The sequence below is a fragment of the Pimephales promelas genome, chromosome 3 (genome assembly GCF_988280905.1).
Source record: "Pimephales promelas chromosome 3, fPimPro1.hap1.1, whole genome shotgun sequence".
NCBI classification, from domain to species: Eukaryota; Metazoa; Chordata; class Actinopteri; order Cypriniformes; family Leuciscidae; genus Pimephales; species Pimephales promelas.
In genome coordinates this window covers 9907331-9979419 of record NC_142771.1, presented here as the reverse complement: position 1 = coordinate 9979419, position 72089 = coordinate 9907331, and the positions used below count along the sequence as shown (strand labels likewise).

Here is a 72089-nt window from a genome sequence, read left to right as displayed (position 1 = left end):
TCTCATACAGCACCACGTTGAGACGGAGCCGGGCGTGGTGGTTCGCAGCCGGCCGTATAGATTACCCGAACACAAGAAAAAGGTAGTTCAGGATGAATTAGCGGCGATGCTGGATATGGGAGTAATAGAGGAATCCAACAGTGACTGGGCAAGCCCGATAGTTTTGGTGCCCAAAACCGACGGCACGGTCCGGTTCTGTGTGGATTACCACAAGGTGAATGCTGTATCGAAGTTCGATGCATATCCAATGCCAAGGGTTGACGAGTTACTTGATCGGCTAGGCACGGCTCGTTTTTATTCGACACTGGATTTAACGAAGGGATATTGGCAGATCCCCTTATCTCCAATGTCCAAAGAAAAGACTGCTTTCACGACGCCATTCGGATTACACCAATTTGTCACCCTTCCGTTCGGTTTGTTCGGGGCACCTGCCACCTTCCAGTGCTTGATGGACCGGATTCTACGGCCGCATGCGGCATATGCTGCGGCGTACTTGGATGATAATATCATCTATAGTAACGATTGGCCGCGGCATATGCAGCATTTGCGAGCGGTCCTCAAGTCGCTGAGGAGGGCGGGGCTCACGGCCAACCCGAAGAAGTGTGCGATTGGGCGCGTGGAGGTCAGGTATCTGGGCTTCCACTTGGGCCACGGGCAGGTGCGTCCCCAAATTGATAAGACAGCAGCGATTGCGACCTGTCCGAGACCCAAGACCAAAAAGGAGGTTAGACAGTTCCTGGGGCTGGCAGGATATTATAGGAGATTTGTGCCTGATTATTCGGACCTTGCTAGCCCGCTGACTGATCTAACTAAAAAGGGGGCGCCAGATACCGTCCAGTGGACGGAGCAATGTCAGCAGGCTTTTACCCAGATAAAAGCAGCTCTGTGTGGCGGCCCGCTTTTACAGGCTCCTAATTTTTCTCTTCCCTTTTCTCTGCAGACAGAAGCGTCGGACAGAGGACTGGGTGCGGTCCTGACCCAGGAGATAGAGGGCGAGGAGCGGCCGGTGCTGTACATCAGTCGTAAGCTCTCTAAGAGGGAGACGATGTACAGCACCATTGAGAAAGAGGCGTTAGCCATCAAATGGGCCGTCCTCACTCTCCGCTATTATCTCCTGGGTCGGGAGTTCACCCTCTGTACCGACCACGCTCCCCTGCAATGGCTCCACCGTATGAAAGATGCCAACGCGCGGATCACCCTTTGGTATCTGGCATTACAACCTTTCAAATTCAAGGTGATCCACAGGCCGGGTGCACAGATGGCTGTGGCTGACTTTCTCTCCCGGAGGGGGGGGGAGGCTGCAGGCCGGACGGCTCCCCGGCCTGAGTCGGGCGGTGGGGGTATGTGGTATGGGGGGCGTGGGATAGCGCTGTCTGCGGCGGGAGAGCGGGGGAGGAGTCGAACGGGAAGTAAGCGGGTCAAGTTCAAATGAGAAACACCTGTCTGTAATTCCAGTGATTGGCGTTCAATCAATCAATCAACTTTTATTTATAAAGCACAATAAAAACAACAGTAGTTGAACATTGTGCTGTACAGAAGAAATAAAATATCGTAAAAAAAAGCAAGACTGACCGCAAAACTAATGTGAAAAGGAGGGGGGGGGGGTGTTTGGCGTTGGGAGAGTATTTAAGCGGGCCAGTCGGACGCTTCATTGAGAGAGACTGGAGCTTGTGTGCTGAGCTGGAGCTGTCCGTGGATCCTGATCGGAATCTAAAAGAAAGCTGTAAAGAGTGGGAAAAGTGCGACGTCGAAGGAAGCTGTGAATCAGCGGGGAAGAGTTTATTCTGTTGTGACTAAGAACCGTGAAGTGCGCTGAGGCGCCGTGGAACGAGTATTATTTGTGTATTTAATAAAGCACACGAGCTCCAGTATTTGCCGACCCCTTGTCTTCTTCCATCACCCTCCTTGAACCTTATCACAAAGTCGATCAGAGTCTTCCGTACATCTTCTCCTCGTTGCTCCTGAATACCTGACACTCGCAGATTCCACCTCCTTTTATAGGCATCCAGCTCCTCGCATTTATCGCGTAGCACGCAGTTCTCCTTTTCAAGTGATTCCACCCGGTTCTGCAACGAGCACACCTTGTGTGCAAAAGGATCAAGTGATGTGAACTGGACAGAGCAGTACAGCGAGTGATCGATCAGACCACGCCCCTTTTCTGACATGTTGAGACATGCCCTGGTTTGCAGAGAACAGCATTCAGTTTAGTTTCACTTTGCAAGATAAGCTTCAGGTTGTGTTCGTGTGCTTCAGTGACCACAAGTAAGTTGTCATTAGTTATAAAGTATTATAAGTTAATAAGTGACTTTAGCATTTGATGTTAAATGTCAGTAACAGCCTTTTTTCTCTATTATGTGTAGATTGTATGGCATTCTTATTGAAGTTCACATTTCAGAATATGTTTAGCCCTGTTTATTTAAATGACTAGAGAGAGTATTAGCCTCAGTTGTGTTATGTTAGTTGACCATCAATGTTTATTTCCTTTTCTTTAGAACCACACCTACCACACCTACACAGTAAAGTTTATACATAGAAATAGTGCCTGTGCATCTGTATTAGGAAAGTATACATTAAAGCTTTCAACAAGTATTCCTGCCTTCCGTGTCCTGACTAGACAGCCCATATTGGTGACTAATTTTCGCAACCAGTAGAGCCCCATTACAATTTATGGTCCTTCGAGCCGGATCAGAGTCAACGATATGGCAACCAGTAAAGAAGGAATCAGCCTCCCTGTTTCACCTGTGCGCCCCAAACGTGCAGTGCAACGCCCAAGATATCTGGATGATTTCTTAGTCGAATATACAGACCAGCATAGCTTAGCGCAGATGCACAGGCACGAAGAGGAAAGGAATCTACTCAGTCCTGCTAGAAGCATATCCTCAATGACAGCAATGCAGAATGCAAATGACGCCATTGTTCATCAGGCTTTGGAGACAGCGCGGCAACAGAGTGAAACGGCCAAGAAACAAACAGAGCTTTTGGAGTTTTTCCTGCAGCACCATTCCCCTCAGACCTCAGCTCAGTGGTCAAGGAGGTCATCACGGCATCAGACCCCAGTACGAAAACTCTATCCAGACCGAGGAGGTGAACCACAGCCTTCCCCAGCCCTTGCTCCTCACCACCACAGAACTGTGGATCACCCAAGTGAAACTGCATAAATAACCCATCAGCTAGAACAAATGACACTTCCTCCGCCTCTTAGCCGAGTCATTCAACCACCTAAGCACACGCTCGATCCATGCCATGACATTCAGTCTATTAAACAGGATACTGAATACGATCCACCAGCTCACCTTCAGCCCAGCCATCCTAAAGGGTCACCCCAGGGCCTGCAGCATTCAGTAGGCTTTCTAAGAAATGTCTCATCAGATAGCTCACTCTTATCCTATCCCATTTCAAGTAACTGTAAGCTCAACGCAGCTACAACCAGCAGCCAGCACAAGGAAAGTGGAGAGTCTCAGTTAGGAAATCCACATCTGGTGCCACTTGAGCCTCATAACTATCTTCCACATGTGGCTCCTCCCAGATCGCTACATGTAAGTCCAGCTACTGATCAGATGATGCCTCTACCCATGCACCAGTCAACACTCCAGCCTCCTTATGTACCCCAACCATTCTACCAAGGAAATCCAGCCATTTTGGCTCATTATCCCTCCACTGGGTATTAGCATCCACCCCTCAATATAGAAGGCCCAACATTTCCAGACTTCACCCAGGAGGATAGAGCTCAATATGTGGAGCTACGCCTTTCTCTTAGCACCCTTCTTCATCCATCTCAGTCCGAGCATTACAAGTATGCCATCTTGCTGAAGCATGTCAAGGTGCCACAAGCTCATCGCCTCGTGCTAGCCCATGCAGAGTCTAATATGCCCTACTCTGAAGCTCTGAAAGCGCTGGATGAACGCTATGGACGTCCATATCAGTTTGTGCTGAAAGAGATAGAGGACATGGAACGCCTACCCCCGATCCGAAGTGATAGGGCACTTGATTGAGTTCTCCATTAAAGTGCAGTCGCTAGTCGGCATGCTGAAAGCTCTCAGAGGTGAAGGCCATGAGTAACTCCACTGTGGCTCAAATGTGAAGCGCCTTCTAAGCAGGCCCCCCAAGCACCAGCAAGAGCGATTTCGTCGTCAACAGTATAGGAAGGATCCTGATAAGTTGAAGCTAACGCTCACTGACTTTTCAGAATGGCTGAAGGCAGAAGTCAGATGCCTGGACATTAAGCCCTCACTTCAAGCTCACAGTGAGAAAGACAGGAGAGAATACAAGCAGCAGAAGTCCAATGTTAAGATCACTACTGTTATGCATGGGACAGGCAGTTCCAGTAACCATCCATCCAACACGCCCTCCAAGGTAGCTCATTCTATCCGAACCCAAGTGAAGGGTAAGATATACTGCCCTTACTGTGAGGCAGAACACTACCTCAGCCAATGTGAGAGTTTTGCTAAGCTTACCAAAGCAGAGATGGTGGATTGGATTAAAGTCAAGAGAAGGTGCTGGAGATGCGGACGTTCCCATCTAGCCTCCGCCTGTGACCTCAAGAAACTGTGTCGCCTCTGCAAGTCAAAGCACCTTTCTGTTCTACATGAGGTTAACCAGAGGAGTGAGAACGAGCCTACCATCATGTCGACAGCAGAGACTCACTACCTGGATCAGCCAAATAGATATAGCCAGGTGCTTTTGAAGATTGTCAGAGTCAATTTGCAATACCAGGATAAAGTACTCGACACATATGCAGTGCTGGATGATGGCTCTGAGAGAACCATCCTGCTTTCATCTGCAGCACGCCGCTTGGGAGTACAGGGTCAAGCAGAAGACCTCACACTCCGTACTATCCGTCAAGACATCAAGATACTGTCAGGCTCTCGTGTGTCATTTACGATTACTCCTGCTTCCCAACCAACGAAGAGGTTCTCCATTCAAGGCGCATTCACGGGTGAACACTTAGGCCTTTCTCAGTACAGCTACCCAGTTACCCAGCTCCAAAGAAGATATCGACATCTACGAGGTCTGGCAATTCCACTCATCGATGGAGCTCAGCCAACCCTCCTGATTGGATCAGATAATGCTGATCTGATCGTTCCAATTGAGCCAGTGCATTTAGGTCCCCCTGGTGGTCCTGCAGCGGTCAAGACTAAGCTCGGTTGGACACTCCAAGGCCCAGCAAAATACCTGCAGCAACAGCTTCCCACCACACAGTGCTTGTTCACCACAGTTTCCTCCCCATCTGTTGAGCTGTTCAGTCAAGTTGAACGGTTGTGGCAGTTAGATACACTGCCTTTCAAAAGTGAGAGGTTAGTGACCAGATCCAGACAGGACAAGTACTCAGTGGACTTATTAGAGGCCGAGACCATCCGTGTAGAAGTGAACGGAGTGCATCGGTACGCTACACCCCTTCTACGAGTCCCAAACATGCCCAAGCTGAAAGTTTCAAAGGAAGTTGTGATGAAGAACCTGCGAAACACAGAGAAAAGGTTAGTGCAAGACCCACTGCGTGCATCTACCTACCGAGAGGAGATCAAGAAACTGGAGATTGCTGGGTATGTCAACAAGATTGACTCCTGTGAAGCAGACTCATCAGAAGAGTCATGGTTTCTGCCCCACCACATGGTCAGACACAATGGCAAGGAACGGATTGTTTTCAACTGCAGTTTCCAGCTTGGCAGACAAAGTTTGAATAACTACCTCCTTCCTGGCCCAGCCTTAGGACCCTCACTCCTTGGAGTCCTCCTGCGCTTCAGAGAGCATCGAGTCGCAGTAAGTGGTGACATTAAAGGGATGTTTCACCAGATCCGCCTTCTAGACAGAGACAAGCCCTTGTTGAGGTTCCTTTGGAGGGATCTAAAGACAGACGAACAGCCATCAGTGTACCAGTGGGAGGTCCTGCCATTCGGGACAACGTGCAGCCCCTGCTGCGCGATCTTTGCTCTACAGAAACACGTCAATGAGTCAAGTCAACCAGGGGAGAATGTCCGCCACAGTGTCGAACAGTGCTTCTATGTTGATAACTGCCTGCAGAGTTTACCCACTGTAGTAGAAGCAAGTAACCTTGTGACGAGGCTTAGAACCCTTCTAGCTGCAGGTGGCTTCGAAATTCATCAGTGGGCCAGTAATCAGCCAGAGGTGATTTGCAACCTGCCTAAGGAGGCCAAGTCTGATAGCAGCGAAAGATGGGTTTCTGAGATGCATGGTGAAGCTCAAGAGATGACGCTAGGCCTCAGTTGGCACTTTATGGAGGACACACTCCATTACAGGCATCGCCCGGTTGCCCCAAGCCAGACCACCATGCGACATATCTATAAGATATTAACAAGCCAGTATGATCCCCTAGGTCATATCCTGCCGTTCACCACAAGGGCCAAGGTTTTGGTCCAGAGACTGTGGGCCAAAGACCGCGACTGGGACGACCCTAACTTACCGGTCGACCTTCTGCAAGCCTGGACTACATGGGAAGAAGAGCTCCCTCAGCTCCCAAAGATCAGGCTCTCCCGGAGTTATTTCCCACTGGACGAGGATGTAAGTGCCATCACCCTCGAGCTTCACGTCTTTTGTGATGCATCAGAGTCCGCCTATGGGTCGGTTGCATACCTACGTGGTGAGGATCCTCAAGGCCAAGTCCATGTAGCCTTTGTGCTGGCACGCTCAAGAGTGGCACAGAAGAAACAACAGTCAATGCCACGCCTTGAGCTCTGTGCGGCCCTTACCGGAGCTCAGCTTGCCCAGATGATCCAGAGGGAGCTCACCTTTCAGTTGAGGGACACAGTGCTGTGGTCTGACTCCACCACCGTACTTGCCTGGATACAATCAGAGTCCTGCAGATACAAGGTGTTTGTAGGAACTCGTATATCTGAGATTCAGGAGCTAACAGATCACCGGGCATGGAGGTATGTGGACACTCAGAATAACCCTGCAGATCCTATCACAAGAGGGATGACATTATCCAACTTAGCCAAACCAAACCAGTTCAGCCAAGGTCCAGCCTTCCTCCGGTTACCACGTGAGAGTTGGCAAGCTACAAATTCTTTCGTGGAGGTCCCAGATGAAACAGAGATGAAGAGGTCTGCTTTCTGTGGGTTCATGTCAGCCATTACTGCTCCAGAGATTCCAGCCCCTGAAGACCACTCTACCTTTGAAGATCTCCTTGAGGCAACAAGTAAGTCCCTTCACGGGGCGGCCTTCCAGACGAGCGCCCTCCCAGACGAGCGCCCTCAGTGTGGATGACTACGGAGAGGCTGAACTCCGAATCCTTCAGAGAGCACAATATGATAGCTTTCCGGATGAAGTTAAGTGCCTAAAAGCAGGGAAAGCACTTCCATCTAGCAGTCGGCTCTTGTCACTTGCTCCAGAGTACGACGTCTTTATGGGCCTTATCCGAGTAGGTGGTAGACTGCGCCGTTCTACTAGTCTGGAAGAAGATGTCGTACACCCAATTGTGCTAGAACCGAAGCACCATATTACCAAACTTATCATACGACAATATGATAACAAGTTACTCCATCCTGGATCAGAGAGGGTCTTCGCAGAGCTCCGACGCAAGTTTTGGATCCTCCAAGGCCGCGAAGCTGTGCGTCGTCATCAGAAATCCTTCCCAGAGTGCCATAAATGGAGAGCAAAGCCTGTTATTCCTAAGATGGCGGATCTACCCCCTTGTCATCTCCGCCTCCTGAAGCCTCCATTTTATTCGACAGGAGTAGATTGCTTTGGCCTGTTCCAGGTCAAGCGAGGTCGGAGTACGGAAAAGAGATGGGGAATTGTTTTTAAGTGTATGACGACCAGGTGCGTTCACCTTGATGTGCTGTCTAACATGGATACCGACTCGTTCCTCATGTCACTCAGAAGGTTCGTGGCTAGACGAGGAACTCCCTTTGAGCTTCTCTCTGACTATGGGGCCAACTTCCGCGGAGGGGAGCACGAGCTTAAAGCAAGTTTTGAGGCCATGGGTGAAGAGCTGCAAATCAAGTTGGCTAAGCAACAGATCCGTTTCCAGTTCAATCCACCAAATGCACCTCACTTTGGTGGAGCCTGGGAGCGGGAAGTCAGATCCATTAAGGCTGCACTCTACGTCACTCTGGGAGCACAGACAGTGACCGAAGAAGTTTTGCAGACAGTTCTGATTGAGGTGGAAGGAATCCTCAATTCCAAGCCACTGGGCTACGTGTCAACAGATGTAGCCGATGCGGATCCCGTAACTCCCAACTACCTCCTCATGGGGCGGCCTGACTCTTCGCTTCCTCAGGTGGTGTACCCTGAGTCTGAGATTCTAAGTCGGAGAAGATGGCGGCACAGTCAGGTGTTAGCTGACCAGTTTTGGACCCATTTCATTCGTTACTACTTTCCTTTCTTGCAGTCAAGGCAGAAATGGGTAAAGGACACTGAGAATCTCACTGTTGGTACAGTGGTGATGGTAATTGACCAAAGGTTACCTCGGGCATTGTGGCCAGTGGGACGAGTAACGAAGACCATTAGGAGTGTCGATGGTAATGTGAAGACTGCTGAGGTGCAGGTGGAAGACAGAACCTACACCAGACCGGTGGCCAAGCTTATTGAGCTGCCGGCCATCCCGGATAATGTCTCGACAACAGCTCCGGTGGATAGTTGAACCTTTCTAGAAGATAATTCACATCGTGAATTATGGGGCGGCTGTGCAAAAGGATCAAGTGATGTGAACTGGACAGAGCAGTACAGCGAGTGATCGATCAGACCACGCCCCTTTTCTGACATGTTGAGACATGCCCTGGTTTGCAGAGAACAGCATTCAGTTTAGTTTCACTTTGCAAGATAAGCTTCAGGTTGTGTTTGTGTGCGTCAGTGACCACAAGTAAGTTGTCATTAGTTATAAAGTATTATAAGTTAATAAGTGACTTTAGCATTTGATGTTAAATGTCAGTAACAGCCTTTTTTCTCTATTATGTGTAGATTGTATGGCATTCTTATTGAAGTTCACATTTCAGAATATGTTTAGCCCTGTTTATTTAAATGACTAGAGAGAGTATTAGCTTCAGTTGTGTTATGTTAGTTGACATCAATGTTTATTTCCTTTTCTTTAGAACCACACCTACCACACCTACACAGTAAAGTTTATACATAGAAATAGTGCCTGTGCATCTGTATTAGGAAAGTATACATTAAAGCTTTCAACAAGTATTCCTGCCTTCCGTGTCCTGACTAGACACCCCATATTGGTGACTAATTTTCGCAACCAGTAGAGCCCCATTACACCTTGCTTGATACCTCTTCCATGTGATTGCTCATAAACTCAAGCGCCTCAGTCACACTGTTTAGCGGTGCCGTATTACCTTGCACGGTCTCCTCAAGGGATTGCATTCGATTCATGAATTCCAGTTGCATTTTTTCGACTCTCTCCAAAACTTCCATCAGGTTCAAATTGGACACCATCTGATTGTCCGACGCCACTCTTTCACCCAATTTTGATTTTTTGGCAGGCTGTCGAGGAGTTTCAGGCAGGGGAACTTTAGCTCCTGTTGCATTCTTAGCGTCATTCCCTTTGAACGAGGCATCCAGAGATTTCTTCGCGTACGAATGCAGATGGCACCTCGAGTAGGCTTATCTTCATCCATCGCGCTCGTTGAAACGTTAAAAAAACGTCAGATCGAACAAAGACTTTCTCAGATCAATAAAGAAATTATTACTTTGTGCCCTTTTACATATTAAATCTTTTGTCAACTATATAATGAGTGCAGAGCTTCGGCACAAAGTTACTCAGTCGCCATCTTGGCTCCTCACTCCGGTCTCGGACTCGACCGTCTCTGGTCTCAGACTCGACTCGGACTCGACTCTCTATGGACTCGGACTCGACTCTCTATGGACTCGGTGTCGACTTGGACTCGACTCTCTCTGGTCTCGGTGTCGACTCGGACTCGAGTGAGGTGGTCTCGACTACAACACTGGCTAATGTAATGGAATACGTTACAAATGACATTTTTGGGCATTTATTCTGTAACGAAATTCGTTTTCCCAACACTGCCTACAGCTGAGGAAAATGAGCGGTGAACGGTGTGTTTCTGTCTTACTTTATGTAATTAACCTTATTGAGGTTTTCTTTTGCAAAATGTTAATTATTTCTTGACAAAAATCCATATTACCACTATTAGCACTTCACTCTCTCTAAGATGGGGGAATCTAAGCTGAAATCTATATCATATGTTCCTTTAAAAAAATAATATTAATAATCTACATAAGACGCGTGTGAAATGACTAAAGTAGTGATTATGTTCACGAATCTATTACTTTCGTTCTCCATACATTAATGAGACCATTTAATTTAATTGAAAGGGTTTCATTTGTCTGTCCAAAATAATAATTTGGGCAATACATCACAGGGAAGAAACAACTGTAGCCTATATTGTTTGTTTTGTTCATTCATTATTTTATTACATTAACAGTTATGCTGACTGAATTCCAACTAGATTGATGAATAAGTGGGACCCTTTCAATTAAATGAAATGTTCTCATTAATTTACGGAGAACGAAAGAAATAGAGTCATTCAGTAAATGAAACATTTTTACAAAAATGTAAAAAGCAACATGATGGCAGAGCTTTCAGCTTAGATTCCCTTATCCTAGACTGGAGTACATTACTACTAAGTGCTAATGTGGATTTCTGTCTATATAATAAACAATTACCAAAACCTCAATAAGGTTAATTATAGATAAAGTTAGACAGAAACACACCTGTTCGCCGCTCATTTTCCCATGGGATAAGGCGAGCAAATTGATCCCTTATCTTAGCGCCATCTACTGTTCTAGAAGAGGAAAGTTGCTCAACTGTATTTGTGAGAAAATCTGATTCTGCCTGGACGCGGAAAAATAGTGTCAAAAGTCACGTGACAGTTTTTCGTACTTGTAGAATTCTGTTTTGTACTTGTAGAATTTTGTTTTGTACTTGTAGAATTTTGCTTTTGTAGAATTTTGCTTTGTAGGCTACTTGTAGAATTTTGTTTTGTACTTTTAAAGATTTTAGTTTGTACTTGCAGGATATTTTGGTCATTGAAGAAATACGTTTCTATGTAGGCTATATGTAAAACATACTGTATTTGTTTGATAGGTACGTTTTTTATTTGCAGAACAATATGCATTAGTTTGTGAGTGATGCTTTGCATTTACAAACCACACTGAGTTTGTTTGTGAATCAATTGGGTGTGCGTAAAACACGTTTTGTTTGTGTGTGACATTTAGGCACATAATAAATCAGTCTCGTGAGGACAGGGGCTCGCCCTCGCGGCGCTGCGGGGCAGTAGAAGCCAAATCAGTCATGACTTGTGAGAGCAGGGGCTCGTCCTCGCGGCGCTGCGGGGTTGCAGAAGCTACATCAGTCATGAGTCAGACTCGTGAGAGCAGGGCACGCCGACGTTGCGGGGCGGCCGCAACTCAGTAATTCATATAACCTAGTTTGTGAATTGTTCATTCCCGGTTGGCACACATTTTGCAGCCCTTACAAAAGAGCCGCTCCCTGTTTACAGTGGAAGTTCGATCATAGATTTGAGTTCGATGCATAATAGGCTTGTTTGAGATGCGCCTCGCCTCGCCTCGCCTGCAATGTAGTCGAGAGTAAGCGGCTGCAGTGAGGGGAGGAGTGAAAAAAGCGCAATCAAGCCGGACAGATAGGTTCTCGCAGTGAATCAGACACCTGTGAGATCAAAGGCGGATATCGCGGGATTAACGGGATTCACGCTCGTGCACGTGTTGCTAATAAACTGGATGTGATTTAAGTTCTTAAAGTAAAGTATTTAAGCCTATAGGCTTGTTTGAGATGAGCAAAATCTGCGCAGAACCGATCACCGGTGATCAGCGCGAGATGCATGCCGGTTAGAAATGTGTCCGAGAACGGTCCGCCTGGCTCTGATGTCATGTCGACGTATGTCAAAAAACTCTCGCGAGCGCAAGGCGCACCTTTCGGATTCTGCAGTCGCGCGCTCTCCCCCAACTGCGCTGATCAAAAGCATGATGGGAAACGACTTGCTGACGACACAGCTTAATGCTCATTGGTTTAAACAACCGTGATGTATTTTTCTCTTTTAACATGTTTGATTTTAAAACTCTGATATCATGTTTTATGTGTATACATATTTGTTATGGGTGAATAAACTCTCAGACAGTGCCATATGGGTTATTATGTGATGTCACATATGATATTTTTATGCACATGATATTTTTATTAAAACAATATATAAAAACACATGTCTGTATTAAAGATAAATGTAATTAATGTAATTAATTAAATGTAATTAAATAACAAGTATTTTTGGTGTCTTGTTCGTTATATTTATTTTCATATAAAAGCAACAGAACTTAAAATTACATCCAGTTTATTAGCAACACGTGCACGAGCGTGAATCCCTTGAATCCCGCGATATCAGTCTTTGATCTCACAGGTGTCAGACCCACTGCGAGAACCGAGATTTGTCCGGCTTGATTGCGCTTTTTTCACTCCTCCTCTAACTGCAGCCGCCTACTCTCGACTACATTGCAGGCGAGGCGAGGCGAGGCGCATCTCAAACAAGCTTGTTTGAGATGCGCCTCGCCTCGCCTGCAATGTAGTCGAGAGTAGGCGGCTGCTGTGAGGGGAGGAGTGAAAAAAGCGCAATAAAGCCGGACAGATCTAGGTTCTCGCAGTGAATCAGACACCTGTGAGATCAAAGGCAGATATCGCGGGATTAACGGGATTCACGCTCGTGCACGTGTTGCTAATAAACTGGATGTGATTTAAGTTCTGTTGCTTTTATATAAAAATAAATATAATGAACAAGACACCCAAAGTACTTGTTATTTAATTACATTCCAAATATGTGTTTATCAATCTTTTTTTTTTTCTTTAAGACGTGTTTTTATATAGCCTATTGTTTTAACAAAAATGAAATATAACCCATATGGCACTGTCAGAGAGTTTATTCACCCATATGTATACACATAAAACATGATATCAGTTTTAAAATCAAACATTTTAAAAGAGAACAATTCATCTGTTGTTCTTTTATTTTTATTTATTTTACTTTTTTATTAGAATGCAAGTTACAAACATAGCCTACCTACAAGCACCACAATTCGTGAAACAAATAGGCCTATTACACAGCGACAAATAAATAAACATCAGAATAAAATTAATAATAAAATAAATCAAAATAAGCTTAGCTTAAATAGACAGACTTACAAACTTCATCATCTATAAAATGAGAGCTATTTTTCACTTGAACATTTTAGAGTAGGCCTAGGCCTAGTATATTTGAGTTACTGACTATAGCTTTCTTATTTTTAACCCGTTTAAGAGATTCACAATATATAGCCTATCAGTTTCAGTTTGAAAAAATAAATAAATAAATAAATAAAACATGGCCTTGATTTGGAGAATTTAGCTTAATGAATATGGAATTTACCTTCATCATGTTGTTTAAACCAATGAGCATTAAGCTGTGTCGTCAGCAAGTCGTTTCCCATCATGCTTTTGATCAGCGCAGTCGGTGGAGAGCAACTGCGCGCGACTGCAGAATCCGACCCTTCCGCCTTGCGCTCGCGAGAGTTTTTTGACATACGTCGGCATGACATCAGAGCCAGGCGGACCGTTCTCGGACACATTTCTAACCGGCATGCATCTCGCGCTAATCACCGGTGATCGATTCTGCGCAGAATTTGCTCATCTCAAACAAGCCTTATGTCTCGATGCGGCCGTGTCGGCGCATAACATACGTCATAAATAAACTTATCTGATTGGCTTATGGGTAACCAATGATTTTAAACTTCAGAGAAGCGCGCCCTTGCGAGAGAGAAAACACTTCTCTGTCTGTTATGCCATTCTCTAGACCAGTGTTCCCAACCCTGTTCCTGGCGGCTTTCTCCCTTATCAAACACACCTGACTCAACCCATCAGCTCATAACCTCATAACCAGTCCTGCTCTGTAATTGAATCTATAAATTTGCGAGTGCATCAGTTCAGAAGCTTCAGAAGAGAAAATGGCTGTAATCGAGTCACTTCTGCAGTTTCTCAGCACAGGAACATTACTGGGCGCTTTGCTGTTGCTTCTGGTTCTGTATTTGCTTTCCTCTGGATCCAGATCTCAGAAAGAGGGGAAAGAGCCTCCGGGACCCAAACCTCTGCCGCTGCTGGGGAACCTGCTGACCCTTGACCTCGAGAGACCATTTGACACCTTTTTTGAGGTGGGAACTTGATATGTTTAAAATGAATAATGGTCTAACATTTTAAAGGAACACTCCAACTTGTTGGGACTTTAGCCTATTCACCATATCCCCCAGAGTTAGATAAGTCCATACATACCTTTTTTATCTCCGTGCGTGCTATAAGTCTGTTTGATGCACCCACCGCTAGCCTTGCTTAGCACAAAGACTGGATGTGAATGGTTGCAGCTTTCATACTAATCCAAATGAGTGACAAAATAACGCAAACGTTTTCCTATTTACATGTTGTGATTTGTATAGTCACATAATGTACAAATAACAAAGTCAAATGAGACACAGACATCCTTTAACCGTATAAAACCTGGGAACTATTCTGAAGGCGAAGCACTACTTTGGCGGAGTGATAACCGCATCACCGGAGACACGCCGTGGTGGAGCGGAGAGTTCGCTCAGTGTTTGGGTAACAGTCAGCAATTTATTAATAGTAAAAGCGTAGTTTACAGTCATGGGTTTTCGCTCTATTGTAAATAGCTGCGACAGTAAACAGGGGACGTAACCACAGAATTCCAACTAAAAACGCTGACTGGATGAAGAAATGGCTAACTTACTCTGGATATTGATCCAAACACACCTAGATTATCAAGGGACATTATGTTTGCTCGGTACATTTCAATGAGGACGATTATTTTGAAAAAATGGAATTTGCCACACGCATCATAATGTGCTGAAGGATACGGCCATCCCATCTATAGCACAGACAGGACAAGTGGATCACCTGCGGCTGAGGTAAGTGTTCCGTTATGTTTTTAGATGACCTACTGTAACAGTGCCATTAGCCAGATCTAATGTAACGTTAGTGACACTATTATATGATTAGGGTATGAATATGTTTTTATCTTGATGCGGCGCGGGCGCGCTTGGAAAAAAACGAGCGCGTTGAACTTTGCACCCTGCGCGCCTAGCCTAAATTAAAAAAAATAACCATGGAAATAACGAACTTGAACGTGCAAAAGGGTACGATAGGCTGTTGTTCAGGCTGAGTTTATTGTGCAAAAACAATTTGTGCTATTACTTTCCCCTTATTCTATCCTACACAGCAAATTTTGGTTTTTGGAATAAACTCCCTGTTAGTTAAAATCAACTCAATCTGAGTGTACATGTGAGACCATCAATTAGACTCCAGCGCAGAGTTAAAATAACTCTGCTCTTGGAGTTGAATTTTTAACACTTTTTTCAGAGTTAAAATGGAGTTAAAATACTAATCCTACAGAGAGTAAATGTAACTCTAAAATTAATTATATGAACTCATTACCAGTGTTACCAGTTTAGTTTAACACTTCTTAGAGTTAACATTTAACACAATATAATGTTTTGTGTGAAAATTACTACACTGGACACCATACTCTTGATTTACTGCCTTTATTTGAGCAAATCCATTTGGTTCAGACTTGAGGAGGAGTAACCTTCAACCGCTTGTTGCAGGACAGTCGTCTGAAGATCACAAAAACAACAGCATGAGGCATAATATAATCTAGCACCAATTCATTGAGAATGCAAAAATATATAAGCTGAAAATCACGCACTGGGTCACCACTAATATAGCCTAACGTTACATAGCTGTTACAATTCAATTGCCTGTAATGCATTGATGCATGAATTTCACGGCTAAACACTCATTTTCAGAAACACGGTGAATGGAAAGACGGTTAGCTAATGTTAACTCATTTACATTGACAAAAAACCCACGCAAATAGCCATTTCAAAATTTGAAACAAGTAATTTAAACATGCGTTCAACAGCAAGTTTGTCATGGTCGTTGACGTTAATTAGTAAACAAACTAGCCTGTAACGTAACAGCTACGCGATGACCAAACGTGTTTGTCAAAAAATATATTTTTTAAATAGTTTTATATAAGTTACACTTTTACCTCACGACGAAGCGTAAGTCCATTATTCATTTGTGCAGCGGCAGGGTCGTGTCGTGGCGCACTTCTCAAAAATAACTCCAGGTGTAGTGTTAAAACATGCTCCTGAACACCAATGAATGAACTCCACAATACAACACAGCCGGGGAGTATCCAATAACACAAACCGTAGTCAAGAGTTAAAAAAAATAACTCCAAAAAATTAACTCTTTCACACTTTTTTGCCTAACTCCTGAAATTTGCTGTGTATAGTAATGCAATTATAGCTACTGCATATTATATGCTGTTGAATACATTTGGTTCAGCTAATAAATTACATTTAAAATATATTGATTCCTGTAATAATAATTGTTTATTCATGTTCTGTGATATTTATAAATCTGGATGCGTTTTTGGTTGGAATTCAATGAAACATAGTACTATAGGGTTAATTGTGCCGATAGACGATATCGTGTATCGACGATAGTCTGACATATTATTTGACATTTTTTATTAAAGAGGAATAGCCCCTTGAGATGAGCCATCTCGTTTTCGAGGGGGTCCTCGATTCTAGATTCAAATAAAACAAAAAAACTGACCTTACAGCAGCTTGAATTTAACATAACAAATAGCAAAAAGCCAAAAAACAAAAACAAAAAACAAATACACAAGAAAAACAAACAAAAAAACAAAAAAAAAAACAAAAAAAATGCTATGCAGTAGTGCTATACAGCTAAATATATAAACCAAAACAAAACAAGACAGTCATTCATGCAAGACTCCCAAAAGGTGACACACTCCTCCCTAAACAGAGTAAACCATATCATTTCATTTGTACCAAGACAACATCAAAATACAGACAAAAACTATATATGTACCATGCCAAGAGAAAAAAAAAAAAAAATATCGCCGATGGCAGATGCCTTTGACGATATCAATAATGATAATTGGCTCGTTTTACCATAATGTATTAAATTATTATTATTAGGCCTATTATTATTATTATAAAGCTAGTATTGTTATTAAATGAATAACAATTGCAACAACACACGCACTAATGAGGACTCCTCTAAGAGAATGTTTTTAAAACAGACTAAAAAACATCCCACATCAAAATTTAATTGCAAGGTGATCCATTCACAAATTATCAAGTGCTCGTTTTAACAGACGCAAAATTAAATTTCCTACAGATCCAAGATGAAAACGGCATCGTTGTTCGTCAGTATTTGTTTCCGTAACACATTAACAAAACGTTTAATGACACTAACACTAAAAACAATACAATTACTAAATAGTATTAATAATAATATCACTAAAATAGTATTATAGTTACCGTTATCATCGTCGTCTCTGAGGGAACGCGGCGTTAATGCAGATGCCGAAAGCAGTCAGTTTTTACTTTCACTTTCAGAGATTGAGCGCGTTTACATGCGACGACGTTCTTAACCTGATTATGTTGAATAAACTTGACAATGCATGTGGTCATGTAAACGTTTCCTTTATCAGAGTCAAGTCATAACTATAAGTATAAACCGATCGACTCAGCTAGACGTTTGGCCCTTGCTCTTGTTTCTACCGGCATTTAAAACACATTAACCCGCGTACTTCGTGCTTACTGAAGTGCGCATGTGCGCGGAGAGCGCACTGGTAGGGGGGCACATATCGTAAACTCCGACTTTTTCTGACCCAAGAAATTTTTAAAACGTGTTTTCATCTCGTGCAGAAATAGACCCTAGTCAAAATGCTGCATGTACGTTAACGTCATGAGAATAGGCTAATGTGTCCGTAAATTTCCCGTTGACAAACAAAAGGATTAGGATCTCTTTTTTTTACCTCACTATACCAGGAAATAACCTGATCCTATTAATAAACACTCCACCTTTGCTAGCAAAATAGAAAAAAGATTCTCGTATATAAAACGAAGTAGGCTAATAAAACAAGCAAATTAATGAGTTGAGTAGGCTAAATAATCAAGTTAATAATCAAATAAGTTAGCCCCGCCCCCTCACGATAATATCGTGTTTCGCCGATCTCACAGGCTGACGATAGGACGATATGAAAATGGAGCATATCGCCCAACACTACTGTATTACCTGGTCTCCCCTGTTTATTGTCACAGCTCATACAATACAGCAAACACCCATGATAAACTATGCTTTTCTAACGTTAGTAATTGCTGACTCTTTACTCCAACACTGAGCGAACTCTCTGCTCCTCGTCATGGTGCGTCTCAGGTGATGGTTATCACTCTGCCCAAGTAGCAGTGCTTCGCCTTCAGAAAATATAGTATTTATACGGTTAAAAGATGTCTGTGTCTCATATGGCCTTGATATTTGTACAGTCTGTGACTATACAAACCACAACATGTAGAAAAACGTTTGCGTTATTTTGTCACTCATTTGGATTAGTATGAAAGCTGCAACCATTCACATCCAGTCTTTGTGCTAAGCTAGGCTAGCGGTGGGTGCGTCAAACAGACTTATAGCACGCACGAAGATGAAAAAGGTATGGACTTATCTAACTCTGGGGGATATGGTGAATAGGCTAAAGTCCCAAAACGTTGGAGTGTTCCTTTAAGATTTGTCTGTAAATGTATTTCTCTGTGTCCTCCAGCTGTCCAAAACCTACGGAAACATATTCCAAGTGTGTTTGGGTCCCAGAAAATTTGTTGTTTTAGTTGGGTACAAAACTGTCAAAGATGCTCTCGTGAACCATGCAGAAGAGTTCGGCGACAGAAAAACTGAACTTGGTTTCAGGATAATGCATGGCGAACATGGTAGGATTCTTTGTTGTTGGTTTTTTTTTTTCTCAACTCAACAGAAACGTAATGTACAGAACAAACTGTAAATGTTGAAAAACAAACATGTTGCAAATCCTTTCAGTTCCTCGTGGCATCTCAAGACTAATGCAACTATGTCATATATATTTTTAAGAAACATATAGCTGCATTTATCAATATACTGTAAAATCGAATTAGTTAAACTTACTTAAAAAAGCATGCAAACTGATTGCCTTAAAAAAAACTGAAATGGGAATAGAAGTGTGTACTGACAAATTTACATTTGCATTTTGAGTACCCAGAAAATCGCTATATAAATGTAACAAATTATTATACTTTAAAAAAAATCATTATTGTTACAATTAATACAAATAAATAACATTTCATTGTTTCCATTGTTTTGTTATGCATGCGGAATGTTGAAGTCTTTGTGTGACTCAAGAATTGTCAATTGCAAGATATTTTCACAAATATCAACCCAATTAAAAGTTTCACAAGTGTTAGCAATAAAATTGTAAAAGATCATTAATCAACAGGAAAAATAAAGTTAATGATTTATTTAGAAGTTTGGTAACCTTTTAAAGGCAATCAGTAAAATAGCTGAGATTTCTTGTTGCATCAATGGGAAGAGAATCACATTAGCCGCGTTTCCACTGCCGGGCTAGGGCTGGGCCAGAGCTAACAGCGAGCCGGGCCAATAATATCTGTCTGCAGAGCCGCAGAGCCGCAGTTTCACCCCAGCAGTTTTACCCCAGCAGTTTTACCCCGCGCATGCGCAGTTTCACCACAACAGTTTTAAGCAGTTTTATCCGCGCATTCGTAGTTTCAATATAGCAGTTTTACCCGCGCATATTTTTCAGTATTAAAACGATCTAATGGTTATTTTTACCAATTATTTTTGCTTATTAGTCTGCAGAGCCACAGTTTCACCCCGCACATGCGCAGTTTCACCTCAACAGTTTTACCCGTGCAGGTTCCTTTACTGAAATAAAACAGTGCTTGTATCAGGAGCACATTAATCTTTTACGTTTTTCCTCCAAAAAAAGAAATAGCCTGGCCTATATATATTTACACACTTAATTAATACCTGGTATAACACAAACTTCTGATTAGACATTCAAAGGCGAACTATATCCATATATGTCTAATTATTCTTAAATTAATTAAATCTGCCTGATGAAACAAATGACTTGAACACAAATTATTAACAATAATTTCAAATATTTTATTAATTTTGGAGACATTACCAAGAATACAATTATATTTCAATTCAATTACCAGAGAGACATACTGATACAGACAGACAGGCATACGATTCAGACAGACAGGCACACTGATACACATACACAGTGATACAGACATACTGATACACAGCCATACATACTGATACAGACAGACAAACTAATATACATACACAGACATACTGATACAGACAGACAAACTAATATACATACACAGACAAACTAATATACATACACAGACATACTGATACAGACAGACAAACATACTGATACAGACAGACAAATATACTGATATACAGACAGAAAGGCATACTGACATACATACACAGACACACTGATACAGACAGACAGACATATTGATACAGACAGACCATCTAATATACATACACAGACATACTGCTACAGACAGACAGACAGCAAGTCTGTCACCAATTAGAAAATAAATAATAATAATTAAATGTCAGGGTTTTAAAATGATGACACTCTTAACATTTTTCTTTGTCCTGAACCTCAGACATGAAAAAGGGCATGACCTCTCTATTTTTAAATGTAAAATAGAATGGGGCTCTTAATTCATCATCCTCATCCAAAGTTGTGGCACAATGTGAATGTAGTGGAGAAAGGGCTTTCTTCCTCCTCCATGCTGTCAATGCGTGGTGGCAAGTACTTGATCTTCATCAGCGGGTGATTGTCCTTCAACCATTCCACACCTTTCCTGATGCTGCTCATCATATTGGCATTCTTTATAAAAAAAAATTTGAAAATTAACAGCAATCAACAATTTTATAGTATTTTCAGATAAATAAAATGTCTAAATATATTATATACATTGCATAACTCTACAAAATACCTCAAGATTGTGTGGTGTCGTGTCCCCCTCCAGCGCTCCTACTCCATACTCAATTTCTCCTGGTCCATTCATCTGTTGTAGAAGAGCACAGAGTGATGTAATGTATTTCAATTGTCCACTACAAAATGTTTCATTTAATAAAATGTATAATTTCATGCATATGCAATGCAGAACCAAACTAAGATTTGAGTTACTTCGAATTTGCACGAGAGAATTCAGCTATTTGAATCAATCCATTTTACAAAAACAAACAAAAATAACAAAGGTCAATGTCCCTGCCCTAATACAGGATGTCCACCAGTTAAGACTTTTAAGCCCTTTTTAATACCGCATTATAAAACTACAACATTACATTTAGCAAGAACATATATTTAAAGTAGTGCATGCCTGTAATGATCAGACTAGCTCTAGACCATTTGGCTTGGGGCACATGTGTGTTCACAGGGGTCTTTTAGGGTCTTTCAAGGATCAACCCTGCAACAATGGGACTTGGTGTGTTTTAAGAACCCAACTGATATCTGTGTCCCCTGAAAGTCTAAGTATAGAATATTGTCGACTGACAATAGGATAGGTAAATAAATAAACAAAATACTTTGACAACAAAAGCTCACTTCACTGTCAGTGAGGCAAGATCCAACCGCCATGTGCAATCCAACCGCCTCAGCCCAATCTGCAAGCCACCTTCCATGTCTGACAAAATACAAAAAGACAACAATGAGAACAAAGTTGTGCAGAATACTGAGTCCTGAGCAAGGACTGTCCCTAAAGTTAGTTTACTAAAAGTCACTCTGGATAATAGTGTCTGCTAAATGACAAATAATAATAACTAAACCCTAGAAACAAAATTCTCCATTAGGAGAAGGCACCACTTATTGTGTCATGAATGTCATGCTGAGAAAAAAGCAATACTTCCATGAATACTATTAACAACAATAATATTAATATAACGTAGAAATAAGACTTACAGCAGTGAAATCAACGGGTTCATTCAAGATGTGTAGGGCATACTGAAACATTCATTTTACAATATATTTTTGATATAACAGAGTGGAGACAGACTGATAAAAGTCCAATAACTTACCATAATCATGAAGACCCGACAGGATGTCATATCGAGTTGATGGGAGATATGCTGAAATGGCAAATTGCATTTCGAAAAACAAAGAAATCAATCAGGACGTTAAAGTGTTCCGAAAACAAGACAACAAAATACCCTAACTTTTTGTTTTTTTCATTTTGATCCAACGGCCTGGTGCTGCTGTTATAGCAAGTTTCCTGCGACATGAATATATGTTAAATAAAAGAATGATTTGTCCAACAGCACTGCTGAACTGACTGCAGTGAAGACAATTTAATAACTTATTCAAAACGAGCGGATAAAACTGCTATAGTGAAACTGCGCATGCGCGGGGTAAAACTGCTGGGGTGAAACTGCAGGGGTAAAACTGCGGCTCTGCGGCTCTGCAGTCAGACCCTTCTCAGCCGGGCCGAGCTAGTGGCCTCGGGCCTCAAGCACCGGGCTTGCGTTTCCACTGCCGGGCCAGTAGCCCCACAGCGCTGCCCCAGACCCCACCCCTAACACGCCTTTCTGGATCAAACGTCATAAAACCCAACCCATTTCAGCGGGTAATGAATTCATTTATTTTTTAAATTAGGAAGATAGCATGTATATTATTAACTCACCTGCCGTAGTGGCTGCAATAGTGTCCCGAGACCAGTACAGGCGATTCTCCATTTCAAGCAGCGATTTTTTGCGCGATATAACAGGCTGCGGAACCGCAGCCTGTTAACAAATAACAAACGCCGCAACCTCGAGATACAGAGTTAAATTTTTTAACACCTTTAATAACTGATTGGACCCCATTTGAAACGAAATTAATTTATAGAAATAAAACGCAGCAAGTACGGAGCAGTTAAAGCCGCATTTCCATCACCCTTCAAACTGAAATTGCCAATTGAAAATAAGCAAAACGTCCATTTCACAAAAACTCCGTGTCTGCAAATAATAATAATAACCATCATCATCATTATTGTAACATTTTATTAGGCTGCATATGTAGAAGACGCCTTTATCCAAAAAAGGAACAGAGCACAAATAAACACAATATTTTTGATGCATATCAGCGCATATCCGTGTGTGGAGCACGCACTGATGGCTGCGAGACGCCCATGTGAACACTTGCAGTTTCATTGCATTTCTTTTAGTGGAAACAACTTAAAATACTCTTTCATTTCTGGTCATACAGAAAATAATAATACATTATTCGCAAATACATTTATTTGCGTAAACTCACAATAACAAGAAAACGTTGTGCTTTAACAATTAATCAAGGCGCGCTTCATGATCTCCGTGAACTGAAGCGCGAGACCTGTAACAGCCACCGCATTCGAATTTGTTCGTTTTAAATTGGACATTTAAAGCTTTAGTCTTGTAGATTAAAGCTTTAAATGTCCAATTTAAAACGAACAAATTCGAATCGAAAGCCAATATCTTTCTGACTATGTAATTATGTAGCTAATTAATTTCTCTCTAAATGTGCATCCGGAGATGGAGATATGTTTTTAGACGAAAATCATTTAGAGAACAATAGTTTATTAATAAACAATTAATGCCTCGTTATTTTATATTATTTTATTATCAGACACATTTATTATAGCCTATAAATCACCTATAATCCCCTTTCTGTATAGGCTGTGGTTACTGCTCTTCTCATTCAGCACTGCAGGGAAAATATCATTTCCAGGTTCTAATTTGGCCTCAGAAAACCAGTAAACTATATATATTTTTTCATATTAATTTGTCAAATATTTTAAATGTTTAAGGGGCAAAAAATCAAACAAATATCTGAAAATTCGTCGATATGTAGGCTAGCCTATAGGCTATATAGCCTATATATGTTTGCGCAGCATTTGGCATAGGCCTACAGTTCAAATTAAAATGTTATGCAATTTTAAACGGTTAATCGGTTAAACATGGACACCCCTATGTGCATCTTGCTTCAGATCATAACGTTCCATAACACCGATAAACTCCGCCTTTTATCTTGAGCACGCCTCTAGCCCGAGCTGGCCCCCTCTGGCCCAAGGTATTCGACGGGCCAGAAATCCTGGCCGTTGGCCCTGAGGAAGCCCCGATCAAGCCCCGGAAGTGACAGTGGAAACGCGACTGGCCTTGGCACGCACTAGCACGGCCCGGCCCTGGCCCGGTAGTGGAAACGCGGCTAATAATATAAATGAAGTTGCAGGGAATTAATAACAACAATGTTCTCTCAAATTTCTCACTTGTATTTACAATTCAATATTCAAGATGACTTTGGTAAATTATTGAGATAACTGCAGAAGTGAGATAATAAGTGAAAAAGCTATTAAGAATTGCCCGCCTCAAAACCATTGTTGCTTGACAAAATGCCACTCAAAGCAATCAATTAATCTTAACATGGGAGTTAAAAAGTCAGTATGTGAATAGTACAGTTTACTAGATTTTTACAATTAAGGTAAGACATTAAGTAAAGTTAACTAAAAAGGGTTGGTTAGAACACCTGTTGAATTTTGCAGTGTAGTCAGTGGTGAAATGACTTATTAACTTATTAACTTGGCATACAGTGAAAGCTAGCTTATTATATGCATTATATAAGTCCCAACGATCTAACGTTAATGTAATCCTTATCTGCTTGTGTTGTTGCTGAGACTGTTTTTGTTTGTGTTGATCAGGAATCATTTTTTCCAATGGAGAGAACTGGAGAGAGATGCGACGCTTCGCTCTCAGCAACCTGCGGGACTTCGGGATGGGCAAGAGAGGAAGTGAAGAGAAAATCATAGAGGAAATTCACTATCTGAAAGAAGAGTTTGATAAGTTTGAAGGTACAAGCTGAAACACATTTATAGACATCTGCAATCGTGCTCTTAGTTTAAAGGGATACTTCACCTCTGGGAAGATGAATGTGTATTTAATATTGGTCATTTATCCACAAGTTTCCTACACCCCATGAGGCCTTGCGTCAAAAGTGGGCGCGACTTCCGGTTCGAAGTAAACAAAGCGCGACTTGACATGCTTGACACTCGTTCATTCAACAGTTGACAGTCATTCAAGTTATAGCGATCCAAACTAGCTAACGATGTGGGAACACAACCTCAACGAAATTCAAAAGGGTGAAATAACAGTACCTTTACCCTCTGCAGTAGTTGATTGGGAGTATTATAACATTATTAATAATCAATACTCACATGGCATGGTGAATTGAAATAAAAAATACACACTTTGTGCTTTGGAGTTTTTTCAAAATTATAAATGAGTGTGCTACTTGAATACATTAACTGGCACATTTGGTATTCTGTCAACACAGGCTTTGATCCTGAGTTTAGGTGTAACGTTAACATCAGTAACGAACAGCCAATCACATGCTGATAGAGTTTATAGAATATTAAGAATTTAAACAAATGTACACAGGAAGATTCGTCATCTTTTGGGAGGTGATGGAAACTACAGTCGTTGGCAGGATCACTCTGATTTCGTTTTCGGCTTATGTTCAAAACAATCACGTTTAAGCCACTGAATTAGTTTAGTCTGGTTCTACATACAACCGCGAACAGCACATGTTGTCCCTGAGCTCCGTAACGACATCTCTCATAAAGATTTGCGTCTTTAAATAGTAAAATAATTCTCAGAAAAACAGCTAGCCTCTTCGCTAACTAACACACAAAAAAACATTGGAATGCTACTTCCTCACCGGAAGTTTTACCCACTTTATTTTTTACAGGAGCGCCCCTCGGAAACTTGTGGATATAGTAGAAATGTGAAATTATTTTTGAAATTGAAGCATTGTAGACTGAGAAAAGGCAGAAAATGTATTTTTTATTCATGTGGCTGAAAGACGACAACTCCTAGAATGTACTTTCTTTGCTGCCCTTACGAGGCCATCCCAAACCACGCCTACTGGCTACAGGCGTCAGAATCCAAAAAATGGATACAACTAGGCTTGCTTTGATACATCGTGAGTTACTTGATAAATTTCCATCGAAATGGTGCTAAATTGCATTGTACTGGGATGTACTAGCCTAATGTATATAACACAACTTAGACTTTCACATTAAAAATATGATGCAGGGCAGGACCATGTCAACAGAGTAGCTTAGTAGCTCTGCTTATGAACTGTTTTCCTCCAATTGAAATCACTATTTCTCTAAGCTAATACATTATCTAGGCTAATCCATACTCTACTAACACTAAATGTTTATAAAAAGAACCACAACCTATGTGAGTTATAACTTTTAATTAAAAAATAATTAATATCAACACTTTTACACTCAAAGCTCTGCGGATTCAGCATTCTCACCAGAAGAAAATGGCATCGCTGTGATTCAAGACAGCAATAGGACTATCTGTTTCCATAGGCGCACAGCGAAAGCACTCACACCGCCAGTCCGCCCCTGCTCAAGTCTGGCTGGGCTCAGGTCTTGCTCCAGCCGCCTCTTGTTCCTCCATCTCCCGCATCTGTTTATCGCTGTATTGCGGCTCGTATATGTAGCCGGGAGATTCTTGCCCGCCCCTGCTCGAGTCTATCTCGCTCCAGCCGCCTCTTGTTCCTCCATCTCCCGCATCTGTTTATCGCTGTATTGCGGCTCGTAGAGGTAGCTGGGAGCATCGATTCTCGCCCGCCCCTGCTCGAGTCTATCTCGCTCCAGCCACCTCTTGTTCCTCTGTCTCCCGCATCTGTTTATCGCTGTATTACGGCTCGTAGAGGTAGCCGGGAGCATCGATTCTCGCCCACCCCTGCTCGAGTCTATCTCGCTCCGGCCGCCTCTTGTTCCTCTGTCTCCCGCATCTGTTTATCGCTGTATTGCGGCTCGTACAGATAGCCGGGAGCATCGATTCTCGCCCACCCCTGCTCGAGTCTATCTCGCTCCGGCCGCCTCTTGTTCCTCTGTCTCCCGCATCTGTTTATCTCTGTATTGTGGCTCGTAGAGGTAGCCGGGAGCATCAGATTCTCGCCCGCCCCAGCTCGAGTCTGGCCTGGTTCAGGTCTCACACCGGCCGCCTCTTGTTCCTCCATCTCCCGCAACTGTTTATCGCTGTATTGCGTATCGCACAGGTAGCCGCGAGCATCAGATTCTCGCAACAGATCTTCGAAATCCCCTTCTGCCATTTCAACTTAAAAACTACTTCCCACCATCGTGATTAGCCTACTATACAAACTTTCTAAACAGACCAAGAGGAGGAAGCCCGTTAGCTTAGCTTCTACAGAAAGATGGCTGACACGATCTTTACAATCTGTGAGTGAGATCCCGCCCCATATGGGCGTGTTGAAAACATGCGGAACGCTGGCTGTAGTCTTTAGCCTCTGGCCCAAATATCCTCCGATGACGCAAAATGACGATTTTTGTGTCATCGGAGGATTTTTTTCCAGACAAAAAATTATTTTTCTTTCATATCAGGGGGATAATTTGAAAATACTACTGGTTTTCTACTGATACTAAGCTTAATGCTAAATCCTGAGGTATCCCTTTAAAAAATCCGTTGAGAGACATTTGTTTTCTCTTCACAGGGAAACCCTTCGACACAACACAGCCTGTGAACTACGCTGTGTCAAACATCATCTCATCTATTGTGTATGGCAGCAGATTTGAATACACAGACCCTCAATTCACAGAAATGGTCAACAGGGCAAATGAAAATGTTCGGGTTTTGGGATCGGCTTCTATGATGGTATGGAAATATGTTTTACTGTATTTTTGGTAACTTATTTTTAATCAGAAAGAAAAAAAAAAAGAAAATTCTATCAGTAATTACTCACCCTCATGTTGTTTCAAACCCGGGGAGGGGGGGGGGGTCAATGTAGCAATTGACAGCAATTTAATCAACACTTTAACAGTCCAGAAAGGTAGGAAAGACATCAATAAAATAGTCCATTTGGCTACAGTGGTTCAATGTTATGAAGCGATGAGAATACATTTTGGCGCCAAAATAAAGACTTTATTCAACAATTTCTTGTCTTTCTTATCAGTCTCCAACACGCGTTCATGAGGGCACCACGACGTATGTGTGACCTTTGCTTGTAAACACAGCCCTGTGTTTCCTGGTCACATGTCAGAACGCTAGCTCCTGCATCATAACTAAACGCATGCACCCCCCGATAGGCATCAGAATTCATCAAAACTATTTGTGTTACGAAGATGAACGAAGATCTTACAGGTTTGGAACGACATGAGTGTGAGTAATTACCGACAGAATTTTCATTTTGGTGGAACTACTAACCCTTTAATATTTTTTTTTTTCTCTGTGTGTACTTGCAGCTTTATAATACATTTCCGTGGTTGGGTCCGTTCATCAACAACAAAAGGATTATTGTAAGAAATGTGTTGAAACAAAGAGCAGAAATGACGAGGTTGTTCACTGAACTGCTGGAGACTCTGAATCCACACGAGCGCAGAGGGTTTGTCGACTCCTTTCTCATCCGCAAACAGAGCGACGAGGTACTGAAATCACCTTGTTCCATAGATATACAGGAGAAAATAAAAAGTAATCATCAGCTTTGACTAATGGCGCTTTTCCACTGCTGGTACGACTCGGTACAACTTAGTATGGTTCGGCGCGGCATGGTTCGGCTCGCTTCACTTTTCCACTGTGCTTTACTACTCGACACGGCTCGGTTCGCTTTAGCTTGATTTGATTTTCAACTGCAGTTAGTACCGCTTCAAAGTGGGTGAGATAATAGTCTGACTGTTATAGTTTATCCGCTCCTCGGCAACCAACGAGAGGAACGTCTGCACTTCGTCCACTGACCACGATTCAGCCATTCATTTTTTGGAAGTTTTCTTTCTTTCTTTTTTCTTCAAGCAAGTCAAACAAGTAGTTTTAAAACAGGTGCTACAGCGGTGGCTGCTACTGGCTATTTAAATCTAGGTTAGCAGGTTAACAGGTTAACATAGACTAAACATGAAAAAAAAACATGACAGAAAAACACCCATAAAGCATGATGCTACCACCCCCATGCTTCACAGTTGGGATGGTGTTCTTGGGATGGTACTCATCATTCTTCCTCCAAACACGGTTAGTGGAATTATGACCAAAAAGTTTTATTTTGGTCTCATCTTACTACAGGACTTTCTCCCATGACTCCTCTGGATCATCCAAATGGTCACTGGCAAACTTAAGACGGGCCTTGACATTTCATTGAGACCCCACATGGTGAAATCTTGCATGGAGCCCCAGTTCGGGGAGATTGACAGTCAAGTTTAGCTTCTTCCATTTTCTAATGATTGCTCCAACAGTGGACCTTTTTTCACCAAGCTGCTTGGCAATTCCCCCATAGCCCTTTCCAGCCTTGTGGAGGTGTACAATTTTGTCTCTAGTGTCTTTGGACAGCTCTTTGGTCTAGGCTATGTTAGTAGTTGGATTCTTACTAATTGTATGGGGTGGACAGGTGTCTTTATGCAGCTTACAACCTCAAACAGGTACATCTAATTTTTGATAATAAATGGAGTGGAGGTGGACATTTTAAAGGCAGACTAACAGGTCTTTGAGGGTCAGAATTATAGCTGATAGACAGGTGTTCAAATACTTATTTGCAGCTAGGGCTGGGCGATATGGCCAAAAAATCATATCTCGATATTTTTTGGTCAAATGGCGATATACGATATACATCTCGGTACTTTCTACGTTTTCTATTTAGATAAAGAAAATCTTTATATTAAAAAAAATATATACATATATATATATATATATATATATATATATATATATATATATATATATATATATACACAGTATATTCACATTCGGCCCAATGATATCCTACAAACAATGTTGATATTGAAGGATATGGAAACAAATATAATATAGGCTATGCAATATATTATGTGCAAAAAGCTTTTGTTTTTATATTGACTAAAAGCTAATCTAAAAATGAAAATAAAAACAAAAACAAAAGCACAAACTAATTATATTAGCCTGCATTTGATTACCCCATTATAATCACTTTCACTTTCATTAAAAATATATACTTGTAGGTTTAAAATTCCACATATGGCACATTTATTTTCTCCAACAACAAATATTTTAGCAATATGTTTATTTTAGTCAGAATTATTGCGTACTACGTAGTACTATTCACGCGCATGCGCGCGCCGGCGCTCGTTCAAGGAAGCATGAATTTTAGCGGAGATTCACTTGCAGAAGCTCGTCCTCTTCTGACATGGACATATTTGTTGTGAAATGGACATATTTGCTTTACTTTCTAACATTTACAGATGGAGAATATGTGAAATGTAAGTTGAGCACTGAGGAAAGCACCACATCTCAAACGCATTAAACAGCGCAAGTATATCTGTCAGTCAGCAACAGTGTCTGTCAGAGCATTTGACAGGGCGGCAAGCTGCCTTAAACTTGTTAACTATATCAAAGTGATTTTGACGCAATTAATATAAGCTTGTGTCATGTTTAGGACAAATTGTACTACGTAGCCTATAGCTACTTTCACTGCAGCAGCTCACACTGCAACCTCCGCTATTTTTCAGATGTGCTCATATCAAACTACTGTATCGATATAAACGGTATTGCCTCATTCCATATCGTTTCAAAAAATATAACGATACATCGTACATATTCGATATATCGCCCAGCCCTATTTGCAGCTGAATCATACAAATAAATAGTTAGAAAAAATCATATATTGTGATTTCTGGATTTTTTATTTTTTTTAGATTATGTCTCACAGTGGACATGCACCTACGTTGACAATTTCAGACCCCTCCATGATTTCTAAGTTGGAGAACTTGCAAAATAGCAGGGTCCTGGTTTCAATCCTTGTTGCATCATACGCCAAAAGTAACAGTTCAGAAAAAAAAAAAACACTTTTCTGTTTGTTTCCTCCAAAGTTTGCATGTCCTATTGGATTTTGGCTCTTAAAGGTTTTTTTTTGATGTTTCAGTTTTCTGATTATTACAAGTTTAATTGAGCATTTTGAATGTATTTTTGCTCGTCAGCAATCCTGTAAGAAGAACTCATACTTTCACGATGAGAATCTAATGGGGACTGTGACAGATCTGTTTATCGCTGGTACTGACACGTCAGCAACGACTCTGCGCTGGGGTTTGATGCTCATGGCCAAATACCCTCATATACAGGGTAAATGACACAGTAATGCCAAGAGTTTTTTTCTTAATGCTGAGTTTAATGGTGTCCATTGGAAAAAACATACATTGCTTTTGTGTGCAGATCGAGTTCATGAGGAGATTGACCGAGTAATCGGTGGACGTCAGCCAGCGGTGGAAGATAGAAAGAAATTATCGTATACAGACGCTGTGATTCATGAAACCCAGAGACTGGCTAATATTATTCCCTTGAGTCTGCATAAAACCAGCTGTGATGTTCACTTCAATGGATACTTCATCAAGAAGGTGTTATAGAAAATATATTTTCTTTGTATATCTTGAAACATATATCTGCTTGAGTGGTTTGTGAAGTTGCAAGATGCATCATCATCTCCTTTGTAAATAGTTCAATAGTGTCCGCTTTGCAAAGAGGTCAATAGGACAGTGCATCAAGAGCAAGACATGTTTGGTTAGGTGTTGTTTCTTAAGTGACATATGTGCTGACTGTGGAGATGCATAGAACTCACGGTACATCTAGGAGGTTGATCTTTTGGGTATATAAACTTTGTAAAAAGGACCAAACCCAAACTTACCCCTTACCCCTTCCCTTCCCCTCTGTTTTGCGTGTGCACGTGAAGGGGTAGGGCTTCTCTTTTGGTTGGTAGAGGAGGGCTAGGGGGAAGGGCCAGATAGCCATTCAAACGAAGGGGTATGTGAAGTGTCACTGCATAGATCAGAAAAAATCTTCTTGTACTTCTTTTGTTGAATTGAATGGAGTTTATTTGACTAAGCCAATACAGATTGCAAATTATTTTAATGATTATTTTGTTAATAAGGTTTCAAATTTTAAAGAGACAGTGAAATACACTGTTGTTTACAACCCAGTTGAGCTAATTGAAAGGTGTATTATGAAAGATAAACTGTGTAGTTTTGAATTTCATCAGGTTAATGTTGTGCAGGTGGAAATGTTGTTGAGATCTTTGACTGTTGGTGGGTCTGCTGGCACGGACAACTTGGATAGTCGGCTGTTGAAGTTATCAGCTGGACATATTTCTAAACCAATCTGTCACATTTTCAACAGATGTTTGATTAGTGGTGTGTGTCCAAATCTTTGGAAGGAGGGTAAGATAATTCCTTTACCCAAAGACACGAAATCAACTTTCTGTGGTCCAAATAGTAGGCCTATCAGCATCTTGCCTATTCTAAGTAAATTATTGGAAAAGATTGTATTCGAGCAAGTGCAAGATTACTTTTCTAACAATAAATTGACTACGATGTTTCAGCATGCTTATAGGTATGGTCATTCCACCTGCACTGCAATGACACAAATGTCGGATAGCTGGCTTACTTCAATTGATAACTCAATGTTCGTGGGTACAGTACTACTAGACTTCAGTGCTGCCTTTGATGTGATTGACCATGAAATTTTGATTTCTAAACTTATTAGTTATGGTTTTAGTTTCTCAGCAATCAAGTGGTTTAAGAGCTATTTGTCGGATTTGTCCCAAAGAGTTTATTTTAATGGTGCATTATCTACAAACCCAATTCCATAAAAGTTGGGACACTGTACAAATTGTGAATAAAAACAGAATGCAATGATGTGGAAGTTTCAAATTTCAATATTATATTTAGAATACAACATAGATGACATATCAAATGTTGAAAGTGAGACATTTTGAATTGCCATGCCAAATATTGACTCCTTTTGGATTTCATGAGAGCTACAAATTCCAAAAAAGTTGGGACAGGTAGCAATAAGAGGCCAGAAAAGTTAAATGTACATATAAGGAACAGCTGGAGGACCAATTTGCAACTTATTAGGTCAATTGGCAACATGATAGGGTATAAAAAGAGCCTCTCAGAGTGGCAGTGTCTCTCAGAAGTCAAGATGGGCAGAGGATCACCAATTCCCCCAATGCTGAGGCAAAAAATAGTGGAGCAATATCAGAAAGGAGTTTCTCAGAGAAAAATTGCAAAGAGTTTGAAGTTATCATCATCAACAGTGCATAATATCATCCAAAGATTCAGAGAATCTGGAACAATCTCTGTGCATAAGGGTCAAGGCCGGAAAACCCATACTGAATGCCCGTGATCTTCGGGCCCTTAGACGGCACTGCATCACACACAGGAATGCTACTGTAATGGAAATCACAACATGGGCTCAAGAATACTTCCAGAAAACATTGTCAGTGAACACAATCCACCGTGCCATTCACCATTGCCGGCTAAAGCTCTATAGGTCAAAAAAGAAGCCATATCTAAACGGGAACCAGAAGCGCAGGCGTTTTCTCTGGCAGGCTCATTTAAAGTGGACTCTAGCAAAGTGGAAAACTGTTCTGTGGTCAGACGAATCAAATTTTGAAGTTCTTTTTGGAAAACTGGGACGCCATGTCCTCTGGACTAAAGAGGACAAGGACAACCCAAGTTGTTATCAGCGCTCAGTTCAGAAGCCTGCATCTCTGATGGTATGGGGTTACATGAGTGCGTGTGGCATGGGCAGCTTACACATCTGGAAAGGCACCATCAATGCTGAAAGGTATATCCAAGTTCTAGAACAACATATGCTCCCATCCAGACATCGTCTCTTTCAGGGAAGACCTTGTATTTTCCAACAAGACAATGCCAAACCACATACTGCATCAATTACAACATCATGGCTGCGTAGAAGAAGGATCCGGGTACTGAAATGGTCAGCCTGCAGTCCAGATCTTTCACCCATAGAAAACATTTGGCGCATCATAAAGAGGAAGATGCAACAAAGAAGACCTAAGACAGTTGAGCAGCTAGAAGCCTTTATTAGACAAGAATGGGACAACATTCCTATTCCTAAACTTGAGCAACTTGTCTCCTCAGTCCCCAGACGTTTGCAGACTGTTATTAAAAGAAGAGGGGATGCCACACAGTGGTAAAAATGGCCTTGTCCCAACTTTTTTGAAATGTGTTGATGCCATGAAATTTAAAATCAACTTATTTTTCCCTTAAAATTATGCATTTTCTCACTTTCAACATTTGATATGTCATCTATGTTGTATTCTAAATATAATATTGAAATTTGAACTCTCAACTTCATTGCATTCTGTTTTTATTCACAATTTGTACAGTGTCCCAACTTTTATGGAATTGGGTTTGTAGTAGCAAGTCCCTGGATTGTGGTGTTCCTCAAGGAAGTTGTCTCGGACCTTTGTTATTTTCAATTTTTACAAATGATATGCCGTATATACTCAATAAGGCTACATTGACTATGTTTGCTGATGATTCTACTCTTTATTATGCTGCCCCTACATGTTCTGAGCTTAATCAGGTTCTGTCTAGCGAGATTAGCAAATTGTATAATTGGATCAAAACAAATAAACTTGTTCTAAATATTTCAAAAACTGCGAGTATAATATTCGGTTCTAAGCATAGATTAGCTGATAATCCTAAAATTGAAATACAAGTAAATGGTCAAAATGTACAGCAAGTAAAAAAGGTGAAGCTTTTGGGACTTTGGCTCGATTCCACATTGTCATGGTCGGATCACATCAACAAAGTTGTTGTTAAAATGGGTAGAGCTGTTGCAGTAATGCGTAAATGTGCACAGTTTTTAAACTTACAGTTGCTTAGTCGTGTTGCTTGTACATTGGTTTTGTGTCATTTGGATTACTGTTCTGCTGTATGGTCGGCAGCTTCAAGCAGTCATATAAAAAAATTACAAGTGGCGCAAAATAAGGCTGCAAGACTGGTTCTTGGGTTGTTCTTCGAGAACTATAGTGTGGCAGAGATGCATGAACGTCTTGCTTGGCTGGTGGTGAAGGATAGACTATCTGTTAATATGTTAGTATATTTTCACAGAATTATTAACACTCGGATTCCTTCATTTCTTTATGATAAAATAATGTATTGTTCTGATATACATTCACATTACACAAGAGGGGTAAATAGCCGACAGATTTCTTTACCCCTACCTAAATCTGACCATATGAAGAGGACTGTGTTTTATAGGTCAATTGTATTTTGGATCTTCCAGTTGGGGTTCGTGAAATCAAGGGAAAGACTGGCTTTAAAAAAAAGACTTAGACTGCATTTGTTTTCACTATTATAATATTGTTTGGATTGGTTGAGTGAGTTGTATTATGTGTTATGTTGTTATCTTGTTATTTTTTACCTTAATTAGTACTTTTTGTATTGTTACTTTTGCTTGTGTTTTTTTATTATTCAAATCTGTACGTTTATTTTATTTGTGAGTAATTGAGATTGTAATTATTGCCTTTTGATATATTGTTTGGACCCCAGAAAGCGTCAGCTAATGGGGATCCTTTTAAATAAACAAATAAATATTTACGGTCAGTTTCTTCAAAGAAACGTTTGTAAAAAACCCCCGCTAAAATCACTATAGTTTGCTAACGTAAATCCCACAACATATTTCCATGTCTAATGACTGGTGAATATAATTGCGGAAGGGAATTGGCTTATATTTTACCGTACATCTGCTATGAACGCATTGTTTTCTTGTGGTTATATGTGAACTCGATATAAACGAACAGTGCTTAGTTTTGTAACATGATCAGATCAACCAGTCTTGTATGGTCTTTATCAAACAGGGACACCTGAGGAAACCCAACGTTTCCTTGACCTCATCCTCCAGCAAACTTAGGCGTAGTTTTCTGCAAACTCCGTTGGTTTCCGCAAACTTTACAAGACAAATTTAAAAACATAGCTGTAGCCCAAGCAACTGAGATGACTGAAGCTGTCGACGGCAACTTGGAAGTTTGTGATAAACATCGGCGCATCTCCTGTGACGTAGGCACTAGCTAGTGGTGTCCCATTTCTCAGGGGAATATTTTTACCCCTACGCCTTGCCACTCTGTTACAAGGGGAAGGCGAAGTGTTGGGGGTAGATGATGGGGTAAGGGGTAGAATTGGGATTGGGCCTAAATATGTAGGCCTAGTAACGAGAACATGTGCATCTTGAACATTTTCTTTTCTCCATTTTCTAGGGTACCACTGTAGTTCCTCTGCTGACGTCTGTTTTGAAGGATCCAAGCGAATGGGAGAAACCGAACAGCTTTTACCCAGAACACTTCCTAGATGAGAAGGGCCAGTTTGTCAAGAGAGATGCTTTCATGCCCTTTTCTGCAGGTATATGATCAACTCTAAACACCCAGAGTTTTGAAGAAAAAAAGTCTTTTACTTTCTTTCTTACTTTCTTTCTTACTCTCTCTCTCTCTCTCTCTCTCTCTCATTCTATCTCTCTCTCCCCCCCTCCCTCTCTTTCTCTCTTTGTGGGTTTGTGTCTTCAAGGATCAGAGCAGATTTTGTTTATTTTAAATTGACAAAAAATCTGGTCAGTTTTTGGGAATCATGGGGGTTAAGAGTATTGTGCACTGTGGATCATGAGGAAAACCTAATTCTAAATTTTTAAAAACAGATGGGTTTTTGATGGGTCTCTCTCTCTCTCTCTCTCTCTCACTCTCACTCTCTCACTCAGGCCCAAGGGTTTGTTTGGGAGAGAGTTTAGCCAGGATGGAGCTCTTCCTGTTCTTCACTTCTCTCCTTCAGAGCTACCGCTTCACAACTCCACCTGGAGTGTCTGGAGATGATCTGGATCTCAAAGGAATAGTCGGAATCACATTGAATCCGTCCCCACACAAGCTGTGTGCGATCAGACACTCCTGATACTGGAACAGAAACATCACATCTGACCTCAGTTTAATTAAGACCTGACATGAGTTAACTTGTTCTGTAAATGTAAATGTATGTAAAAGCTCTGCCATCATGTTGCTTTTTACATTTTTCTAAAAATGTTTCATTTACTGAATGAATCTATTTCTTTCGTTCTCCATAAATTAATGAGAACATTTCATGTAATTGAAAGGGTCCCACTTATTCATCAATCTAGTTGGAATTCAGTCAACAACTGGCAATGTAATAAAATAATGAATGAACAAATCAAACAATATACAGTTGTTTCTTCCCTGTGATGTATTGTCCAAATTATTATTTTGGACAGACAAATGAAACCCTCCTTTCAATTAAATTAAATGTTTTCATTAATGTATTGAGAACGAAACGAAAGTAATAGATTCGTTCAGTGTATACATAATCACTACTTTAGTCATTTCACACGCGTTTTATAGGCTAGATTATTAATCCTGGCGCGTTCAAGATCGCGAGTCAGCATTGTCAACTTCATGTTTTCAGCCGACACATTGACACACTTGATACACTTGTTTATTAATAAACAATTAAAACATCTTCTTGCTATATTTTACATAGCCTATTCATAATCTTTTGCCGGTTCTTTGTGACAGCTTTAAGGTGCTTTATTGGCAGTGATTACACGCGTCACCACCGCATCACCGCAATAGGCCAGTTTAGTAAACAGAATTAGATGGCTAATTCTTACACTTATAAAAGGCAATTCAATGCGGACGTAATCCCTCAGATTGAGTAGCTATAAACACCAACCTTCGTGCGCAGTGGCTGCACAAAATAGTGTTGTGGAAATGATTCTCTGTTATTCGAAAAGATAGGAGGAAGAAGACAAGTGGAAACCTTTTCAAAAGTCAAAGTATCAAAAGTTTATTTTCTTGCAAGAAAACAAGTCCAATCGTTGCCGTTCAACATACAGAACAGTGTCTACATGTGAAGGCGAAGGCTAGTCCTTCTCATCATCCTTATATACCTGAAAACCCAGGAAACCATGCAGGCTATGTCTGGTTTTGCTACCGATTGTCTCTTACACCCTCTAGCAAGGAAACATGTTTGCGCTGCTCTTGACTATTCTTGTAGACCGTATTTTTAATTTGGACAGCACAATGACGTTTGTGTTAAGTTTCCTATGTTCAAATACAGCTTCACACCTCAATTTATCTCTTGGTTACAAGTTATGTTCGACCTCACACCTTTCTGCTCAATTTACCTCTTGGGTGCAAGTTCTGGTTTATCTCACCCCTTTGCTCAATCTTTTGTTTGATCAAAACCCTGCACAAATATAACTCACACTTGAGATACAATGAGCTATTAAAATGTTTCCATGCTGCTTGCTTCTTTGTTAAACACAGAACATTATGTCCTCACACTAAGCTTACATTACTTATGCATTTCTAACAGTTTAGTCATACCTTAACCTTACTCTAACTTATGCATTTCTAACAGCTTGTTATATCTTTAACAATGTCCTTTGGATTACATGAACATCTTCCTTTAAATGCTTATGAGTATATGTTAGATGATATGAATATTTTCCTTTAAATGCTCATGAGCATATGTTCTCCAACGTTAGTAAAAGTTACACACACATCTATCACATCTTAATGAAATAAAAGAAAACATATAAAAGAAAATAAAGATCATATATGAAAGAAAAGAAACTTGTATAAATGTAAATGCAAAATTAGCCATTACAATAGACATTTTGATCGACGCGCAAAAAATAATAAAAATATTAAGTATGTGTTTGTTTCAAGTTTCAAGTTTGTGTTTATTTATATAGCACATTTAAAAACAGCAAACAAGGCTGACCAAAGTGCTGAACAATACACTTGATGAAGAGAAAAAAGAAAAGACAGAAAATACAAGGACAAACCACACATTCATAACAAAAACTCACAATGAGCTAAAAGCTAAAGAAAAAAAATATGTTTTAAGAGAGGATTTAAAAACAGTTAAAGATTGAGAAGCTCTGATATAAACTGGAAGGCTGTTCCAGAGCCTAGGGCCAGCAACAGCGAAGGCTCTGTCCCCTCTGTTCTTTAGCCGTGATCGGGGGACAGACGGTAGACTCAGATCACCAGACCTCAGGGATCGTGTGGGGTTGTGTGGGCAGAGTAGCTCAGACAGATAGCTTGGTGCAAAGTTATTTACAGATTTAAAAACAAACAAAAGAATTTTATACTCGATTCTAAAATGCACAGGTAGCCAGTGTAGAGATTTTAGGATAGGTGAAACATGATCAAATTTGCGTTTTCTTTTGAGGAATTTTGCAGCAGCATTCTGAGCTAGTTGGAGACGAGCAATAAAGTGTTTGGGTATGCCAAAGTAGAGAGAATTGCAATAATCCAACCGTGATGTAATGAGCGCATGAATGGCAATCTCTAGTGTTTTCTCAGAAAGGGAACGGTTTGTTGTACAGCCGCGGATCAATTCACTGTGCAGACGCATCATGTATGTGAACGCACTAACAGCACGCTCCTGCACCGCAACACACACTGCAAACGGGTGTGAAACGAAGGTTAGATCCACTACAGTTCTAAGAAACTTAGATGTGTTTAAGAACTCTTTTTTTTTTTTCGTACAACAGCAGCACTCATCTTCTTTGTTTATTAGTGGATGCGGATGACCAGTCGTAGACCGGAAACTGATACTCCAACTTCTGACAAAAGCGAAGTTCGAAACTACGGTTGTGCACATAGCCCATTGGGTTAATGAGCTGATGGGTTGAATCGGGTGTGTTTAATTAGGGAGACAAAGAAAACACGCAGTGTTGGTGTGCCGCCAGGAACAGGGTTGGGAAACACTGCTCTAGACTGTCAACTACCAACAGCTTGTGTTCTCATTAAAGAGTCCTGCTCTGTAATTGCATCTATAAATCTGCGAGTGCATCAGTTCAGAAGCTTCAGAAGAGAAAATGGCTGTAATCGAGTCACTTCTGCAGTTTCTCAGCACAGGAACATTACTGGGCGCTTCGCTGTTGCTTCTGGTTCTGTATTTGCTTTCCTCTGGATCCAGATCTCAGAAAGAGGGCAAAGAGCCACCGGGACCCAAACCTCTGCCGCTGCTGGGGAACCTGCTGACCCTTGACCTCAAGAGACCCTTTGACACCTTTTTTGAGGTGGGAACTTGATACCTTTAAAATTAATAGTGGCCTAATATTTTAAGATTTGTCTGTAAATGTCTTTCTCTGTGTCCTCCAGCTGTCCAAAACCTACGGAAACATATTCCAAGTGTTTTTGGGTCCCAAAAAAATTGTTGTTTTAGTTGGGTACAAAACTGTCAAAGATGCTCTCGTGAACCATGGAGAGGAGTTCGGCGACCGATATATCGACCCTGGTTACTGGATAACGCACAGCGGACATGGTAGGATTTATTTATTATTATTGGGCGATATATAGCACGATATTGTTATGCGCATCTAATCAGTAAAGCCGGTTCCTTGATTAGTAGTAAATCTCCTTCACGGCTTCACCTGTTTTCAAATGGACGATATGAGTGTTAAATTAACACTCAAGAGTGTTAAAGTTAATGGGATAATTATGTGATTAATTTAGTGATGATTGGGCATTATTGAAGACACCTGATCACAAGAATCACTGAAGGACTAAATCCCAAATTGTAAGTCACCGTTATGGAGATGCTTTAGTTGGGCTCTTGACACTTATACTTTCACTTTAAATTTTGTTTGTCTGCTGTTATTGATTTAGCAGTCAAATAAGACATCTTTGATCCTATAGTGTTGGTTATGTTTTGACAATCATGCTGTGATCTGTAAAATGAAACTTAGATGAATTGGCTTAACTTCTTAGCAACATTTTGGTGATCGTACTGCATATCTGTATTTTTCTTTTAACCTAAAATAATTTAATAAATATTATTCTGATCAAATCACTTTCATGCTTATTTAGAAACACAGATATCAATTATCAGCCTGTCTATCTCAACTGTGGTGGCGATATTAATCATTGTTGCCACCAATCACAACTCATTAATGGCTCCAATCATGCATTGTGGTTTGAATAAATTATGATCTGAATTGTCTATGTAATTAACTTTTCCTACTTGAATATTCTACTCGTCACCGTTGTTGAGAAGCATTGACTGAATCTTGAGGTCTGTGTGTGCCTAAAGGAACGTTTTTTTTTCTTTCTTTTAAACAACTTTTGAGAAACCTGTCTATTATACTTAACATTCTGGACATGTATACAGAATCTAAGTCATACATTAAGCAACAGAATAAATTATAGACATAATTTTCAAATGATAAATGTCATTATATGACCATGACCAACATCATGTTATTATTGTTTATTTTTGTTAATCTGATAGATATAACTCAGATGCAACAGCAAATTAAAATATTAAGTTAATAATATAAGGGTGAAGAGCCCAACTAAAGCAAACACTCATCTCCATAACGGTGGCTTAAAATTTTAGATTTTTTTCCTTGTGATTCTGCTTTAGGTGTCTTCAATAACGCTCAATCATCACTCAATTAATCACTTAATTCTCTCATTAACTTAAAAACACTGACCCTGCATCCCAATTCGCATACTATCCGTCCTAAATAGTATTCGAAAATAGAATTAGTACGTCCCAAATCGTAGTATGTTGAAATGAGTGTTTCAAAGATACCCGGATGGTCTACCTTTTCCGGTCAGAATTCGCTGCACCACAACGGAAATGGAATTTCCGGTTTGTCTGTGGTAGGCTGGAACACTTCCGGTCACTGCTTCCGTCAATGGCACTCGCTACTTAACCGACCGTTCAGCGTAGTGTAAAAGAAAAACACGAGTCTTTTCGGTATTTAAACAGGTGTTGTACCGAATTCCGACTCGCGACAAATCGCACGCCCCTTCGCGTGCGCGCGCCTCTCATTAATACGCGCTGAAGCGAGTTTGAATGCACTTCATTTGCCATATGCGTTTATCGATTGATTTTTTTTTTTCTCACAGCAAGCACCCAGATCCTGCATGAAAGCTTTGTCTACACTTACAAAAATTGACAGACAGTGAACTGTGGATAAAAGATGCAAACAAACAAAAACGCTTGGGAGATCGATTCAGACTATAAACTTCCACGGGTAAAGCTACCATATAAAGCTACCAGCTGTCAAAACATTACTGTTATTTCACATAATTTAATTGAACGTAACTTTTGCGTGTTAAACATGTGGTTCATAGTAAAATATTGTATTACTCTCCCCATTGCACATGAATGTCATTAAAAATAATAACCTTTTTCATGAAGATAGGCTTATAAACAAATTATTATGCATGCATTTTTGTAATATTGCAGCAGGTTTTTTTTTTTCCAAAAAAGTGCACCTGAACGCAAAACAATGTATTTCCATAAGCAATCCCAGCTAGAATTGTTCTTAAAATGTTGTTCTGTTCTAATGTTTTCAGCGGGTAGTTTTTTAAAAAGAACATTGTATAATCTGTTTTCTCAGCAACATTCCCAAAACATCCTCAAAATATTAGTTAAAACATTCTTAAAACATTATTTCAACATTACATTCAAATGTTTTCTTTAAAACAGTACCTTATGGCTTTACAAGTTTAAACCAAACTTGTAGGGAATGTTAGCCAAAGTTCTGAAAACGTTCTCTGCTAGGATGCAAAATGTGAAATTGAAAGAATGAATTAAATAATGTTTTTGTGGTCCTAATGTGCCAGAAAATAACTAGGCTAGGCCTATATTAAAAAAAGTCTAAGGTTTATTTACATCCTTAGCTTATCCTTAGCTTTAGTCAATGATCACATTATTATAATTGTCAATTATAATTTGTTTTATTTCTATTTTTAAGATGCAAATAAGCAAAAACAAAACAAACATAAAAAACTGGTATTTGCCTCATATAGGCTATAGTCTATATTATATACAATATACAGACATGTGTTTTATGAACTAAGCCTATATCTTCATGAAAAAGGTTAAATATTATTTTTAATGACATTCATGCGCAATGGGGAGAGTAATAAACTATTTTCCTATGAACCACATCGTGTTTTACACACAAGTTACGTTCTGTTAAATTATGTTAAATTAACAGTAATGTTTTGTTTTGACAGGTGGTAACGTTAGCTGTATTATGGCTGCTTTATTATGGCTTGGCTTTACCTGTCGAAGTTTATAGTTTGAATCGATCTCCCATGCTTTTTTGTTTGTTTGCATCTTTATATCCACAGTTCACTGTCTGTCAATTTTTGTAAGTGTAGACAAAGCTTAATGCAGGATCTGGGTGCTTGCTGTGAGAAAAAAATCAATCGATAAACGCATATGGCAAATGAAGGGCATTCAAACTCGCTTCAGCGCGTATTAATGAGAGGCGTGCGATTTGCCCGCGAGTCGGAATTCGGTACAACACCTGTTTAAATACCGAAAAGACTCGTGTTTTTCTTTTACACTAAGCTGAACGGTCGGTTAAGTAGCGAGTGCCATTGACGGAAGCAGTGACCGGAAGTGTTCCAGCCTACCACAGACAAACCGGAAATGGGCTCTATGCACGGCGTTATTTCCGGTGAAGCATTAGGGATGCTCGATAACTTCCGCCGATCATAGAGTCCAATGCAATACCGAGAATTTATATTGAATTTTATACTCCATGGTTATACTAATGAAACGTTAGTCACAAAAACAGATAAAACAGACACCCCTCGTTGTGTTTATGCTTCTTTTTAAAATTATATTAAATAAACATAACTATATATAAAATTACATCTAAACGTACGTTTCGTTTCAAAGACGGGAGGACAGTAAATATTGAAGACTCTGCCATAATCCCGTTTTCTCCGGTTTTCCTCCGCTTTAATCTACACAACCGGAAATGGTCGAGCATCCTTGCGTCAAATGCGGAACTTATGCGTGCATATAGCCCATTCCATTTCCGTTGTGGTGCAACTAGTCCATCCGAAGTGTCGATGATGCACAGTCTAACGGCTGATATTGCCCACAAGCCATTGCGCGTTGGACGAGGATTCGGTTAGAACTACAAACACGAGTAAAAAGTGTTAAAAAAAACTACAGACACGTAGTCGATACGGAGGACGCGCGAGTCCCCGCGGTTGTGTTGAGAGGTTTAGATAAAGAGATTTGAGTGATTATCAGTATCTAACCTGACGAAAATAAATTTATTCAATGTTGTCCACATTATATTGCATTTGCAGCAGCATTGTGAACTTTTGTAAAGACACGTTTAGCCATTACGTTTTAAATGCATTATTATTCAAATTGCAAACACACGAGGAGAGCATGAAAGACCCACAACTGGCAGATGGATGTGCTCTCCGAAACGGTAGGAAATAAAATTAGATAGAATGGAGGATTTTAACTGTGACAAGATGATTGACAGGGCAGTTTACGGTGACAGGATGATGCACGCAGCACACGACAGAGCTGTCCGTTAAAGATGACGTGATAGTATGTCCCAAAGCTTGCCTACTCTTTTGCTACACACTCAAAAGTATGTACTTTTTCCTCACAGAAAGAGTACATACTTTTAGGGCGTAGTATAAGTAAGCGAATTGGGACGCAGCTTGAGTGTGGACTCCTATACACTCCCGGGTGTGTTAATTTAACACGGGAGGTTTTGTCGTGATGAAGAGCCGTAGTTAACTGACCAGCTGAGCCATATCGCATTAAATACCGCTATCGATATGTCCTCGATATTAACGCGATTTGGCTCAGCTTGTCGGTGATCTACGGCTCTTTGTAGTAAATGCCGCTCCATTTGAAAGCAGGTGAAGGTGATTAGATGCGCATACAATATTGTGCGATATATCGCCCAGCCCTAATTTTTTAACTCAAATGTACAGAAACGTATGTACAGAACAAAATGTAAATGCTAGATATGTTGAAAAACAAACATGTTGCAGATCCTTTCAGTTCCTCTCTAGGCTAATGGGTAATGATGACTTTGGGTAATGAGTGAGATAACCGCGGAAGTGAGGAAAAAAGTGTATATTTTATAAATAAATTAATAATAAATAAATAGATAATCTATTAAAAACGTGGGTTTTCTGAGTTAAAAAGTCAGTATGTGGATTAGTACAGATTTGTACAATTAAGGTAAGACATTAAAGGTGCCTTCTGGAACTAAAAATCAAAAAATATTCCATATTCCATAACAGATGGGGGCAGTATACCTCCAGAAAATGTGTTGTGCCGCTGCCGCACGCACTCACGTCTTCAAACAACACAAACGAGCGCTGTTTTGCTCTCTTTCTCCGCATATTATTCAAATAATTTGACACGATAGTAAAAGGTCGGAAGACCGCAGTTTCACGTGGAGCATTTGGAGATTTTTAGAGATCAGAGACTAAATGAACAACATCTCAACACTAAATGATGAAGACCGACTCATAGACGCCTGTCTCAAAAACAAGCTGTTGCATTTCGACGGTATGGGAAAATAAAAGCCTGCAGGCTATTATTTAAAGTTTACGGTATTCGTTTTGTTCATTTTACACTTTAATTGTTAGTTTGAATTAATTTGACAGACAGCATTCGCTGATGTTGATCAACCTAGCGAAATTCAGAGCTGCCAGCTCTCACGAATTCACCGTGAGACACATGCAATTAACACTTAGCAAGCAGGTTAGTTAAGCTCTCAGATTCTGTCAATTTTATTATGCAATTCAAACAATAAATACCGTTTTGGCGCTTGTACATGTTACACCACAGATCCCTAGCGCACGTGAACCGATCATCTCTACTAGCTAATGGAAAAAAGAACCCGAACACTGTTGAAAGATACAGTATGCTACAACTTACCAAAATGTATTCCTCATGCATAATGTCGACCAATCATTTTTTGAACTCTTCCCTGAACTGAAATGTAGTAATGGGCTGTATTTCCACACGACTGACATCAGGTTCAAGTACACACACAAGCCGGCGCTAGCGCGACTCACTCGTGTACTGCAGTTTGGCTGGTGGTAATGTTGCCCGGCCGCATACCGCCTCCCATGGCCGGAACTGGTATTACGACACCTACCGGGCCGGGGCTAGTAATTTAGCATGCTAATTTAGGTTTATATCTCGGCAGCACTATAACTTGTCAGTTTTTTAATTACATCATTGCACTTATTTCTTTTCATTCTTTTGATGCGTGTAGCTAATTTTTTGGATATTTTTACCTCAATTATTACATATGCCACCTTTAAGTAAAGTTAACTAAAAAGTGTTTGTTAGAACAACTGTTGGATTTTACAGTGACTTGTCGCTTATTAACCTGACATACAATGAAAGCATACTTATGTGCATTATATCCCAAAGATCTAAGGTTAATGTATGTTTAACTCGCAAAGTAATCCTTTTCTGCTTGTGTTGTTGCTGAGACTCACGGTCGGATGCTTCTGTGTTGATCAGGAATCCTCTTTTCCAATGGAGAGAACTGGAGAGAGATGCGACGCTTCGCTCTCAGCAACCTGCGGGACTTCGGGATGGGCAAGAGAGGAAGTGAAGAGAAAATCATAGAGGAAATTCACTATCTGAAAGAAGAGTTTGATAAGTTTGAAGGTACAAGCTGAAACATATTTATAGACATCTGCAATCATGCTCTAGTTTAAAGGACCCGTTGAGAGACGTTTATTTTCTCTTCACAGGGAAACCCTTCGACACAACACAGCCTGTGAACTACGCTGTGTCAAACATCATGTCATCTATTGTGTACGGCAGCAGATTTGAATACACAGACTCTCGATTCACGGAAATGGTCGACATGATAAATGAAAATGTTCGAGTTAGTGGATCGCCTTCTATGATGGTATGGAAATGTTTTACTGTATTTTTACATTTAATCATTTAGCGGTGGCTTTTATCCAAAGCGACTTACAATTGCTATTTATGTCAGAGGTCACACGCCTCTGGAGCAACTAGGGGTTAAGTGTCTTGCTCAGGGACACGTTGGTGTCTGACAGTGGATTCGAACCCGGGTCTCTCACACTTAAGGCATGTGTCTTATCCACTGCGCCATCACCACCCCAGTATGTTTCATGTTGTAAGACCTTCGTTCATCTTCAGAACACAAATTAAGATATTTTTGATGAAATTCGATGGCTCGGAGGGGGCTACATTGACAGCTATTTTATTAACACTGACTTTGAAGGGTCAGAAATGTAGGAAAGACATCATTAAAATAGTCCATTTGACTACAGTGCTTTAACCTTAATTTTATGAAACGATGAGAATACTTTTTGGCTCGAAAATAACGACTTTATTCAACAATTTCTTCTCTTTCGTATCAGTCTCCGATGGGTGTTTATGAGGGCACCACAACTTATGTGTGACCTCCTCACGTGTGTCTTAAACACCAGCTCCTGCGTCATAACCAAACGCATGCGTTTTGGTGCTTTTGGTTAACATTTTTTTTTTTTTTTAATAAATTTTTTGCTTTGATTTTCTCTCAAAAAGTATTCTCGTCGCTTCATAAAATTAAGGTTGAACCACTGTAGTCACATGGGCTATTTTTACAGTCCTTCCAGAAAAACGTTTTTTTTTTGTGATTGTTGCGGACAAAGTCCTTGATTACGCGGCCCGTTTTCATTAAAAAAGCGATGGAATATGCGGGATATTTATGCAATTTTATGCGATAAACTTGCAAAAATTGCGGGAATATTTAATTTCTCATCTTGTTTTATATCAGACTATAACGAGTGTAAATAAGGTGTGGCCCCTTTAAGAGCTGCGCGCTCCCTGTTGAACTCTCTGCAGTGTTATATGTGTGCCTCAAACACCCCATGTGTGTGGGTAATTTCTATTTGATGCTAATTCTTTTATCTTATGTTGTTTATCAAGTAACGATGTGACGGTAGAACGTGTGACAGACAGTTTTACGAGTTAGATTTGTGAGCTGTCAATCGCCTCTGTGAGTCTGTCTGGCCTCTGCAATAACTTCAGCTGTGAGCTATCCCGTCGCCGTCGTGTAATTGCATCACTTCATAACGTTCCCATGGAAACAGGGGGAAATGGCTGCTCTTGCGTGAAGCTAACACTACATTTTTCAACTTTCTGCTAAGATATATGTGACTTTTTTTTTTGCAATGAAAATGTGAGGATTATGATTTTTATTATCATTATTTTTTTTGCAAATTTGCGGCGAAAGTGCGGCTTGTTTGAAAAAATGCGGCCCCTGCATAAATATGCGGACATTGGCTGATTTTGTATTGAATTCAGCGATCTCATAATCACGTTTTTCTGGAGGGACTGATTTTTACGATGTCTATACCTTTCTTGACCTTCAAAGTGTTAATTAAATAGCTGTCAATGGAGCCCCCCCATAGGCATCAGATTTCATCAAAACTATTTGTGTTCTGAGATGAACGAAGGTCTTACGGGTTTGGAACGACATGAGTGTGAGTAATTACTGAGAGAATTTTCCTTTTGGTTGAAGTAACCCTTTAATACATGCATTTTTTTTTTCGCTGTATGTACTTGCAGCTTTGTAATACATTTCCGTGGTTGGGTCCGTTCCTCAACAACAAAAGGATTATTGTAAGAAATGTGTTGAAACATAGAGCAGAAATGACGAGGATGTTCACTGAACTGCTGGAGACTCTGAATCCACACGAGCGCAGAGGGTTTGTCGACTCCTTTCTCCTCCGCAAACAGAGCGACGAGGTACTGAAATCACCTTGTTCCATAGAAATACAGGAGAAAATAAAAAAAGTAATCATCAGCTTTGACTAAAACTCAATTATTTAATTAACTGTTAGGCATAGATATTACTCGTAATACATTTTTTGTTTGTCTTGATGTAATTAATCGACATGAATAATTTTATGATATCTAAAGGTTAAAAATTCTACTCTATCCACATAAGAAAAATAATGAATAGGTGTATGAATAGGCTATATTTGGGTCCTTTTCTAAACTTTCCCCTATGGGAATCTTCAGGGCATTTTTTTCCTTATTCAGGACATATTGAGGATACAAAATTAGTTGAGTTTGCTTCTGTTGCAATTTGTTCGTTTGACCCCCAATTTGACCGGTCGTGGTTTGACTTGTCAAGACTGTTTTCCAAAGACGGCTCCTGCCTGTATACGCGAAGTGTAGTGTCTTTATAAAATATCTTCTTATTAAACTGTCTGTACACTTACAAAGTTCTCAATGCTTCGTTTTGCATGCAGGGACCCTCATTATGCTACCGTGTTAGTGTGGGGCTATTTTGAGCCTTGTTAGTGGTCTTAATGAGACATTTTTATTTTTCATTACTCTATGCCCTATTAATTGCAAAGGAAGATGTTACCACCTGCTGGGCATTGCTGCCTGTCGCACCTCCTCCAGTGCCCATGGGTCCGCTGCAGGGTCATCAGCCAGATACCACCGTTCACCGGCGTTTCGCTCCTTTAATTCTGGAACGTCTCCTGGTGGCAGAGCAGTGACAGGGACAGGGACGTTTCCCTGTCACCCCCTGCAGCTGATAGCTGTTCTCCCTGCTGCTGCTCCCTTTCCCCAACATCTATCTTTCCTCCTCAGCCAGAGCCAAAATCTACCTTTCTCTGCCTCCTCTGCCGAGTCCTTTGTTGCCCTCCTTAGCCTCCCTCCGGTCACTCCTGCTTCCCTCAAGAGGCGTATGGTTGACACCCCAAGGAAACCTCGGCATCCGACCTCCACTGGGTGGATGGTCGTCTTCCAGCCAGCCTCCTGACACTCGGCAGCGAGCTCTGAGTACTTGGCCTTCTTCCGTTCGAAGGTGACCTCGATCCCCTCCTCCAATGGTACAGTGAGCGAATGAGGTGCGCCGATCTCGCCTTGGATGACCACACCACTATGTCTGGCCGGAGAGATGTGGTGGTTATCTCCGTGGGGAACCGGAGCTGCCTATCCAGGTCAACCCTCATGTCCCACTCCTGGTTGGGGGAGAAGGGCCTTGCTGTTTCTCTTGATCTGGTGCTTCTCCTTACCCCTCCTTCCGACACAAAGATGGTGGGGTCCCCTGCTGATGGTGGTTATTTGCTACCCTGTCGATACTCCAAGTACTTCGGCTAGCTTTCTCAGGACCTGATCGTGGCGCCATCTGTAGCATCCCTATGAGAGAGCGATCTTACAGCCTGCCGAGATGTGCAAGAGACTTGCGTTGGGAGCGTTGCAGAGTACGCAGGATTCTTCATTGCCAAACCACTGATGGAGGTTCTGAGGGCAGTGAAGCGTGTCGTGGGTTGACCGATTAAAGGAAACTAAGTCTTGGCTGTGGGATCCTCCACACGTCTGACCAACTGATGTTCAGGTTGTCCAGCTTCCTTGTCGACCCTGTGCCACGGCCTTGATTTTGTAGCGATCTTCCTCCATCCTCGTCACCTCTGCTACCACCATCTCCTTCCTTTGCTTGCGATTGGCCTTGGACTAAAAGCGTGGCGTCTCTCCCCATCCTAGACCTACTCTTCCTACGTGAACTCTGCCCATCTCGCCGTGTTGTCTCTGCCCATCTATCCGATCGACAGCTTGATCGACCTCGGTTTGGGCATTACACTTGCGGCCAGTAGAAACCTTGGCATTTGCGTTCTTTACGGACTCGTCTGTGGACTCCCTCAGCTCAAGAACCAACCTGGTCTTTTCTTGCATGTAGCCCAACTGTATGGACTGCAGTGGCACCTGCAGCATGTTTTTTTTCCAAATAGACCGGTTTCGGATGGGCACCGTGGCAACCCCAACCACTTTCGGATGAATGAGTTGACTTTACCGTCCATCTTACTTACAGTTGATGGGGGGAATGTATAGACCAACGCCACTTTTGCGTCATCGAAGGGTAACGCCCCCTTTTGGGGGAAAACCCCTCTATACTGTCTATGGGAAAACAAACGGATTCCCATGAGAACAGAACTCGCACTAGATCTGCAAAGTTTCTTGATAGCAAAAATGGCACAAACTTAAAGAAGCTAACGTTACTGAATACGGGGTTACAGAGGTGTCCCTTTGAAATGGTCGAAAACTGGATTAATGACCCCACACAGCGGCCAAATATGGACTATTCAGACATCTAACGTTACCACTATCTCGTGGAATCACCAAGTAAGCGCGTAGCCTTTTTTTTCATTAACACTCACAGTATGACAAACTAGACGATGAATGGATCATATTTAACTTGATTTAAGCTATTGACATAGTCTAATAAGGTAACGTTAGCTGCTAACAGCTAGTCTTTCTAATAGCTAGTCGACAACAAAACTGTCAATAGCTTAAATCAAGTTAAATATGATCCAAGTGACATGGCCTCATCGTCTAGTAGTTTGTAATAGGCTACTGTGAGTGTGTAAATGATAAATAAATAAAAAAGGCTACTTACTTGGTGATTCCACGAGATAGTGGTAACGTTAGATGTCTGAATAGTCCATATTTGGCCGCTGTGTGGGGTCATTAATCCAGTTTTCGACCATTTCAAAGGGACACCTCTGTAACCCAGTATTCAGTAACGTTAGCTTCTTTAAGTTTGTGCCATTTTTGCTATCAAGAAACTTTGCAGATCTAGTGCAAGTTCTGTTCTCATGGGAATCCGTTTGTTTTCCCATAGACAGTATAGAGGTGTTTTCCCCCAAAAGGTGTTACCCTTCGATGCCGCAAAAGTGGCGTTGGTTTATACTAGCGTTATGCGCTAAACTAAAAGGTATACGCTAAAAAATGTTTTGAGATAAAACTCTTTACATTCGATTATCATGAAAACAAATATCAGAGAACGGTTGAGTAGGTATCAGTGTACTAGACCAAAGGTTAATTTTGTGCAGGAGTTGTCCTTTAAAATGACTGGACTAATCTGAAACATCACACATGCTTGATGCTAGCTCTGCTATATATGCAAAATTTGGCAAACATCGCCATGATTTTGAGGTGGAGGACGAAAAGTGGCATCATTGCAGCCTGCGCCATAGCTTCAGTTATTGTGTGCAAGAGAGATCGAAAGATTGGTGGGAGCATATTATGTTTAAATATTGGTTTTAATGAGGAACGGTGGGTCCGAAATTTTAGGATGCCTTTGATATGTTGACGTTTCATCTGGCCAATCCGTCCCTTTGGAGATGTGCGTTGAGTTGCTCTCATTAAACCGCAGAGACGTAGCCTAATGCCTCAGAAAAGCCGATCTACCCATTTACATGACAATCACATTGGCACATATCTGATTAATATCTCATTTATTTCCACATTTGAATGAGGACTGAACCTCACCGCACATAGAACACAGAACACTTTTCTGTTTGTTTTCTTGAAAGTTATGTTTCAGTTTTCTGATTATTACAAGTTTAATTGAGCACTTTTTATGTATTTTTGCTTGTCAGCAATCCGGTAAGAAGAACTCATACTTTCACGATGAGAATCTAATGGTGACTGTGACAGATTTGTTTGTCGCTGGCACTGACACGTCAGCAACGACTCTGCGCTGGGGTTTGATGTTCATGGCCAAATACCCTCATATACAGGGTAAATGACACAGTAATGCCAAGAGTTTTTCCTTAATGCTGAGTTCAATGGTGTCCAAAGGAACAAACAATACGTAGCATTTGTGTGCAGATCGAGTTCATGAGGAGATTAACCGAGTGATCGGTGAACGTCAGCCAGCGGTGGAAGATAGAAAGAAATTACCGTATACAGACGCTGTGATTCATGAAACCCAGAGACTGGCTGATATTGCTCCCTTGGTTCCGCATATGACCACCTGTGATGTTCACTTCAATGGATACTTCATCAAGAAGGTCAGGTAGAAGAATAAATATTTAGGCCTAGTAACGAGACCATGCGCATCTTGAACATTTTCTTTTCTCCATTTTCTAGGGTACCAATGTGTTTCCTCTGCTGACGTCTGTTTTGAAGGATCCAAGCGAATGGGAGAAACCGAACAGCTTTTACCCAGAACACTTCCTAGATGAGAAGGGCCAGTTTGTCAAGAGAGATGCTTTCTTGGCCTTTTCTGCAGGTATATGATCAACTCTAAACACCCAGTGTTTTGAAGAAATAAACATTTGATTTGGCATTAAAAACAGTCTTTTACTTTCTCACTTACTTACTTTCTCTCTCTCTCAGGCCGAAGGGTTTGTTTGGGAGAGAGTTTGGCCAGGATGGAGCTCTTCCTGTTCTTCACTTCCCTCTTTCAGAGCTACCGTTTCACAACTCCACCTGGAGTGTCTGGAGATGATCTGGATCTCAAGGGAATAGTCGGAATCACATTGACTCCGTCCCCACACAAGCTGTGTGCGATCAGACGCTCCTGATACTGGAACAGAAACATCACATCTGACCTCAGTTTAATTAAGACCTGACATGAGTTAACTTTTTCTGATTAAATTCACCAAATGCATGCAAATAACTCCACTTCTGACTTTTTTTTTTTTTTTTTTCTCGATTCAAACGATCTTGAGCAGCAGGTGCATATTGTATTGGTTATTGTTTTTAATGGTTTCCCAGATTTAATTATTTTAGAAGGATTAACCCAGGGCTATTCAATTGGCGACCCGCGGGCCAAGTGCGGCCCGCCAATCATCTCCATGCGGCCCGAGAGCACTCCAACCTCCCCCTCCTATTTTCTGGTGGTGCGGCTAAATTTGGTTTGATATGTGCATGGCCGCAGTGGTATGAGGCGCCGGACTGGACAAAAGCGAAGCGAACTGCGCGAGAGAGAACGAGCGTTTCAGTGCGCGCGAGAAAGGCCGAGTGTTTTGCGCGCGAGAGAGACCGAGCAAAAATGTGTATAATTGTTTACCTGTTTAGGCATTTTTTTTACAGTGGTAGTGAGCCACAAGTCTCACTGTCAGGATATTTTAATTTGAGCCTTTAATAATTATTAATAAAAATAATTCTTGCCAATAGCTATGATATTGTATAATTCAATATATTTGTATATAGCTGTAAAAAAAAGTTATTTATTATGGTCTGCATACTGTTGGGTACCACATTTCCTAGTAAATGCAAAACCTTTTTTGTTTGTTTACTTTAGCTCACTTATTGATACTGTTATGTTTCAATAAATAAGCCAAACCCACCGGCCCAGCTCAACTTTTCGATTCAATAATGCGGCCCTCGAATGAAGCTAATTGAATAGCCCTGGATTAACCCATTAACATGCATCATGCGCTGTGTGAGCGCTCTGGTCCCTTGTAAAGTCTGGAACTGGTACCAGTCGGGTGTAATTATGGGTGTGGCCTCCAGGAGGAAAGTAATTTTCACAGACGCCTCCAACCAAGGTTGGGGAGGTCTCCGGCTTCTGGCTGAGCCTGGAGAAGAGCTTACATATCAACTGTCTGGAAATGAGAGCAGTTTGGTTAGCCTTGAATACATTTCTTCCAGACCTCAGAGGACACCACATCTTGGTCCGCACGGACAACGTGTCGGTGGTATCCTTTATAAATCGTCAGGGTGGCCTTAGATGGGGTATGTCATGGACAGACATGCCAGCCTGCGCTCCCTGAGAGCTGCGCATGTCGCGGGAAACCAAAACGTGGTTTTAGATTACATGCAAAGTTAGATACCTCAAGCCTTTATTTGTTATAATGTTGATTATTATGGCTAACAGCTTACGAAAACCCCAAATTCAAAATGAGAATATTGTGAAAACGTTTTCATTGCTGTAAGCCACGATCATGTAAATTAACAAATAGAGACGTGAAATATCTCACTTTCCATGTAATGTTGGGTGACCATATTTTGATCACCAAAAAGCAGGACACTCAGCCCTGCAAACAGATACTCAATGATACTCGAAGTTTACTCAAAAATGCCTTATTAATTTCAATACATTTAAAGTAGGCTATGCCTACGGAGGCGTATTGCATTCACTTGAAGAAAAAAAATCTACTCTGTTTTTCTGAATTAACGAGTTAATTTTTCATGAGAAAAACAAATTGCTCTGTTTTTCTGAATTAATGAGTTAATTTTTCATGAGAAAAAAATGTTTTGCTCTGTTTTTCTGAATTAATGAGTTAATTTTTCATGAGAAAAAAATTTTTGCTCTGTTTTTCTGAATTAATGAGTTAATTTTTCATGAGAAAAAAAATGTTGCTCTGTTTTTCTGAATTAACGAGTTAATTTTTCATGAGAAAAAAATTGCTCTGTTTTTCTGAATTAATGAGTTAATTTTTCATGAGAAAAAATTTTTTTGCTCTGTTTTTCTGAATTGATGAGTTAATTTTTCATGAGAAAAAATTTTTTGCTCTGTTTTTCTGAATTGAGTTAATTTTTCATGAGAAAAAAAAAATTTGCTCTGTTTTTCTGAATTAATGAGTTAATTTTTCATGAGAATTTTTTTGCTCTTGTTTTTCTGAATTAATGAGTTAATTTTTCATGAGAAAAAAAATTTGCTCTGTTTTTCTGAATTAATGAGTTGATTCAGAAAAACAGCAAAAATAAATTTTCTCATGAAAAATTAACTAATTAATTCAGAAAAATAGAGCAAAAACTTTTTTCTCAAGAAAAACTAACTCATTAATTCAGAAAAACAGAGCAAATTTTTTTTTTGTCATGAAAAATTAACTCAATTCAGAAAAACAGAGCAAATTTTTTTTTGTCATGAAAAATTAACTCATTAATTCAGAAAAACAGAGCAAAAACTTTTTTTTTCTAATGAAAAATTAACTCATTAATTCAGAAAAACAGAGCAAAGGTTTTTTTTCTCATGAAAAATTAACTCATTAATTCAGAAAAACAGAGCAAAACATTTTTTTCTCATGAAAAATTAACTCATTAATTCAGAAAAACAGAGCAAAAATTTTTCTCATGAAAAATTAACTCATTAATTCAGAAAAACAGAGCAAATTTTTTTTGTCATGAAAAATTAACTCATTAATTCAGAAAAACATAGCAAAAACTTTTTTTTCTAATGAAAAATTAACTCATTAATTCAGAAAAACAGAGCAAAGTTTTTTTTTTCTCATGAAAAATTAACTCGTTAATTCAGAAAAACAGAGTAGATTTTATTTTTCTTCAAGTGAATGCAATATGCCTCCGTATATGCCTCCTCTGTATGGATGGAAAATTGTTATAGACACATATTCAGATAGGCTTCTCAGAGGTTAGTCAACATGTTTTATTATGACAAGTTTTCAAAAATAATGTTTTATAAACTCACAGTAACAGCAGCCAGAGACAAACTAATGTTATAAAGTCAAGGGTCAAGAAACCAACTAAAGCAAATGCTGGATCTCCATCATGGCGCCAAACAAACTTTATTATTAACTAAATCTCTGTTAATTCTCAACAAGAGCGTGTACATGTATGAAGGACATAATGTTACACTGGTTTGTAAACTGTTTTCACACTCAGTTCTAGTTCTTGAGTTTCTCTTTTTCAGTTCATGTTTCTCTCTCCTTCAGTGATTCTGCTTTTCAGGTGTTCATCGGTTTCTCAATTCACTCACTTTTCATTCAAATGGACTAATGTAGTGAATAGTGAATGAGGGTATAGGGTGTGATTTGAAACACAGCCTCAGAGTGCCAACTTTGAGCGCTGTTAATAGCTATATTCCTGTGGTAATAGGCTACTTTTTCGAAAATGCAAATATAAACCAGAATGCGTTGTTTTCTATGGTATATTATTGTTAAAATGAGAAATGGTATGATGATACTGTCACTTTTTTACAGTAAGGGTTAACAGTGCAGTTAATCACTTAAAGGTTATATCAGTGTTTTCAGGCCCAAACAAAAATGATCACATTCATCTAATCTTTCCTAACAACTGAAGAATAAGCCAGCGTCTATCAACTATCAATGGACCATTTAACATGGAAGAGGCAATCCCCAAGAAGAGAAGGAGGATTAGGGAGAGGGTATACCGTCGTTTCTCATTAAAGAAGCGATTAATAGTCGGGAAGGCTTTGATAAATAATCGGGAAGGTTTTTAATAATAATCGGTGGAGAGAACTCAAATTGGACGCTGAGGTTGCACTGTTTCTTCTGGACAGGTGAGTTACCTCTAGTGCTGATTTTTTTGTATATGAACTGTGTGTGAAAATACGATTCTTTAAAAAAAAAAAATCGTGAAGCTTGCTGATGTAACAATAATAAGCCTCTGTTATAATGTATTTTTTGTCAATTTGTGTTGAATCACTCTAGGTCCCTCCCTTACATAGCAGCTATAAATCTGCGAGTGCAACAGTTCAGAAGCTTAGAGAGAACATGGCTGTAATCGAGTCACTTCAGCAGTTTCTCAGCACAGGAACATTACTGGGCGCTTCGCTGTTGCTTCTGGTTCTGTATTTGCTTTCCTCTGGATCCAGATCTCAGAAAGAGGGGAAAGAGCCACCGGGACCAAAACCTCTGCCGCTGCTGGGGAACCTGCTGACCCTTGACCTCAAGAGACCCTTTGACACCTTTTGTGAGGTGGGAACTTGATATGTTTAAAATGAATAGTGCTCTCTAACATTTTAAGATTTGTCTGTAAATGTCTTTCCTCCAGCTGTCCAAAACCTACGGAAACATATTCCAAGTGTTTTTGGGTCCCAGAAAAACGGTGGTTTTAGTTGGGTACAAAACCGTCAAAGAAGCTCTCGTGAACCATGCAGAAGAGTTCGGTGACCGATATATTGAACCTGTTTTCAGCCTGTTTAACGGAGGACATGGTAGGATTATTTGTGGTTTTCTTAATGTACAGAACTAACTGTAAATGCCATGTTGAAAAGTTAATTTCAGTTCCTCTCCAGGCCAATGTAATTGGGTTTGAAAGTTTTGGTGGTTAAAACATTTGGTGGTGAACAACTTACTTTAACCGTGAAAAAACTAAAAATCAAGCAAGTCTAGCCAATTAGATTTTACAGTGTAGTTATGAATTTATGTTGCATAAAAATGTAAAAAATAATAATAAATAAATAAATGAATTATGGCACCAAATATTGCTGGGAATCCACAGTGGTGAAATGAGATAATGTGTATAATCAAGCTGACTCTGAATAAGTCCCAAAGGTCTAAGGTAAACAAATGTTTAATTTCCAAAGTATTCATTTTCTCCATGTGTTGTTGCTGAGACTCCCCAAATAGAAATGTTTTGTTCTAAAAACGTTCTGGGAACATTACCATGAAGTTCTAATAATGTTTTCAGCGGGTAGTATTATTTTGGTTCCCAGAATGTTCTCCTAAAGCCTAGTTCACACTACATGATTTTAAAACGTCGGGCTGAACTGTGCGGTTCACACTACATGACTTGCTCTCAGTGAAATCAGGAGTGTTCAAGTTGTTTAGCTGTTCACACCACAACGTGATTGATCCACAACAGGAGGTAACTCACTACACGAGTTGACAACGCACTACATAGAGATACAACCACGATCGGATGATAAGAGCAAATCATTTTTGACTCTAATGAGAGCTGTTTCAGTACTATGGTACGGTCTAAATCCTGAAAATAATCAAATAAATAACGAGTTGACATCAACTCTGTCACCCAACGATTCTATCTTGTCTACAAACCACGTTTTGTCACGAAAAACCAGCAATAAAACGAACCAGAAATGACGCGAAACAGCACGTGCACAACACTTGAATATGGACGTCAGACAGAAACACTGTTGCTGCACACTGTTTGCGCAACGATCTGCTCTGAGAAAAAAATGCAAAAATATATATATATAAAAACTAAGATTTACCTGGTGTCCTCAACCCATGCGTTGCTATGATTGGCTGTACTCATGACATCACTGAGATTGAGTCGCGCGACGGCTCTGGATATCTAGCAGGCTAGATATTTTTCTGGGCTCGGCGACGCGCCTGCGAGGCGCCTGCGAGCGTTTTCGCTGCGTTGTTGGCTATTTCATACTAACAGATTGGCAAGCGTTCATCGTCCGCTAATCCCCCGCGATAACACCCTGACCTGTCGGCGAGCTCAACGATTTGCAAATCGTTTCGCTTCGTGTCGTGCCTAACAACGCCCTTCAGCCGTTACTTATTCACGATACAGCACAGCCTCTCATACCTTATTGCTTACATAACTGCCAGATGAACAAAGAGAAAAGGTGATCTGAATTTGTTGGTTATGTTTTGACAAACAGACATGAAGAATGAGTGTATGAATCCCAACAATGCTGACAAATTAAATATTTAATTAGGAAAAGGACAGTTCAGATAATAATTTATTCATACTGCAATGTATGAATGAGTTTTGATTGGTGGCAACCAGAATGCACTGCAACATGGTTTATTATTGTCACCATTGTTGAGATTCACAGGCTTTTTAATTTAACAATTGAACAATTTAAGGGTCAAGAGCTCAACTAAATCAAACACTGATCACCATAATTTTGACTTAAAATTTGATTTTCTTCATCAGTGATTCTGCTTGTTAACAACATCGGGTGTCTTCAATCATGGTCAATCATCACACAATTACTAACATAATTATCTAATTAATTTTAACACTCTTCAGTGTTCATTTAACACTCATATTTGAACACTTTAACTCTTTGAGTGTGAAGTAAAATAAACTCCCAGGAGAGTTAATTTAACACTTTGAGTTTTTTCTGAGTAGGATAACATTCTGTTTTTTATTGCAAGTTAACAAAACATAATTTATACAAAAATAAGAGATCAGTGAATTATGTGTACATACAAAAGAGAGAAAGACGTACATGGAGTACATACAAGGTAGGCAGAACAAAAATAAGCAAAAGAAGAGAAAAAAGGAAAAGAAAAACAAAGACAAAAACATGTATGCAAGTACATTGGTATGTTTTAAACAATGGGATATTTTAGAGATTTAGATAGAAGCAATATTGAGATATTCATAGTAGTTGTGATAGAATTGTAGTAGAAGTAGAGGCAGTATTCATAATAATAACTATAACATAGATAACAATAGTAGTGATAGTAGTGGTAACAGTGGCAACCAACAGCATTCATGATAATAATAGGAGTAGTAAGAGTGGTAGTAAAGATTTGATAATGATAACAGTAATTATAATAATACATATTACAATTAATAATACATATAGATTGTAAGTAATTATTGTGAATATACACTATTTTCTAGGCCTGGGAGCTACTCTGCTTAAAACATTCTTTGAACATTTCTTTAAAAGATTAACCAAATAGGGAATGTTAGTCAATGTTCTGAGAACGTTCCCTGCTAGCTGGGTCACGGTCGGATGGTTCTGTGTTGATCAGGAATCGTTTTTTCCAATGGAGAGAACTGGAGAGAGATGCGACGCTTCGCTCTCAGCAACCTGCGGGACTTCGGGATGGGCAAGAGAGGAAGTGAAGAGAAAATCATAGAGGAAATTCACTATCTGAAAGAAGAGTTTGATAAGTTTGAAGGTACAAGCTGAAACACATTTATGGACATCTGCAATCACGCTCTTAGTTTAAAGGATCCGTTGAGAGACGTTTGTTTTCTCTTCACAGGGAAACCCTTCGACACAACACATGTGAACTACGCTGTGTCAAACATCATCTCATCTATTGTGTACGGCAGCAGATTTGAATACACAGACTCTCGATTCCAAGAAATGGTCAAAAGGTCACATGAAAGTATTAGTATTAGTGGATCGCCTTCTATAATGGTATGGAAGTATGCTTTACTATATGTTTTTGGTTACTTGTTTTTTTTTTTTAATTCATAATACATGCGTTTTTTTCTTGCAGCTTTATAATACATTTCCGTGGTTGGGTCCGTTCCTCAACAGCAAAAGGATTATTGTAAGAAATGTGTTGAAACATAGAGCAGAAATGACGAGGTTGTTCACTGGACTGCTGGAGACTCTGAATCCACACGAGCGCAGAGGGTTTGTCGACTCCTTTCTCATCCGCAAACAGAGCGACGAGGTACTGAAATCACCTTGTTCCATAGAAATACAGGAGAAAATAAAAAGTAATCATAAGCTTTGACTAATAAACACAATTGTTTAATTAATTATTAGGCATAGATATACACAACATGAAATATGCACAAAAGACGCTAAAACCAAATATATTTGGCGACACAATACAATTGTAACCTGTGGCATGAAGCAAAGAGCAAATCCAAATGCAAGCAACTAATTCAATAATAATAATAATAGTACAAAAAGGCAATCCAGGTTAAACAGGAACTCGGAACAGGAACAAGGAGACAATCTATGTCACGTTGTGGGTTTTGTGTCTTGTTCCTTGTTCTTGTCTGTCGTGTGATTCCCTGTTTGCCATGTGTCTGATCATTGTTCGCATGTGTTTCTTATTAGTAGGTACTCGCCATGGTTGTAGATGCATAAAAAATGTCTCTTTATTACTGGCTTTATTAAACATGATCGTGAACTTCCTGTGGCCTTTCCTTGTTCACATATACACACAAACGATTTATAACGATTATATGATTTTAAAAATATGTAGCTAATGCGTGGGAGAATAGGATTCGCTGAATTTTGTTTAAGTTTAGAGACGTGCTCCAAAAAAAAAAAAAAGACTCTGGTGATGGAGAGCCAGAATGCACACCCTGTTTATTTTCTTTATTTTATCCACAAGTTTCCTACACCCCATGAGGCCTTGCGTCAAAAGTGGGTGCGACTTCCGGTTCGAAGTAAACAAAGCGCGACTTGACATGCTTGACACTCGTTCATTCAACAGTTGACAGTCATTCAAGTTATACCGATCCAAACTAGCTAACGATGTGGGAACCCAACCTCAACGAAATTAAAAAGGGTGAAATAACAGTATCGCAGTAGTTGATTGGGAGTATTATAATAACATTATTAATAATCAATACTCATCAAGGCATGGTGACAGACAGTTGTGCGAGCTTACAAACAATTAAAATAAAAAATACACAGTTAGTCATTGTGCTTTGGAGTTTATTCAAAATTATAAATGAATGTGCTGCTTGAATACATTAACTGGGACATCTGGTATTCTGTCAACACAGGCTTTGATCCTGAGTTTAGGTGTAACATCAGTAGCGAACAGCCAATCACATGCTGATAGAGTTTATAGAATATTAAGAATTTAAACAAACGTACACAGGAAGATTCGTCGTCTTTTGGGAGGTGATGGAAACTACAGTCGTTGGCAGGTCAGAGACGGGCTCTGGCAGGATCACTCTGATTTCGTTTTCAGCTTATGTTCAAAACAATCACGTTTAAGCCACTGAATTAGTTTAGTCCGGTTATACGTACAACCGCGAACAGCACATGTTGTCCCTGAGCTCCGTTACGACATCTCTCATAAAGATTTGCGTCTTTAAATAGTAAAATAATTCTCAGAAAAACAGCTAGCCTCTTCGCTAACTAACACACAAAATACCATTGGAATGCTACTTCCGTCGCGTCACCGGAAGTTTCACCCACTTTATTTTTTACAGGAGCGCCCCTCGGAAACTTGTGGATAAAAGCACAATGTTTTGTTTAGACTGTAAGTGGACACAGAAAAAAAAAAAAAAGACTTTCAACTGTTTATTTTTCATATTTCTTAAGTCTGTATGACCAAAAATGACGGAATATTTTAAGTCTATTTTGCTGCTATGTGAAAAGCGGCGGTGCGTTTGCCGACCCCAGGGTGTTAAATTACTACTACAAATTACATAAATTTTGATGTTTAAGTTTTCTAATTCTTAGCATTTTAATTGAGCATTTTTAATGTATTTTTGCTTTTCAGCAATCCTGTAAGAAAGATTCACACTTTCACCTGGACAATCTTATTGTGACGGTGGGAAATCTGCTTACTGCTGGTACTGACACGTCAGGAGCGACTCTGCGCTGGGGTTTGATGCTCATGGCCAAATACCCTCATATACAGGGTAAAAAAAATACCAATATTGCCAGGGGGGGTTTCCCAATGCTGAGTTTAATGTTGTCTACACACGGCAAACTCCCTAGTGTTAAATGAACACTCCTGGTGTACATATAGGTCCAACTACAGGATGTTAAAAATGAAAATTCGAAGAAGTGTTGAAGTTAATGAGATAAGTAAGTGATTAATTAAGTGATGATTGGCCATTAGTGATAATGTTAATTAGAAGAATCATTGAAGGAAAAAGAAACAAGAACTACTAACTTCGAGTCATTACATTATTGCACGGAAATGTTTTATGGAATTTTTTGTTTCAAGTCACCATTATGGTGGTCAGCGTTTGCTTTAGTTGAGCTCTTGACCCTTTTCTTTTTATTGTTAGATTTTCTCTGTCTGTTCGAACATTGTATTCCTAAAGCCCATTTGTTACTACATGAGAAAACCTACTCACAATATGTTTTGATGAAGACAATTATCATCATGTAATGACCCGTGTAGTTCACATTTAGAGTCTAAGGCTATGTTTACACGGAAACGATTCTGAAGAGAAAACGCAAAAGTGGCGTTGCGTCATCTTTTTTTTAGACGAGCATTTTGTGTGGGAAATCCGCGTGCAAATGGAGACGCAAAAGTGTGTGAAATTCAATGTAGTATGCACTTCAGGCGACTAGGAGTGCATACTACAACAACACCAAGTCCACTTTTACCGTCAAGCAGACTTTTGCGTTTTTTACCGTTTACACGGGAACGCGGCGGTGGAGCGTTTTTAAGATTTCCACTCTGGAGGGTGGTTTCACTTTTTTGCGTTTTTGAGCCTCAACGAAAGGCACATCCGATAAAATATTTTTACGTTTTCACCCGCGAGCGCTCTCGTGTAAACAGGGCCTCAATATTACTACACCCTGTAGTTGGACTTATATGTACACTCAGGGCCCTATCTTGCACCTGACGCAAATTACTATTTTGCACCCGCGCAAAGTGGGCTTTTCCCTCCACAGATGCATGTCGGTAAACTAGGAAATGAACTTGAACCCCTGGGCGGGTCGGTGCAAAAAGGAGGCGTGTTTCGGCGCAAAAATTCCCTAGTGCAATTTTTTAGTTCCACATACACTATGATTCTCTCATCAACACAGATGCCACAGTTTTTATTATTGCAAATCATACATTATAACAAGGAAAATGATTAACATACAGTGTAACTTCTCTATATTTCACTGTCCTGAAAAAAACGTCGGTCTCCTCGCTGTGAACGCTCCTTGCGTGTGCCTGGTAAATCCGGCATAATAATAACAATTTGCCATGCAACATGCGCACCTGCTCTTAAAGGGTATGTTGGATGACGCACTGATTGGTTTATTTCACGTTACGCCCAAACCACACCTATGAATAATGAAGCTACTTCAGACCAACCCCTTTTAAACTTGTGTCAGGTGCAAGAGTCATTTATCCCGCTGGTAAAATAGCAACAGGGCCCAAGACCCGCCCACAAAGTTACGTGATACTTGCATTTCAGATCGTTAAAATAGGGCCCTGAGTGTTAATTTAACACTGGGGATTTTGCTTTGCGGAAACAAACGTGTGTTGCATTTGTGTGCAGATCGAGTTCATGAGGAGATTGACCGAGTGATCGGTGAACGTCAGCCAGCAATGGAAGATAGAAAGAAATTACCGTATACAGACGCTGTGATTCATGAAACTCAGAGACTGGCCAACATATTGCCCATGAATCTCCCTCATAAGACCAGCTGTGATGTTCACTTCAATGGATACTTCATCAAGAAGGTCAGGCAGAAGAATACATATTTAGGCCTAGAAACGAGACCATGTGCATCTCGAACATTTTCTTTTCTCCATTTTCTAGGGTACCACTGTAATTCCTCTGCTGACGTCTGTTTTGAAGGATCCAAGCGAATGGGAGAAACCAAACAGTTTTTACCCAGAACACTTCCTAGATGAGAAGGGCCAGTTTGTCAAGAGAGATGCTTTCATGCCCTTTTCTGCAGGTATACGCTCAACTCTAAACACCCAGAGTTTTAAAGAAATAAACATTTGATTTGGAATTAAAAACAGTCTTTTACTTTCTCACTTACTTTCTCTCTCTCTCAGGCCGAAGGGTTTGTTTGGGAGAGAGTTTGGCCAGGATGGATCTCTTCCTGTTCTTCACTTCCCTCCTTCAGAGCTACCGCTTCACAACTCCACCTGGAGTGTCTGGAGATGATCTGGATCTCAAAGGAATAGCCGGAGTCATGTTGAATCCGTCCCCACACAAGCTGTGTGCGATCAGACGCTCCTGATACTGGACAATCAAAACAGAAGCATCACATTTTACCTCAGTTTAAAGGGGAACTTGGAACTCATTGTAGAGCATACCATTTTTAGCATCAAGGAAATCCAAATGATAAAATCAATAAAAAAGAAACATTTGTATGCAGAGACAGGCATCAAGAATTAGCGGATGAATCTCGGCAATGGTGACAAACTGTACAAAAGCTCATTATTTATTCATGCAGAAATGCATGATGGGAGCCATAAATGAGTTTTGATTGGTGGCACCCAGAATGCACTGCAACGTGCTTTATATTTGTCACCATTGTTGAAATTCACAGTTTGATTCTTGATGTCTGTGTATGATGTTCTTATATCTACATAAACTTCTTTTGGTAACACTTTATTTTACGACCCGCAAACAAATGTGTAAGTACCCTGAAATTACGGTGTACGTTTCTGTAATTACAGTGTACTTCCGTGTAAGTATAAGGGAACAATATGTAGTGATGGGCGATACTGCAAATTTCTGTATCGATCCGATACCAAGTAAATAGAGGGCCAGTATCGCCAATATCGATACCGATACCGATACTTTTTCATTTTAAAAGCATGCATTTGAACTTGTTAAATCTGAACATGTTTTCAAGACTACTAGGCCTAAATAGCTATTTTGTGATTTGTGCTCTCAACTACCCTTTAATTAGTCAGTGACTTTTACAAAACTACCCTAATTATAGTACTAGCACTAGTCTACTGTTCAAAAGTTTGGGGTCTTTAAGATTTTTATTTCTCTTAGTAAAAACTGTAATATTACAATTTAACAATTTAACATAGGCTATCTGTTTTCTATGGCATAGTAAACTGTAATTTATTCATGTGATCAAAGCAGAATTTTCGGCATCATTACTCCAGTCATGATAATAATTCATTTTAATATGCTGATTTGCTACTCAGGAAACATTTCTTATTTTATCAATGTTGAAAACAGTTTAATATTTTGTTGGAAACCATGATACATTTTATGCAGAATTATTTGATGAACAAAGTTGAAAGAACATCATTTATATGAAGTAGATTTTTTTAACAGTGTAAAACCCTTGACTTTCACTTTTGATTAATTTAATGCATCGATCCTTGTTAATAAAAATATTAATTTCATAAAAAAGATATTACTGACGTCAACATTTTAAACCGTTATGTACAGTTTTGGTTTGTTTATTGCGAAATAACTCCCGATTGCTTCTCTGTCGTCTAAGCAAGGCTTCGTTTCCCAAACGCACTGGGCCTGTGAGCTCAGCGAAGCACCAGCATCGAACGCTCTCTGTGATTGGTTGGTTTCGTCTTGTATAGAGATGACTAGTAGAAAAGGTTCTATCCTACACAACCCGCTAACATTCGCTTATTTTCCACTTAGAAGCTTATTTTTCGCACTGAATTGCGTGCTAAATTATTAAAAAATTACTGGTTAAAAAAAATACACATTTGGATCGATATTTTTATGTGAGGATCGATCCTTTTCGATACCATGTCAGTATCGAAGTATCGATACTTCAGGATCGATCCGCCCATCCCTAACAATATGTTAAGTTTGGGGTAATAAAGGGGTAACAAGCAGATATAGAACCTGCAAATAACTTTGTAAGTACACTGAAATTACAGTGTACATTTCTGTAATTATAGTGTACTTCCGTGTAGGTATAAGGGAACAATATGTTAAGTTTGGGTTAATAAAGGGGTAACAAGTCATTATACAAGCAAATTATTTAATTAGTTAAATAATAACAGGTACCTATTCTGTTAATATATATAATAGAAAATTAAACACACACACACACACGCATATATATATATATATATATATATATATATATATATATATATATATATATATATATATATATATATATATATATAGGAAAGAGTGGGGCACAACCTAACGCATTTTGGTTTTGGCTCAATTAATTAAAAAATAATTAGGTTAGATTAATACTTTTTTTTTACACAAGCAACACACACATCTCTGCTACAAATGAAAACTTAAAGCTTTTTTCTAGGATCTACAGTACCATTTTCGTGCAGTTGCACTGAAAGTGACAGAAGTGCAAATGTTACAACTTACCCCATATGCGGGGTTAATTGTAACTGACAGAAGGGTTAGTTGTAACACTTGTGTGTAACACACATAATTCAGTACTATTTTATTTGTATAGTTTGATATTGTTTGTGCATCTGTATAGGTAGATATCTATACATCCATCCCTCATCCAATCATCCTTCTATTATGGATCAATATCATGGATAGAGACATAGAAAAGGGCTGCATAGTTTTGCAATAAATAATAATAAATAAAATTATAAATATTGTAATTGCAATTAAATTAGATTTGTGTGTGGCAGCTGCATATACAATTATTATTATTAATAATAATAACAGTAATAATAATACAAATGAGCTTAAAATAAAAATGTAAAGGCTTTATTGCATTAATAACAGGCCATATTTTTAATAAATAAACAGGTTATCATTCATAGTACACTAAATTTTAAACATTTTAAATTCCAACATTGTTTGTGAAAGTCTAACAAAGTTAAATGTACTCAAACCTGAAAAGTTGTGTGGCTCCGTTTTCATTTGATTATCATTGTACACTTGGAGACATCAAGATGTTAGGTCTGGAAACTCTTCATTGACAGGGCTCAATCCGAGGGGCGGGATAAACGGTTGTCTTTCAAATTCTCTCTGCACGCAATTGGATAGCGCTAAAGCCAATCAGAGCAACGAAGACGGTGACGTACTCAGCGGAGCAAGTTGTATATATATCAAACTTTTACCGTATCCATTCCAGCTGTCAACATTGAACATTGAAAATAAGAATCCCCAAAATAAGGGATTTTTTTGTTTTTTACACGACCCACAAACTTTAAAAATAAGACACTAATCATTAAAAGTCTGAAGAGTTTATAACTAGCCTACATATGTGTGAGAGAGAAAGAGACAGTATGTGTGTGTTTTTGTGTGTATGAGAGAGAAAGAGACAGTGTGTTATTAAAAAAAAATATATCATAGAGAAAGCTTACTAGGGAAACGGAGGCGGAGTAGTGGTGATGATTCGGGAGAGGTCTGTGCACCTTACCGATCAGAGCGCACGCTGACACAGAGTAAAGCCTTTATACTCGACGACAGCACGAGAGCGGCAAAAATGACAAGTTGATCGTTTCGCCACAGCTTTTTTGTAACAGCGTGCGCGGCGCCGGCCGCATCCGAGGATAAACGACTTCAAACCGAATATGTCCGAGCTTGCTCTGACCGTCACAACTCTGTCATCATTAAGCCTGCCCGCCGACTCTATACACGATGTGATTGGCCCTACCAGAGTTGAGTTTTTCCAGCTCAAACGTCTATGGAGATTTGCTAGACCACACTTTGCTGCAAAATAATTTTTGCTGCCGCTAGGGTGCGTCTAGTTCCCTTTCGTAGTCACTTCGAGTTATGTCAGAAGTGACGGAGAATTGGGGTTTCGCATTCTCCGTCACTTCTGACGTAACGTCTCCGTTCCCTACTCAGGGAACGAGGGTTACATCCGTAACCGAGACGATTTCTAGGCTAACAGTCGCTAGGAATTGCTGACAATTTTTCAAAACGGTGCTATGTTTGAGCCAACAAGACAGTGATTAAGGCAATATAAAGTTAGATTTTGAAATGTATACACCCAACTCAGAAACTGAAAAAAAAAACCTATGATGAAAAAAATTACTTTAATGGTGTCAAAACACTCTTTGTCCAGTATCTTCACGAAATATTATCAAAACTTTCCGCAAATTCGCGGGAGACCGTCTTCTGGCAGCAAGGGAAAAATAGCGGAAAGACAGCCTGCTTGATCTTGACGAACCATGTAAACGGTCCGTGTTAGATTTAACCCCGCGTTAGGTTGTGCCCCGTGCTCCCCTATATATATATATATTATGATAAAATTTAAATTTATTGTTTTTTCTTACTAGATTACTAGAAAAGTCAAAATAATTTGTTTCTGCTATGATTTTAATTTAGACCGTATACACGTGTACACGTTTGTACACGTGGTGAGCAACCATTAAATTTTCGTAGGAGCATCTTCTGGTGTGCGGACTTATTGTTTACTTTTGTTGCTACCTTACTGCCCAGAACCCAGTTTTATTGTTTTGGATGTGCGTGCTACACCTTTTGAACTCTTTAATTTAGACCGTACCATGTGGTAATTAGTACTTACCCAGTGTTGGGAGTAACGCATTACAAAAGTAATACATTACAGTAACATATTACTTTTTGCTGTAACGCAGTAGTGTAAGGCATTACTAATCAACTTTCAGTAATATTTTACTCGTTACATGTTCAGTGAGGCTTGTATTACAGTTGTATTACAGTGTATTGTCTGCTTTTACTTCTTAAAGGCAACAGACTATGTGAAAGTTTTAAAGCAGTCTTTTAGTGCCAGTTCAGAGCGGTCGCGTCTGTAACATTGTTTTTTCCTCATAAATGCGAACACGAAAACTAAAATCAAATGAATATTTTAAGTTCTACGGAGACTGGAGAGCCAACCCTTCCTCATCCGATTTGCGCAGTGTAATTAACAGAATTACAAAAAATCGATTTTGCCTCCTATTTTTTTGTCACGCATGAATGTGTGTCTTTTCCCTAATATTAAAAATAAAACATAGACTGATATTTGTCTAATGTCTGGAGTCCTTTAAGGAAGTAGCCTATATACGTTTCAATACATGTATTTTCTGAGAATTTTTATTTCAAGTTTTGCAAATGTCATCATGTCCATAATGCTGGATGACCCCACACAGCGGCCAAATATGGACTATTCAGACATCTAACGTTACCACTATCTCTTGGAATCACCAAGTAAGCACGTATCCTTTTTTTTCATTAACACTCACAGTATGACAAACTAGACGATGAATGGATCATATTTAACTTGATTTAAGCTATTGACATAGTCTAATAAGGTAACGTTAGCTGCTAACAGCTAGTCTTTCTAATAGCTAGTCGACAACAAAACTGTCAATAGCTTAAATCAAGTTAAATATGATCCAAGTGACATGGCCTCATCGTCTAGTAGTTTGTAATAGGCTACTGTGAGTGTGTAAATGATAAATAAATAAAAAAGGCTACTTACTTGGTGATTCCACGAGATAGTGGTAACGTTAGATGTCTGAATAGTCCATATTTGGCCGCTGTGTGGGGTCATTAATCCAGTTTTCGACCATTTCAAAGGGAAACCTCTGTAACCCCGTATTCAGTAACGTTAGCTTCTTTAAGTTTGTGCCATTTTTGCTATCAAGAAACTTTGCAGATCTAGTGCAAGTTCTGTTCTCATGGGAATCCGTTTGTTTTCCCATAGACCGTATAGAGGTGTTTTCCCCCAAAAGGGGGCGTTACCCTTCGATGCCGCAAAAGTGGCGTTGGTCTATACTAGCGTTATGCGCTAAACTAAAAGGTATACGCTAAAAAATGTTTTGAGATAAAACTCTTTACATTCGATTATCATGAAAACAAATATCAGAGAACGGTTGAGTAGGTATCAGTGTACTAGACCAAAGGTTAATTTTGTGCAGGAGTTGTCCTTTAAAATGACTGGACTAATCTGAAACATCACACATGCTTGATGCCAGCTCTGCTATATATGCAAAATTTGGCAAACATCGCCATGATTTTGAGGTGGAGGACGAAAAGTGGCATCACTGCAGCCTGCGCCATAGCTTCAGTTATTGTGTGCAAGAGAGATCGAAAGATTGGTGGGAGCATATTATGTTTAAATATTGGTTTTAATGAGGAACGGTGGGTCCGAAATTTTAGGATGCCTTTGATATGTTGACGTTTCATCTGGCCAATCCGTCCCTTTGGAGATGTGCGTTGAGTTGCTCTCATTAAACCGCAGAGACGTAGCCTAATGCCTCAGAAAAGCCGATCTACCCATTTACATGACAATCACATTGGCACATATCTGATTAATATCTCATTTATTTCCATATATGAATGAGGACTGAACCTCACCGCACATAGAACACAGAACACTTTTCTGTTTGTTTTCTTGGAAGTTATGGTTCAGTTTTCTGATTATTACAAGTTTAATTGAGCGCTTTTTATGTATTTTTGCTTGTCAGCAATCCGGTAAGAAGAACTCCTACTTTCACGATGAGAATCTAATGGTGACTGTGACAGATTTGTTTGTCGCTGGTACTGACACGTCAGCAACGACTCTGCGCTGGGGTTTGATGTTCATGGCCAAATACCCTCATATACAGGGTAAATGACACAGTAATGCCAAGAGTTTTTCCTTAATGCTGAGTTCAATGGTGTCCAAAGGAACAAACAATATGTAGCATTTGTGTGCAGATCGAGTTCATGAGGAGATTGACCGAGTGATCGGTGAACGTCAGCCAGCGGTGGAAGATAGAAAGAAATTACCGTATACAGACGCTGTGATTCATGAAACCCAGAGACTGGCTAATATTGCTCCCTTGGTTCCGCATATGACCACCTGTGATGTTCACTTCAATGGATACTTCATCAAGAAGGTCAGGTAGAAGAATAAATATTTAGGCCTAGTAACGAGACCATGTGCATCTTGAACATTTTCTTTTCTCCATTTTCTAGGGTACCAATGTGTTTCCTCTGCTGACGTCTGTTTTGAAGGATCCAAGCGAATGGGAGAAACCGAACAGCTTTTACCCAGAACACTTCCTAGATGAGAAGGGCCAGTTTGTCAAGAGAGATGCTTTCATGCCCTTTTCTGCAGGTATACGCTCAACTCTAAACACCCAGTGTTTTGAAGAAATAAACATTTGATTTGGCATTAAAGGGTTAGTTCACCCAAAAATGAAAATTAAGTCATTAATTACTCACCCCCATGCTGTACCAACCCCGTAAGACCTTCGTTCGTCTTCGGAACACAAATGAAGATATTTTTGATTAAATTTGAGAGCTGTATAACTACCACATTGGCTCCTAAGGGACTGCCTCTTGACGGCCCAAAAAGTCAATGAAGAAAATGTTTAAATATCCCAAGTGACAGAACGAGACTTCCTTAGATTTCCACGACGCATGCGCGAGATTTGCGATCTGAAGTAGTGAAGCTGGTGTGAGCAGATCGCAAATCTCGCGCATGCGTCGTGGAAATCTATAAGGAAGTCTCGTTCTGGCCTACAAGGAAGAAAAGAAATAGTCGAATAAACTCGTTATTTTTGTTTGTTTTTTCGCACAAAAAGTATTCGCGTCGCTTGATAAACATATAGTTGAGCCACGGTAGTCACTTGGGATATTTAAACATTTTCTTCATTGACTTTCTGGGCCGTCAAGAGGCAGTCCCTTAGGAGCCAATGTGGTAGTTATACAGCTCTCAAATTTAATCAAAAATATCTTCATTTGTGTTCAGAAGACGAACGAAGGTCTTACGGGGTTGGTAC

The 72089-nt window shown here is 40.0% G+C and overlaps 3 protein-coding genes and 2 long non-coding RNA genes across 8 annotated transcripts; 3 read left to right on the top strand and 2 right to left on the bottom strand.

Moving 5' to 3' along the window:
* The first annotated feature begins 13751 nt into the window (after nt 1–13751).
* Nucleotides 13752–36997, top strand: LOC120490207 (cytochrome P450 2K1-like). 2 transcript variants are annotated; one of them, XM_089128178.1, is made up of 9 exons: nt 13752–14169; nt 18666–18828; nt 24634–24783; nt 27465–27625; nt 28213–28392; nt 30904–31045; nt 31136–31317; nt 35988–36129; nt 36479–36997. In XM_089128178.1, the coding sequence occupies exons 1-9, from the start codon at nt 13966–13968 to the stop codon at nt 36664–36666; spliced, it is 1512 nt and encodes a 503-aa protein (XP_088984304.1). In that variant the 5' UTR covers nt 13752–13965; the 3' UTR covers nt 36667–36997. The 2 variants fall into 2 exon arrangements, with proteins under 2 accessions (XP_088984304.1, XP_088984305.1); XM_089128179.1 differs by lacking the exon at nt 28213–28392 and having other exon boundaries at nt 13753–14169.
* LOC120486656 (uncharacterized) lies at nt 20027–22398 on the bottom strand. Of its 2 annotated transcripts, XR_005624225.2 has the most exons (4): nt 22004–22398; nt 21534–21612; nt 20923–20994; nt 20027–20813 (listed from the first exon to the last, which is right to left on the bottom strand). It is a non-coding gene; the product is annotated as an uncharacterized LOC120486656 (long non-coding RNA). The 2 variants fall into 2 exon arrangements; XR_016154905.1 differs by having other exon boundaries at nt 21534–22398.
* A 2450-nt stretch (nt 36998–39447) lies between the features above and the next one.
* Nucleotides 39448–53007, top strand: LOC120490182 (cytochrome P450 2K1). Of its 2 annotated transcripts, XM_039687605.2 has the most exons (9): nt 39452–39823; nt 39906–40068; nt 46078–46227; nt 46314–46474; nt 48148–48327; nt 51978–52119; nt 52210–52391; nt 52471–52612; nt 52720–53007. In XM_039687605.2, exons 1-9 carry the CDS (start codon nt 39620–39622, stop codon nt 52905–52907), a joined length of 1512 nt encoding a protein of 503 aa, XP_039543539.2. In that variant the 5' UTR covers nt 39452–39619; the 3' UTR covers nt 52908–53007. The 2 variants fall into 2 exon arrangements, with proteins under 2 accessions (XP_039543540.2, XP_039543539.2); XM_039687606.2 differs by lacking the exon at nt 48148–48327 and having other exon boundaries at nt 39448–39823.
* A 3486-nt stretch (nt 53008–56493) lies between these two features.
* LOC120490181 (cytochrome P450 2K1-like) lies at nt 56494–68741 on the top strand. Its single transcript, XM_039687604.2, has 10 exons — nt 56494–56587; nt 56739–57005; nt 57082–57244; nt 59778–59927; nt 60015–60172; nt 60255–60434; nt 62235–62376; nt 63967–64151; nt 64231–64372; nt 64476–68741. Exons 2-10 carry the CDS (start codon nt 56802–56804, stop codon nt 64661–64663), a joined length of 1512 nt encoding a protein of 503 aa, XP_039543538.2. The 5' UTR covers nt 56494–56587; nt 56739–56801; the 3' UTR covers nt 64664–68741.
* LOC148981971 (uncharacterized) lies at nt 59800–64594 on the bottom strand. The gene is made up of 2 exons (XR_016154927.1): nt 64460–64594; nt 59800–60447 (listed from the first exon to the last, which is right to left on the bottom strand). It is a non-coding gene; the product is annotated as an uncharacterized LOC148981971 (long non-coding RNA).
* Nucleotides 68742–72089: the final 3348 nt, after the last annotated feature.

Coding starts and splice junctions, on each gene's coding strand:
- LOC120490207 (XM_089128178.1), top strand. CDS start 13,966: ATGGCTGTAATCGAGTCACTTCTGCAGTTTCTCAGCACAGGAACATTA. Junction 14,170..18,665: donor CATTTGACACCTTTTTTGAG/GTGGGAACTTGA, acceptor TGTGTCCTCCAG/CTGTCCAAAACCTACGGAAA. Junction 24,784..27,464: donor AGAGTTTGATAAGTTTGAAG/GTACAAGCTGAA, acceptor TTCTCTTCACAG/GGAAACCCTTCGACACAACA.
- LOC120490182 (XM_039687605.2), top strand. CDS start 39,620: ATGGCTGTAATCGAGTCACTTCTGCAGTTTCTCAGCACAGGAACATTA. Junction 48,328..51,977: donor TCCGCAAACAGAGCGACGAG/GTACTGAAATCA, acceptor TTTGCTTGTCAG/CAATCCGGTAAGAAGAACTC. Junction 52,120..52,209: donor CAAATACCCTCATATACAGG/GTAAATGACACA, acceptor ATTTGTGTGCAG/ATCGAGTTCATGAGGAGATT.
- LOC120490181 (XM_039687604.2), top strand. CDS start 56,802: ATGGCTGTAATCGAGTCACTTCAGCAGTTTCTCAGCACAGGAACATTA. Junction 62,377..63,966: donor CAAATACCCTCATATACAGG/GTAAAAAAAATA, acceptor ATTTGTGTGCAG/ATCGAGTTCATGAGGAGATT. Junction 64,373..64,475: donor TTTCATGCCCTTTTCTGCAG/GTATACGCTCAA, acceptor TCTCTCTCTCAG/GCCGAAGGGTTTGTTTGGGA.